Here is a 72,089-nt window from a genome sequence, read left to right on the forward strand (position 1 = left end):
AAAGTGAACAGAAAGTTCACGGCAAATGAACTAGTTCTTTTGAACGAATCGATCATGAACGACACATCACTAGTTTTGAGGATGGAATACGCTTTGTTTTTAGAGCAGGGGTCTTCAACATTTTTCAGTTCAAGGACCCTTAGCTGAGAGAAAGATGAAGCAGGGACCATTGGGACCAGTGTTGGATTCATGTTAATGTGTATTTTCAGTATTTTCTGTACTTGGTCCGCTCTTTTTTTCCCCCCCTCTACACCAGACCTATTTGCCGAAAAATAGCCAGCATGATCTACAAGCTCACAACGCATCGGCAAATGGTCCCTCCAGAATAGGGATGCTAGGGTTCAAGTGGTTATTATCACACACAGACTTGGTGGCCCCCCTGTAGTAACTCTGAGGACCCCCTAGTGGCCACGGACCCCCTGTTGAAGACCCATGCTTTAGAGGAAGGAACTGCATTCTTTTTTTGTATAGCAAAGCTCCTAATAAGTGACCAAGAATGAAGATTGAGTACTATATATGTATAGATGCAATGCTGTTTTCCCCCCTATAAGGATAATCACATTAACATGCATACATAAAGGATTTAAAGTATTTAGTGTACAGTAGGCCTCTCTGTCACAGTAAAGCTGGCGTTCAGTATGTAATGTATGCACGTGTGCATGGATGTGAAGCCACTCGGCTTAGATTGTTTAAACGTGATGTTATGAAATAAAATAGTAACCTCTTACAATCTCTACTTTGGGCAGAGTAACAACTTTTTACCAGCATACAGTATATTCCTACCCAGGTTCCCCCACAAGTATTTGTTTTTAAATGCATATACTTTAACTATCCTCACTATCTAAAACAATATTTACGTCCCTACAGCTCACCATGCAACCTAAGGCATACAGAGTTTATCCTTACTTCATTATCCCCACCAGAATCAGTAAAGAATTAAAGCATCTATCTTTGCTCGTCTTCAAATAACCTGCTCTTGTTTCTAAAGGCTTCTGATTGATCTCTTATCTGTCCTGTGAATTATGAGGAATATTCTGCAATTTAATTTCCAAGGTGCATGTGCATGTTTGTATTCTGTGTATTCGCATTGGCATGTCATTGCATGTTACCGCATGTGCATGTATGTAACGGTCTGTAGTTGCTACTCCTGTTTTTGCTTAGTTAACTTTACATGGGTACATTAATGCATGAAGTCTGTTATTTTGTGGGTGTTCAGGTGGGGTGGGAGCGGACAGTTTCAGGAGAGCTTTTGTTTCGTTTTGTCAAGTTTGTTTTGTCCTGTTTATGTATACAGTATGCATGGATGTACTTATTGTATTGTTTTGTCTATTGTACTGTCTGTATTTTTGTCATAAGGACCCTCTCGAAAACGAGGTGACACATCTCAAGGGGTTATCCTTCTAATAAAAGGTACTATATAAGTACCAACATGTCGACTGCTGAGTGCTGAGCTACTGCAAGAAGTCCATTTGGTTGGAGGAGATATTGCGTTTTGAGTTTCATGCAACACCGATGCCAACCAGTAGTGGTCCTACGGTATACCTGACCATTCCACCACTGCCGGCCCGTTGTGCTAGTTACAGCCAGTGTTGCCAGATTCTGTGAGAGAAACAAGCAACCAGGTCTAGGAAAACCAGCCCAAAAGAAGCGACTATGGGCCACATGAGCACTTTAACATATACATCAGCTATTTGGAAATAGTAGATCTACAAGCTCTTGCGGGGAAATTATAATAAGCAGATCTGGCAACCCTAGTTACAGCATACTGTATTAACCCATTGATACCTGGGACGCGTCTGTGTCACTTTTAGATTTCTTTAGGCTATTCAAAAATAGCAGATATACAAGCTCATAGCGCGGCACCGAGTGCCGCGCTACGAGCTTGTAGATCTGCTATTTTTGAAAAAATCGTGAAAAAGAAATGTTTTCGATTTTTTTCAAAAAACTGTTAGGATTTAGATTTTTTTTAAAAATCGCCTCAGGTCTTAATGGGTTAACTTAATTCTACCATATAGATTGGTCAAGAGATAACATTTTATTCGCTAGAACAGTGGTTCTCAAACCTTTTCATGTCAAGGACCCCTAAATCGCATGTATTTGGCCCCACAGATTTGGCTGCAGATGTACAAGCTCACTGTGAGCTTGTACATCTGCAATGTATTTTAATAGCCAAAGTATAAAATATGGATAAAGTGGTTAAAATGATTGTGATGATGTACCAACAAATGTAGCTACTGTAGGGATAGCAGCTTTAACCCTTTAAGACCGGGAACGCATCTGTGTCATTTTCGATTTATTTGGCTATTTTAGAAAAATCATGAAAATGTGTGCAAATCTTTGAATAGATATATACATTTTTAACTAAAATCTTTGCTTCTGGGGGGTCCCTGGAACAAAATATTTTGAGATGAGGGTCCAGGGCCAAATACATATAATTTTGGGGGTTGACCTTGACATGAAAAAGTTTGAGGAGCAGTGATATATAGCAACATATGTTTTCTTTTTTAACTGTTAGGATTTAGAAGACATTTGTAGAATCACTAGAATGCCGCACTATGAGCTTGTCTATCTGCTATTTTTAAATAGCCAAAGAAATCTAACGTGACACAGATGCGTTCCAGGTCTTAATGGGTCTGAGAGTGTGAACGTGTCAACTTTTGCACTCTTGAGTTACGAATGAATAAATGATTGTTTCTGTGAATAAAGCAAAGCGATATGTAGCTTTTTTTTAACCTCCCACACCCACCCAGGGCAGCGGTACACGTGCTATAGTATGTATATATGTAGCTTTCAGGGATTAAAGCAACAAAAAAAAAAAGAATCCCACGACTGAAAGATTTTGTATGGCCAAGTCCTAATGTGTGATTTGTGAAACGGAGTGAAAGAAGCCCCGCCCCCACCACTAGCGCCGTTTCCTTAACACAATATGTAAAATGATGATGTTTTCGTAGTATTGTTCCTGCTGTTCTACATACTGCCTACCAGGTGAAGAAATCACAGATTGAGGCTTTAACATTTGATTCTATATGACATTTTCTAGACCAGGGGTGATGCAACTTTGATGATGGAGAGGGCCACTATATTTCCACACTCACTCCAGAGGGCCACATTGCATATACTGTCTCGCCGCATTTTAACTTTTTTCGCCATTCTATGTCACACAAAAGTAGCAAAAATAGCCGATCTACAAGCTCAAAACACGTCGCCTCACGCCGCGTTTTGAGCTTGTAGATTTTTGAATTGGAATCCTGAAAAGTAACATTTTTATTTGATTTCAAATGCATTTAGTTATATTTATGTTAACTTTATGAACTACAAATACATTGGACATAAAAAAGACAATAGAATTGGAATACTAGTCATTAAGCTACTAATATAGACTGAAGTAATTAAAGCGGGTCGTGTTTGCATGTTTGGAACTGTAACAGCTGAAATCAATAATATATCAGTATTCTGATATTAATGTTCTAGACCATTAAGATTTTATGGAAGATGTTTCTGAACATATTGCTAGTGTGACCACTTCAAATGCTCGCATCTTCTTTTTTTTTAAAGATTTATTTTGGGCTTTGTATGCCTTTATAGATGGGACAGTAGACCGACAGGAAATGGGGGAGAGAGATGGGGAGTGACCCGCAGCAAGGCCGTCGGGACCGGGACTCGAACCCGTGACACGGCTGACAGGCTACATTGTAGCCTAGGTGCCCGGGCCGGACCACTATGCCAGCAGTCTGGGCCACAAATGCTCTTATCTCAAAATAGCCCGAGAATCTTAAAAGAATAACCTAAAATAGCCGATCTACGCATTGAGAGCTTGTAGATCGGCTATTTTCTCTGCGCAACATGCTTCCATAGAAGACGTGCTGGCTTCTATATGGAATCCACATGACTGAGATAAGTCGTGGCGACTGAGAACTTTTAATCCATGAGCTTTTTGAACCTCCCACACCAACCCAGACCCAGGACAGCGGTACACGTGCTATAGGGTTAGCATGCACACACACACATAATGTTATGTTTGTACACTCTCAGGTCTGCCTCTGGCTCCATGGGACGGAGGGGGGACGGGGGCACGGGAAGAGACCAGATGCTCGTAACAGGAAGCGACTAACGTGCTCCAGATGTGGAGGATAACGGGGGACCCCCCCGTCCCCGTCATCACAGCTGGAAAAAGTGGGCGACTTCAGACACTGATTACACACCATCCTCTTACATGTTAGATTACAGAGAATACAGCTTGACTTGTAAGATTGTATGAGCTCAATTTAAAGCTTCATGCAGAAGTATATGCGTAATTACAAGTAGCGACAGTTTTCTGGGGAGGAGCGGAGAGAGGGGGGGGGGGGATTTGGGATCCATCGGTCCTGCCTTCGTTACTTTCAGGAACGCAAGAGTGAAACGATAATTGGGTCAAAATGGATCGTATAAATCAGGGGCCTTCAATGTTTTTCAGGCCAAGGACCCCTTAGCTATCACTCAAAGATTTTGCTGTAGTAACTCTGAGGGGGTCCCAGACCACCTGTTGAATAACTGTAGCTCCTTCAAAAAGTAGCATGGTAGAAATGCATAATTCAACAGCAGCCATTCATTCAAAGCTGACCAACACAAGTCACAGATGTGATTGGTCAGTGTGCCCTCTGGTGATTAAGATCTGGTACTGTGCCTGGTACGGATTATTACTAAACATAATTATTACTATTATTAGTAGTATATCAAGATAGGTTGATTAATGGTGAAACATCACTTACTATGCAGTCTTATACTATATCTCTGCTGACGGGCAGAAACCAGCTTAATGTTCATTTTTTAAGAAATGAAAAGACAAAAAGTGGAGTTAGGAGGTTTTGTTCATCATTGATAAGAACAGCTGAATGGACCTCCAAGCTCACAATGAGGTTAGAGGTCAAAAGGGGGTGGAGCCTGGAGTCAGCAAAACCAGCTAACTCCACCCCCCTTTGGTGGACTAAGCTGGTTTTAGCACAGTTTTGTCAGAGTTAGCTGGTTTTGTCAGAAGTGCTTTTTAAATACTTTTCATTAGTTCAATATTTTTTTAACCAACACACAAATGTAAAGAGTGTTCAATAGCACTGATTTATGAAGAAAAAAAAAAGCTGAACATTTGAGTTAGCTGGTTTCTGCCAGACAGCGACGAATGTTTGATTTACTTGGTTGTATGTATTGCTTCTTTTTTGTTTGTTCTTGACATTTGTCCGATACATTTTTTTTAAATTATTTTTTTGTAATAATTGTACACTGCAGACTTAGAAAACCAGCGGTTTCACAACACTGTCTTTTTTATTATTAATTATCAATATACAAAAGTTTAACTCTTAAAACAAATACTTTTTTTATACGCAAACCCAATTTCTGCAGAGTGTACATAAAAAAGGGTAGAGAATGTTAAGCCTTAACTTTAGCCTATTATTATTACCTGTGTGTAAAATCACCTTCTCTTGTCTTAACTCTTTCCACTGCATGTGTAACTTAACACCCACACTGAACTGGTGCTGAACATGTAAAGAGAACAATTACATCTAAACTGTAAGTAAAAAACCCCAAAAATAAACATTTCTAATCAACCGTTTCCAGTGATTAAACAAAATCGTCTGTCGGGTTGGAAACCTATCATGTCTAAAAATGTAACTTTTCAGGATTCAAATTCACAAATAGCAAAAGTAGCAGATCTACGAGCTCGAAACGCGGCACGAAGCGCCTCGTTTTGAGCTTGTAGTGTGATCAAGTAGGGCGTTAATTTACGAAAAAACACAAAAAAGTAAAATATGGAGATAAGAGGTTTCTGCCCGACAGCGACGAAATAGAACTTCCGTAAAAACAGGATCTTTAGAACCATTTTCTCTTATTTTCTCTAACAGAGGCAACGTGGAAATCACAGTTTCCCACATCATAGTCTTCTCTCTCTCTGGCGGTGGGACTCCCTCTTTCTTTGGCGTTTCGCCCAGGTGGGCGTGGTTATATGCCTTAACCCCAGTTGGTTCTTTTTTGGTCACGACCCGAAAGTGAAATTTGATGTCTTCCCGGGACCCAAATCTACCGGGACCTAGATCTACAAGCTCACAAGCTTGTTGTGAGCTTGTAGATCTGCTATTTTCACTACTTCTAAAGTTTTTTTTAACATATTTTTTTATGGAATTTAGATTTCTTTTATGAATAATTGTGAGAAAAAATAAATTTTTATTTTTGAAAATCTCTTGAAATATATATACTTTTAAAATAAGAAGTAAAAAAAAAGGGACATTTACTTGCGAGTCGCGACCTATACCACTGTTTGGGAACCACTGCCTTCACCGAACCTTAAAACCACGCCCACCTGGGCGAAATACCAAAGAAAGATGGAGTCCTGTTTCCAACATCATAGTCTTCCCTTCTCTTTGGCGGTACATCTACAGCCCCTCCCTCTTCGAGGTCAAACGTGTGGAGAAGAATCCTCACATCTTTATTCATGTGTTGGCCTAGTTCGTACTAATCGTCATCATCGTCATCGATGAGCGCCATCTTCCGCCGACGCTTGGGCGGAGCGGAGAGCGTCTCGGCGTCAGAGTCTCCGTCAGAATCGCCGCCGTCTTTGCTCAAGTCCATCACCAGGGCGGGCGAGTCGTCCTCTGTAAGGACATTTTAATTTGTCAGTCAAGCAGTGCTGATTTCGTCGACTGAAACTATTGCCGAAAAAACGAATAAAAACTCAGTTATGATGACAAAAACTAAGACTAAATATATTGACAATTTCTTGACAAACAAAAACTAGACTAAAATGTTAGGGAGGGACGAGTGGAGTAGAACTAGGACAAGTCATTTTATGCTTGGCTGCGCGTGGGTGTCACACTCCAAAAATAGCTGATCTACAAGCTCACAGCGCATCACAGACGAGTGTGAAGATCGGCTATGTTCGGTAGCCGGTCTACAAATCAGGCATTGCGACGCCGTCAAAGCCTGCCAAAATACATTTTAGTCGACTAAATCAACTGTAGATTTAATCGACTTAAATCTTTTTTCACAACTTTTTTTTCCTTCCTTTTTTTGTTCAGTAATGTATACAATATTATTATGCAGCCGTGTCTAATTTCTACCTGACAGCATTACGTACCATGGTCATCATCTTCATCGTCCAGCACTCTGCTTCTTTTATTTGAGACCTTCTTCTCTGGAGATCTGCAATAAAAACAACATAATATTTTACCGTTAAAAAGTAAAGTAGTGGTAAAGTAGGAATATAAAAGATGAGCTTTAGTAATTAAAGTCATTGATAAAGATAGTGGTCCATGATGACTCACCCAGTTACAGTGTGCACTTCTGGTTCCTCAACAGGACTGACATCTGTGGCGTCTGGTGGTGTCAAAAGAAAATGTTACAAAGACATCTAGGGCTGTCGTGATTATGACATTTTACTTGACTATTAATTGTCAAGTAAACAGTCACATACCACGTACAGTATGCATGTACTGTACACAGTAAAAATCCTTTCTGTTGTGTAACTTTTAAAGTGTACAAATGGAACCAAAGTAACTTCTAAACTAGAGAGAGAGAGCAACTCACCCATAGGAACAAATGCATAACAGAGCGTCTTTCTCTCTCTCTCTCTCTTTCTCTCTCCATCTTTCTCGGAAGGAGGTCCTGGTAGGACCAATCCTGAGTAAAGAGTGTCCTAGCCCAGATATTTACTGCTGTGTTATGAACTTACTATTGCTATTTTTGAAAATGTTTTGCCTAAAATTACATGCTATCCTATTTTTATATTACAGAAGAGAGCCAAAGGAATAATAGATAGATCTGAATATTATGAATCGATCGACTAATAAACTCTTTATTAAATATAATACTATAAAATGGTATGATATAGTAGCTCAACAGCCTACAACAGAAATTGCTTCCATCCTGCATTCAGAAATTGTTCAGAATAAAAGAAAACCGGTATGAGCTGAGGGGAACACTTATGTTCAAAACAAGAGCTAGAATAAACATTAAAAGGCAATACAAATATGGAATAGTTGTGATAACGACTTAAAAAAAAGTGCAGTTCAATGTATAAATTCAAGGCATTTTTTTAATATAATATAGTAGATACATATAAAACTTAATAAAATATTATTCCTAGTGTGTGAAACAAAAAAAATGTCTGTTTTTGACTTGAATCTATGTTTTGCCATTGTTTCTGTTTTATGTATATTATAAAGTAAAAAAGGTAGGCATTATAAGCTACGGCTTCAGCCTACACCTTTTCGGTCCAGGTGTTGTTTTTGTGCCATTTGTTGTGACTAACTCTGTACATGGCTTAAGACATAAATAAAATCATTCATTCATGCCTAAAATAGGAATGCCAGGGGACAAAACAGGGCTCAATCGGTTAGCCCAGTGGTTTTCAACCCTTTTCATATCAAGGTCCATTATTTATTCGGCATTTGAGCCACTGACCACCATTTGATGAGATTTAGACTCTCAGACCCAAAACTTGTTATCGTTGGATAAGATTTTGTCCACAATTCCATGATGTATTGCTGTTGGTACCATAGGAGAGATAACAGGAAAACGTTGATCACAATAACAATTATTTAATTATAAGTAATACAGATGTTTAACAATAATTTAACTCTTGAGAGCGTAAAATGAAACCAAATGGACCCGTAAGGGTCCATTTGGTTTCATTTTACACTCTCATGAGTTCAAGATCTAATAAGGGTCCATTTGGTTACCAACTCTCCATCATTTAGCTGGGGACCACCTGGAACCCCCTCAAGGACCACTGGTGGTCCCCGGACCACTGGTTGAGAACCACTGGGTTAGCCAGTCACACAACAACAAGGACATGAACATACAGACGTGGGTGCTCACTGTCTGCTCACCTGAGTGGTGCTTCCTCTTGCGGGCCAGCAGCAGAGCCCTGAGGGCCTGGGTCCTCTGCTCATGCTTGTCCACCTCCTCTCCATGGAGCTCTGCTGGGACGGGGGTCCCAGTCCCACCAGGGACCCCCCCCTCCTCCTCCGGACCCTCCCCCGTCTGGGGGACCCCCACCTCCTCCTCCTCCACTGGGGGGCTGAGGGCTGCCGCCGCCCCCCTGAGCTGGGGCGGACTCATCTTGGCGGAGATCCTCCAGAAAGATTCCTTTATGAAGAAAAGGATTGAACATCATTTATTGATTGAATACTTTATCATCAGTTTGCAAAAAGGTACAGAGGTACAGTTATACAATGATGCTGAAGGGATAACACAAAAAGCCCTGAGGCTTTCTATTGTGGTCCTGTGTATTCAATTCATCAAGACATAATACATACTAGAGATCATACTAGGAGCAGTAAAAGTATATTTACAGAAAAAAACATTGGGCTTGTACATCTGCTATTTTTTTTTTCTTTTAACACATTGAGTGCCAAATTTCCTAAAAAACGTATATATACGTTTTTTTTTATCTTTTAGTTTTTTTCGTTTCTTTCCACGCGGGAGGGGCTAGAGCAGCTCTGGGATCACCCTAGGCGATTCTGAGAAGGAAGGGCCAGATGGATCACCGTGTCAAAAACATGGCTCCCCATCCGCTTCCGTTCTATTTCCTTCTCTAAAACCCCTATAACTCCGAAACTTCTTACGCTGGGGAAAACAACTCATTTTGTATCCGCGATCGCTCTGCCATTGTGACCCGCGTGAGAGATGTTATCGTTCCAGCGTTAGCCAGGATCGCTCGTCATGGAGTCTACAGCTTTAAACAGCACAATGGAGCTTAAAGGAGAATACCGGACAAATTAAGTGTTGTCTTTGATGTCTCGTTACTCACCTACCGACGTGAAAAGTGGCGTTCTTTTTTTCCATAGATTCCCCTGTCGTCATTTTTTAAACCCCCTCCGTTGTCATAATGGGAGCGCGTGGGTTAGGGAGATTCGTCTATTATAACCGATGCAAAGTTGTTTTTTTCTCTACTGCTAGTCATTGTGGAGTCTCAAATACATATCAATTTGGGGGGTTCACTTGAAAAGAGAACCACTGCCTTAAAATTACCTGTTCGTTTGCTGGAGGTCGAATCCCCAGTTTCTTCAGAAGCTTCTGGAAGGCTTTGTTCTCCATGGCGTCTTCGTTGTCCTCCGTGAAGGGGACCAGAGGAACGGGCTGAGAGATACCTGGGACGACAAAACTCAATGAACTTCTGCCATCACAATGTATTATGTATGTATTTAAGCTATATTTAAAAACACTAAAACATTATAATTTTGCAGAATGTCTTTTCCAAAAGTGTAAAACCACTTGCGCCTTACATCATGAATGTAGCTTAAGCTTAATTTTAACATTTTTGTTGTGCAACAGCATTTTGCACTCACCATCTTCTTCACGGTCCTCTGCTGTACGGTTCAGGCAGTTCTGGAGCCACAGCAACGGTCCTCTCATGTCTGTTGTGGAGAAAACACGGTATTACACACCGACCATCACCACAAACAGTTGAGTTGTACTATATTGTCACAATGTTATATATCACCCCAAGAAATAAAATAGTCATATTCATATTGTGATATATATCTGTGATAGGCCACTATCGGCCAATATAATCAGTCAAGCTCTATGAGCATAAAGCTCATGTGACCTTTGACCTCCTCACCTTGGGCTTGGAGATCTCGCACCATGGCCACTACATCCGTGCTGCTCTTCACCACTGAGGAGGAGGAGGAGGAGGAGTTCAGGCCCCTGCTACGTCTCCTCCCTGCGTCTCCTCCTGACGTAGTATCTCTGTCCTGGCGGACGTCCTCTCCTCCGTCACTCTCCTCAGACTCTGCGTCCTCCTCATCCTCCTCCTCCTCCTCTTCGTCGTCCTGGTCCATAGGATCTTGGGTCAGTCCAGAGAGGAACTCCTCTTCAGTCTGAGATACAACACCACAACAGCAATGAGCTTTAAAAATCCAAATTAATTTCAGTCATATTTTAGTCATCTGAAATCTTTTAGTTTTAGTCCAGTTTTAGTTGACTAAATATCAAGATTTTAGTCGACTAAAGTGGATTTAGTCGACTAAAATCTATTTTGGCAGGCTTTGATCTAAGCGACTTTGAGTACCTAGAAAAGCACTATATAAATTGTATGTATTATTAGCATTATCACTGATAGCGTCACAATGCCCGTTTTGTAGACCGACTACCAAAAATAGCCGATCTACGTTGTGAACTAATTGATCATAACAAATTACTGACTGATAATCGAATCAATTTAAATTGATCTTGTGGAAAACAGCAGATCTACAAGCTCACCACACATTACGATGCAAAGTGATGAGCGTGTTGAGTATTTACGCTTTACGCTAAGTATAAAAATGTAGTTTTTGTGGTTAATCACATTCCAGAGACACGTAGCCCACCAATGAAACACACAATGAGTAGGCAGAAATTGTACCATCTTATAATGAATTATATGAAGATAAGGTTGAAAATGAAAAGAAAAAAAAATTAAATGCAAAGATGAGACTTTACCATTGCCTTTCCAGAACTCTTCCCAGAACTCTTGCCCTGTCTCTTCTTGTACAGCTCCTTCCTGTCAGACACCAGGCCCAGGCTGAGCAGCTTGTCCACCACACGGGCACGGGAACGCTTGGCCGTCGACTTCTTCATGATGTTACCCAATACATCTACAAACACAACACAGTACACACACCCTTAAAAAAGATGTTCCCCAGTACATCTACACAAACACACACACACACACCCTTCAAAATCACAGCTGGGGGGTAAAGACATTGAATCGTTTGAGTTCAAAAGGTTTGTCATGACCTCCAGAACCAGTGGTGGAAAAAGTACTCATATGTTAGGAAAAATATATATTTGTGTCAGTGGCAGTATTGGTAATCGGAAAAAAATATTTTTTTTACGTCAGTGGCAGTGAATGAGTTAAGTACAGTACTTGAGTAAATGTACTTTACACCACTGTCCAGAACGTACCGTTTGAGTCTCTGAACTCCTCGTAGAGATTCTGTAGCTCTTCTTCCTGATCTTCAGTCCAAAGAACGATCCGAGTTCCTTTCCTTTAGTGAAAAAAAAAAAAAAAAAAAAAAGGCAGAAGTGTGTTTCAGAAAATGACTGTAACCACTAAAACCCTATATACTAATTGACCGCGGTGTCCCCCCCCTATTTATTTCCCTCTACAAAATAGCAGATCTTCAAGCTTAGAACGTGTCACAACAGAATGTTTGCCCCAGAATAGGGACGCTAGAATTCAAGTGGTTAAATTATATGTATTAATTATGTGTGCGTTTTGTAACATGTTTATCCATTTAGTTTTTATGTGTGCGTTTTGTAACATGTTTTTTCATTTTGTTTTTATGTGTGCGTTTTGTAACATGTTTATCCATTTTGTTTTTGTTGTGGATATTGTTGTGGAGTTTTCTGCCTTTATTGATACAGTCCACAGTGAAGACTGACAGGAAACAGAGGGAGAGAGAGAGTGCAAGGTTCCCACACTTTTTTAACAATTTTCTAAACTTTTCCAAAGTAAAGTATTTCACCCCATTTCCAAGCCTATTCCAAGACCCACTCGAGCAAAGGTGTCACGTGACAAAAAGAACAGATCTACAAGCTAACAACGTATCACGTTGCAACGTCTTGTTAGCTTGTAGATCTATTATTTTTGTCACGTGGCCACACGTATTTCACATACTGTTTTTTTATGAACAAAATCAATAGCCAAAAGCTATGTAAATTATATCCAAACATTTTCCAAAACATTAGATTAATTACAAACCTTTACTAGGCCTGGAAAACTTTTTTTTTTTTTTTTTCAAAATATTTCCAGGAATTTCATGCATCAAAGGGCCACCGGGCTTGGGAATCAAACCCGGGCAGAACTCACTATCAGAGCCTATGTGGTATGTGCCTTAACCATTTGACTGTGGTTCGGCATCCCGTCTTTCTCTCATTCCATCTTAACCCATTAAGACCAGGAACGCATACTGTGTCATTTAAGATTTTTTTTAGCTATAACCATTATAGTTCATAGTGCTGCGCTACGAGCTTGTAGATCTGCTATTTTTGAAAAATCTTGAACATTTCTGTTGAATACATATTTTTTGGAAACCACATTTTTAACTCAAATCTTTCCTTCTGGGGGGGGGGGGGGGTCCCTGGAACAACATATTTTGATGGGGATCAGTGGCCAAAAACATAATTTTGGGGGTCCTTGACAAGAAAAGGTTTGAGTACCACTGATATAGCAACAATAGTTTTTCATTTGACAGTTACAAATGTTCGCACAATTTTTTTTTCTAAAATAGCAGTTATACAGATATATAGTGCCAGTCACCAAAGAAAATTGAGCAACCTTGCATTCATCGCTGCCAAAAAATGTATTGCTGTAAATTGGAAAGCCCCTTCCCCCCCAACACTGGCCCAATGGAAGACAGAAATATCAAGTTATATACCTCTAGATTACTTACACTACAAAATTAAAGGAAACTATGATAAAATATGGACTCCTTTCATATTCTCAGATGGGCTGATGTAAGAACTAGACCCTGGAGGGTGTTTGGAAAGACAGCTGCATCTGTAAACCTAGCAATGAGTTGTGTTTGTGATGTTTTTTTTTGGTTATTGTAATGTTTTGTTTTTAATTTTTCGTGGTGTTGTTTTTTGTATTGTCTGTAAATACTGTAATGTCTTCCAAAAAATAAATAAAAAAAAGATTTAAAAAAAAGCAGATATAGAAGCTCATAGTGTGGCACTCGGTGCCGCACTACGAGCTTGTAGATCTGCTATTTTTTAATAGCCTAAAGAAATCTTAAAATTACACAGATGCCTTCCCGGATTGAATGGGTTAAGATAAATGTTGTGATTTGGTCCTCCATCATCATCATCACTTACTTCTGCTTCTTCAGCTCCTTGGCGCTGCTCACCAGGCCCATGTGCACCATCTGGATCACTACCTGACGACGTGTGCGCTGGCTGTTGCTTAGCAACGGAATCAGAGTCTCCACAATGTCTGGAACTGAGGAGGGAAAGGCAGTCGAGTGGAAGAAGTAGTACTCACATTTGTTACTCAAGTCAGAAGTAGAAAATGCCACCACGTAGAAATACTCTCTTATAATAATAATAATAATAATAATAATAATAATAATATCTCAAATTGATATAGCACTTTTCTAAGTACCCAAAGACGCTTTACATGGGGAGGGGGGAGAAAACAACTAAAGAAAATCTACTTTATTTTGAGAAAAGGTCTAAGACTAAGGAATAAAATCAATAAAAACAGCAGAATGGTAAAAGTAAAGTAAAGTAAAAGGGTCAATATTCAGAATATTTTGTTGAGTTATTTAAGTACAAAAGTATTGGTATCAAAATGTACTCAACTAACCTAAAGTTAAAGTACTGTACAGTTTTCAGAATGTATCAACATCTTTTGAAAATAGCTGATCTACAAACTCCGTTGCAATGCAACACGTTGTGGAGTTTGTAGATTGGCTATTTTTTTTAACAGATTAAATGTATAAAAAAAAAAGGGCTTAATTTGTTAATGCATGTTTTGTGATAATAAATCTACAAAGTATTAGTATAAAATGTTCAAGAAGTGGAAATATTCAAGTAAAGTAAAAGTACCTAAAAATTTTACTTGAGTAAATTGTCTCTGTCGGGTGGAATATGGTGATAAAAGTTTTTTTCCCCGACAGCAACAATATGAACTTTAGTAACTTTCCACCCCTGGAGAGACTGAACGTTCAGAGACACAGATTGGAGCCATTTATAGTTTGTAACACATGTTAAAACCTCCAATCTGGAAGATTTACGTCCTTACCCGGGACTTGAACCCTGCTCTCTCTCCAGTGAGAGGAGGGCCAACATGTATACTGTTGAGCTAAGACGTACCGTAACGCCTCTGCTTGGGCAGGGGAGGTATTACACTTTGGGCTTCAGGCGGTACTACTTGCCAACCCAGTCCTATTGCAGTCTTAATAAGTGTTAAAAGACCAGAGAATGAAAGGAGACAACACACACCATCAGAGTCACGGTGCTCTTCATACAGCCGCTGCAACTCCTCTTCCTCCTCTGTGGTCCATGACGCCTTTTTCTTTGAGCCCTCTCTGTCACAATATGGCAATATGGACAATATAAGAGTACAGTATGGACAATATAAGAGTACAGTATGGACAATATAAGAGTACAGTATGAACAATATAAGACTAATAAAGTAATTTATAATGTAGGCATTAGGGCTGGTGAATTAATATTCGAATATCGAATATTCCTCGAATATGGGGAAAATATGTATATTCGAATATGAAAATTAGTATTTGGATATAAATAAATAAAAAACAGCAAACAAAATGTTTATTTGACAGGGACAATACAAAAAACAATGTATCAAGTTATAAAAACAAACAAAAGATATGTTTTATTGGATCCGAGCACTCAATACATTGTTTTTTGTATTGTTTGTCAAAAAAAGAAAATGTTTTTTTTTTAAGAAAAATAAATAAATATATATATATATATATATATATAATAATAATATTCGTATATATTCGAATATCTGCCAATTTTTAAGACCAATATTCGAATATCATTTCTGAGGAAAGTTGACAGCCCTAGTAGGCATTTAGCAGACTTACAGTAAGCAAGGTAAACACGAGGTAATATAATGCATCAAATGCATAGAAATAGAATAGTAAATACTATTGATACTTATGTGTGACGATGTAGTATGATCAAGTATGGCGTTAATTTACAAAAAAAACACAAAAAGTTAAAATAAGGAGATAGGAGGTTTCTGCCTGACAACAACGATACGCATATATAAACCCAAAGAGAACAGAACACCCACCCGTCCTGGGTGTATCCTTCAGTCATCTCGCGCACGGCGGTGACGTTCTTCCAGAACAGCAGCTCCATGAAGGCCTTGTTATTGGTCGCCGCGAGTGCAAAGAAACGCTTCAGCACGAATTTGGCAAAGGTGACCAGCTCCTAGTGGAGAGAGAGAGAGAGACTTTTTTCAAACCTTTTCCTGCCGAGGACCCCCAAATTGATATGTATGTGGCCGCAGACCCCCATCTGAAAATGTGTTGTGCCAGGGACCCCCCAGAAGCAAAGATTTGTGTTAAAAATTTTGCCTTAAAAAAAAAAGATTTAAACATTTGCACACATTTTCACGATATTTTTTAAAATGAGCAGATCTACAAGCTCGTTAGCACGGCACTCGCGCTATGAGCTTGTATATGTGCTATTTTTTAATAGCCAAAATATGAAATATGGATTAAATGATTGTGACACTTTATTAACTAATTTTGCTGGGGACCCCCCTGGTACCCCCCAAGGACCACCTGGGGGTCCCCACTTTGAGAACCACTGCTCTATTAGATGTACCTTATATGCGTCTGCAGCAGGGTCGTTGAGGATCTTGTTGAAGAGGTGGAAGACAGACAGCTGGTAGAGCAGGGCGTCCATCTTCAGGTCCATGGCGAGGCGGTGGAGCATGCGGGCGATGCAGTGGTTGGTGTGAGGGGAGTTCTGGGAGTAGGACTTCAGCAGGAGCAGGTAGGGCTGCACGACGTTGGGCTGGGCGAACCTAGAGGAACACAACAGCAACGAATGAGGCTTACGGAGTCAGCGGTGTTGATTTCGTCGACTAAAACTTTGACAAAAAAATGTTCGTCGTCTACCTTTTTTCACTGACGAAAACTAAATAAAAACGAAATAAAAACTAAGCTTCAGGACTAAAACTAAGAATATATTGACAATTTCGTCAACAAATAAAACTAGACTAAATGTTAGTGAGGGACTAGTGGAGAAGAGATCCAGTAGAACTAAAAGAAAAGTCCTTTTATATTTGGTTGTGCTCAGGTGTTGCGCTCTGAAAATAGCAGATCTACAAACTCACAACGCGTCGCGCTGCGACGAGTTATTGGAACCTTGGTGCTTTCACAGAACCGTCCACGACCTGGCATGCGTTTCCACCAGTTTTAAGCAGAACCAATAAAATAAACCTCCCTCACCGTTTGATGAAGTCCAGGAAGTTGAAGTCGGTCTCTGCCACCTGGACGGTCTCCATCTCTTCCTCCACTAGTTCTGCTGCATCTTCATCTTCGTCGACCTCTGGCTCAGGGGGAGGAGGCGACCCTGAAATCAAAACAAATGTGCTTTTTTTAATATATATATTTTGGAGGTCTCTGTTGGGTGGAAACCTCATATGTCCAATGCTGTTACTTTTCAGGATTCAAATTCGAAAATAGCAAAAGTAGCAGATCTACAAGCTCAAAACGTGTTGCGATTTTGAGCTTGTAGATCTGCTACTTTTGATGCTTTTGTGTGACGCTGTAGTATGATCAAGTACAGCGGTGGGCAACTTTGATGATGGAGAGGGCCACTATATTTCCACACTCACTCCAGAGGGCCACATTGCATATACCGTAATTTCCGTAGTATAAGGCGCACCTGAATATAGGCCGCACCAGCCAAATTTAGGGAAAAAAACAAATGTGTGCATATACAAGCCGCACTGGACTATAAGCCGCAGGTGTGAAATCCATAGATTTAGAAGGTCCCCTAGTGGCCGTTAGCTGTAAAAATCCATAGATTAGCCGCACCGTTGTATAGGCCGCAGGGTTCAAAGCATGGGAAAAAAGTAGTGGCTTATAGTCCAGAAATTACGGTACTGTTGGGCAATTCTATGTCACACAAAAGTAGCAAAAATAGCAGATCTACAAGATCAAAACGCGTCGCAGCGCGACGCGTTTTGAACTTGTAGATCTGCTATTTTTGCTTTTTTTGAATTGGAATTCAGATTTTTTTTTGTGCTATTTTTTTATTGGAATCCTCAAAAGTAACAAATTTATATAATTTCAAATGCAAAAAAAATACACAAAAAGTTTGAATATGGAGATAACAGGTTTCTGCCAGACAGAGACGATTTACTTCTGTACCCCTCGTGAAATATCAAATATGAGAATAGAGGAGAGGTTCTGGTTACTTGGCAGGTCGGCAAACAGGATCTGCTTGAGGAGTTCCAGTTCTTCTTCAGGTTCCACGTCAGCCGAGCCAAACACGTCTCCCTCGGGCCACACCTCCCTGAAGAGAGGAGAAGAAGAAGAAACCTTGATGTCAACATCCTGGACTCTGAATGTTGGCTTTTTATTTAGCAAATCAAGACAAATCAAGAACAGATTCTTATTTACAATTGCGTCCTGGCAATTATAGACAGGGGGGCCTTTTTAGGGTTAGGGAAATAGGGGTTTAAAGAAAATCAATCAGGTTAGGTTAAAACTACAGCTGAAAGCTTGTACATCTGCATTTTTTGCAGTTTAAAAAAAAAACACAAATCTTCTCTTCTAGGGGTCCCTGGCACAAAACATTTTCAAATGGGGGCCTACAGCCGAATGCATATCATTTTGGGGGTCCTTGGCATGAAGAAGTTTGAGAACTACTGTAGGCAGCAGAGACAGAGGAGGTATCTATGCCAGGGGTCTTCAACAGGGGGTCCGGGACCCCTAGGCGGTCCTCAGAGTTACTACAGGGGGTCCGCCAAATCTTTGTGTGATAGGATTTTTTTTTTACCTTAACCACTTGAACCCTAACATCCCTTTTCTGAGGAGAACTTTAGCCAAAAATAGCAGATGCGCTGCGAGGCGTTGAGCTAGATCGGCTATTTTTGGCAAAGAGGTATAGGTGTGTAGAGGGAAAAAAGAGCAGACCAAGTAAAAAAAAAAAGTTTAATCTGAAACACGATTTTATATAATATAGAGGGGGGTCCCTGCTTCGTCTCTCTCTCAGCTAGGGGGGTCTTGGCCTGAAAACGTTGAAGACCCCTGATCTATGCAACAGCTGACAGACACACTGACCTAGCGGCGCGGAGCAGCCCCAGGGCCTCGGGTCCCAGTCTGGCCAGCAGAGCGTCCTGGAGCCTCACCATGGCCTCCGTCCTCTGCTCCTCTAGAGGGGTCTCAGACGTGGGGTCAAAGGGCACGATGCTCTCCACCAAACCGTCCGACAACTGGAGAGAGAAATGCATTGTGGGTAAAAGAAATAAATTGTTTCACCACTGGATCTATACTTTGTTGCAATCTGTAAATAGACGATCTACAAGCTCACAAAGCTTGTAGATCGGTGGTTACGGTAACTTTTTGGGGGGAGATAGCAGTCGTTTTACAATGTTGCAAACTACATGATTGGCTGCCTAGGGAAATAACTATAATATAGCTATTATATAGCCTATATAACTAGACCCTCCATAAAAACGCGGGCAAAAGTCCTTGATTATGCGGGCTAAAACTCTTGATTATGCAGGCTAAAATCCTTGATTTTGCGATGAAATATGTGTTTTTTTTTGCAATTTTATGCAGTGGAATTGCGGGAAGTTGCGAAATATGCGGCAATATGCGAAATATGCGATATGCGAAAAGTTGCGAAAAATGCGAAATATGTTAAAAGTTGCAAAATATGCATTGCGCCACCGAGTGCCGCGCTATGAGCTTGTAGATCTGCTATTTTTGAAAAATCGTGAAATTTTGTAAATATACGTATATATTTTTAAATTCTTTGTTACTCAAATCTTTGCTTCTGGGGGGTTCCTGGAACAAATTTCCTGGAACAAATTTGGATATTTGAGATGGGGGTCCGGAGCCAAATACATTTAATTTTGGGGGTCCTTGGCATGAAAAGGTTTGAGTGCCACTGCCCTATACAACAGGGTTGTTGTAAAAGTGTGACATCTAGTGGCCGAACGTTGTCTACTGCACCTGTTTAACACCACAAACTACTATAATCCATGTTTATGAAACCTGGGTAACAGATGTTGTTCTCTCGTCTCTTGCCTTGTTTTGAACTTTCTTAATAAAACTTTTACAGCAAAGAAAAGGAGAGAGAAAAAAAAGACTCGTCTTCCATAATAAAGTAAAACTGTCAACTTGTTGGCTCTGTGTCTGTGATGTGGAACATATTTACTGTTGGCAGAACTTGGCCCCCAAAACGTTTTCAGATGCTTTACAGCTGAAACAGTCTGTGGCTTATTTTGCTGTTGTGCAACTTTACCGTCTGTTTGAAGCCTGGAGGCTCTTTTTTTTTGGAGACACACTCAGTTTATTTCAAAACGTGATTGGAGGATAAAACCCCTTGAGATTCACCATCTTGTTTTCCAGGGGGTCCTCAGGCACACACAACACACAAACAATGACAAGAAACCATGGTGTAAAGTAACTAAGTACATTTACTCAAGAACTGTACTCTGTCCCTAACCCCAACTACAACTTTGAGGTACTTTTACTTTACTGGAGTATTTCAAATTTTCAATACTTTTACTTCTACTCCACTACATCTCGGATCAGAGTTACTAGTTACTTTGCAGATATAAAGTATTACATTATAAAACATACATTAACCACTTTAGCCCTATTTTATACCTAGGCTATTTTCAAACATTTTGGTACTTTTACTTTTGGTACTTTAAGTACATTTTGATATCAATACTTTTGTACTTTTACTCAAGTGAATTTTATATTCCGGACTTTTACTTGTAACGGAGTACTTCTTCATTGCAGTATTGATACTTTTACTTAAGTAAAACATTTGAGTACTTTTCCCACCACTGCAAGAAACAACAATCAACAGACACATCGACAAAACAGACACATGAGGGCTCTCACACCATCCAGACCATTCTACATCTGCTACGCATTTCATCTATTCTAGAACATCAAAAAAGTCAAAGGAAAATACTAAAATATATCAAAAGCTGTCAAAATCAAAATACAATCAATTATATAAAACAAGAAGAAGTACATTTGAGCGAATCAAGCAAAGACGTTTTGAAGAAATTAAGTAATTGTTCAAGTCTGAAGGTGCTTTAACCCATTAAGACCTGAAACGCATCTGTGTCATTTTTAGAATTTGAGCTAAAAAAGCGTTATTTTACACTTTGGCTATTCAAAAATAGCAGATATACAAGCTCATAGCGCGGCACCGAGTGCCGCGCTACGAGCTTGTAGATCTGCTATTTTTGAAAAATCGTGAAAATGTGTGCAAATCGTGGAATATATATTGTTTAAAGCGAACATTTTAAACTCAAATCTTTGCTTCTGGGGGGTCCCTGGAACAACATATTTTGAGATAGGGGTCGGCGGCCAAATACATATAGTTTTGGGGGTCCTTAGATCTGCTATTTTTTGCTAATTTTGTGCTACACTGTTGTACGACAAAGTATACACATTTAGGGTTAGGATTACGGATTAGTCTGATAACCACTATCAGACTAATCCGTTTAGGCAATTATATTTAAAAAAAAACGAATTCCTTATAATGTGTTGATATATAAAAAATAAATGATAAAAAAAATTTGCTTCTCAATTATTCGATTAATCAAAAAAGTCAACAGTAGAATAATGGAAAAATAATCAATGGTTGCACCCCTAGTTGTTTCTGTGAATTACCTGAAACTAGAGCTCTTCACGGGCCCCCCCGATTCCGAAAATACCCGAGAGGACCGAGACCCGTACGGGTCTGATCCGTGTTTTATCATAATCACTCGGGTGCGTGTCGGAATCGGTCAGTATTACCTCGGAACTCGGGTCTGTCTAACATTATGTGTAATACCCGAGTGGATCCGAGAAGACCCGTAGTATGCCTGCTGCGTGTGCGCGCGGTTGCACTAATCAGGGGAGAAACGCAATGAAGTGCTGTTTAACGTGTGTGTGATGTTTTAGACTGACCTGGGATCAGGTTTAGTGCAGCAGCGACATGAATGGCTGTGCATCTTGCATGATGTTTTAGGCTGGTAGCTCAAAAAAGTTGAGCTACGCAATGCATGCGCACCAGCGGTGTTTACTTAAGTAAAAGTATCAATACTGCAATGTAGAAATACTCTATTACAAGTAAAAGTCCGGAACGACGCGACGCAGTGTGAGCTTGTTGTAGATCGGCTATTAGTACAGTACTTGAGTAAATGTACTTAGTTACTGCGCACCGCACCGTACTGCAAGGCAAGCCAGCTGCCAGCCAGGCTGATTTGAAAACACCGGTGTGCATTCATGGATTCCTCTGACACCGTTGTCCTCAATGAACAAGGTGAAAGCAAAGCTTTATAAAATGGTCAGTGGTCAATAGGTCTGCTATTATTTCATAAAGTCCACATTTATTTACAAAGAAAACCTTTTGTCACACATATTACATTAATACCTCTGCGCATATTTATTTATTTTTATGCACTTTTTTGAAGGGGTGTCTGCAGGGTCGGGGTCTGTAAAATCTCAGAAATAAATCGGGTTTCGGAACAAATTTCACCAGTCCAATTAGGGTCCGGGTCCGTAAAAAAAAAAAAAAGGTCGGAATGGGTCAGAATCGGACGAAACTGTCACGGGTCCACTCGGGTTTGGTTTGTTATTGGATTTTTTTTCTCGGAACGGGTCGGAATTGGATCAGATTTCACATTTCCATTTCGGTTCTGGACCGTTTTTTTGGGACCCGTGAAGAGCTCTACCTGAAACCCTGTGGCCCTCAGTTCATCTGAATGACCTGAAACCCTGTGGCCCTCAGTTCATCTGAATGACCTGAAACCCTGTGGCCCTCAGTTCATCTGAATGACCTGAAACCCTGTGGCCCTCAGTTCATCTGAATTACCTGAAACCCTGTGGCCCTCAGTTCGTCGGCCACAGTCTTCCAGGTCTCCTCCAGGGCCTCTGGGGTGGGCGGCTCTGAGCTGGACTTCTTCTTGTTCGACCTTCTTCGCTTAACCCTCTTCTTCTGCAAGAGAGAGAGTTCAATTCAAAAGGCGTGTTGATGAACAGTTATCCACATAGAGTTAGTCCTAAAAAAAATAATATATTATATATTATTATATATAAGATATTAACACATTCCATGCCAGAGTTTAATCTCATAATGTACTCACCAGTGCCAGCGTTTTATTGTTGTTTTTTTGTTTTTATCATGTCGCCACAGACCTCGCTAAATAAGTTAAAAGTGCGCGTTCATTTGGTTCTAAACACACAGCGGATCCGTGAGAAACGTCCAGCGAAAACAGTTTCCAAATGCGAGCCGCCATCTTGAAGCTACAGCCGATACACGCTAAACAGTGATCAGCGAGGAGAAAAACAACAAACCGAGAAAATCGAGTTTTAAACAGGATCCCAGACAGGAAGCGGATACGATCGAAAAAACCGGAACCCGAATAATTCCGTTTCCGGCCGAAAACCGGAAACGGAAATGGATCAAAAAAATTCGGAAAGTGCACCTTGGGCGATTAACATGGGAATCGGCGGTTCGCGTAGATCTACGCGACTGGCACGCTGCGGCTTTAAATAGGTTCGCGTAGATCTACGCGATTGGCATTCAATGTGTTAAAATAAGCTAAAATAGCATAGCTACAAGCTCACAACGCAAAAGGTTTTCTGAGATTTTGTAGATTTCTTTTTAGATTTTTGAAAATGTTTAAAGATTTGAAATTGAAAAGAAATGAAAGATTTTTGAAAATGATGGAAACATATTGGGTAATTTTCTTGCTATTTCATTATAAGTTAAAATCTTTGACGATTATTGAATATAAAAATAGATTTTTGAAAACTTCTACAACCTACAATGACATCACAAAATAGGAATGCCAGGTTGAAAGTGGTTAACAGAGACAGATGCTATAATCTTTACCCCATGCCGTTAGAAAATGTATTCTTGCTCTACACGTATTATTTATGCCACCGTCGCATTTACCTGCACCACGAGGTTGTTGCGACCTTTGCAGAAGCGCTCCAGCATGCGCAGGAATAGATGTGTGGACTCCACCAGGTCTTTGAGGAAGGACCGTGGCTGATACCTCTCGTCAAACTTCCTCAGCAGAGTCAGGAAGATCTCCCTGTACTCCATCAGGTAGAAGATGTTACCTAGAAGGAAAGAACAACATGTTAAAGTCAAGAAGATCTCCCTGTACTCCGATAGTGTAGACGGAAAAAAGAGTGGACCAAGTACAGAGCCGACCCCTGTCAACAAAGTATTGGTTTACTAAGCAACTTGTAGATCTGCCATTTTGCCAGTGCATCGTACTTTTGATAACGTTGGAACTCTGGCGGATGGTTGAGTCGTGGGAGCGGTCCATCTCGTTCACCGTTAACAGCAGCTCCTGGTACGCCTTCAGTGCCAAGTGCATCCTGGGTAATGAAAAAACAAAGAGATATAAGATCAATGATATATCATTAACTATACCTTTGGATCAATAAAACATTTTTTAACACAAATGTTCTCTTCTGGGGGGTCCCTGGACTCCCTGCACAAAACATTTTCAGAGGGGGGTCCTCGACCAAATCATATCAATTTGGGGGTCCTTGACACGAAAAAGTTTGAGAACCACTGCTCTAAGTAGAATGGAAATAAACTGGTTCACATTTCACCCATGTCCTTCCCAGTGTTGCCACGTCTGCTTATTATAAGCGACTTTAGGCTTGTTTTTCTGTAAAGTCGCTTGTAGTTGTGGGTTGCGTTTTTTGGGGTTTGTTTCTAAAGTGTAGTTGCTTATTTAGACTTGTTTCCTATTGTTGTTTAAACCAGTGGCTCTCAAACATTTTCATGTCAAGGACCCCCAGATTAATATGCATTTGTCCACAGACCCCCATCTGAAAACATTTTGTGCCAGTTTTTGTTAAAATGTTTAAAAAAATATTTTCACTTTTTTCTCAAGATTAACACATTAACCGCCAAGAACGTAGTCCTACGGTCCGTTAAATCCAACTGTTAAGCGCCGAGACCGTAGCCCTACGGTCCACGGTCTTTTCGCGCTATTCACTTCCGGGTTCACTTTCGGAATTTTTTTGATCCACTTCCGTTTCCGGTTTGATGACAGGAAATAGAATTATTTGGGATCCGGTTTTGACGATCACGTCCACTCTCGTTCTACAGACGAAACTGAAACTCAATTCTCTTCCTGTAGTTTTTTCTCCTCGCATTTCACTGTTTAACGTAATCCGCTCTAACTACAACATGGATACCCCGTTTGACACGTGGTCTTCACTGGGAGATACAGTGGGATGTCGCAGTTGTAAACAGACCCTGTACGGCTCAATCTTAAGGATTTTAACAAGATCTATGGCGACATGAAAAAAACTAAAAAACAACAAAAACACCTTGGCACTGGTGAGTACATTATGAGATTAACCTCTGGCGGTCGATGTGTTAAAACAAGAACGAAATGACAAAAGTCATATTCTACCAGGTGCTCTCTCTGTGTGTGTGTGTGTGTGTGTGTGTGTGTGTGTGTGTGTGTGTGTGTGTGTGTGTGTGTGTGATTGTTTTCATAGACCTGATTACTTGTTTTTCGGATTGCTTGTTTCTCGCCAAACCTGGCAACATTGAACGCGACGGTAAACGCTAATAATGTTTTTTATATAAGTGGTGACAACATTTTTAGACACCACAAGGGTCTTCCCAACAATAGCGAAGATTGAAGTCAGTGTGAACATGGCCAAATAATAACTTAATAGGCAAACTAGGACTAATGAAGCACGCTAGCATTTAGGCTAACTTTGTTCCCTGAGGCAGCAGTAGTGCAACTTGCACTGTCTGCAACTGTTGCAGTGTGAATGAGGGGAGCGGAGGGCGGTTACTGCGGAGGACGGGCCGTCTCCCCATTGGCTTAAAGGACGGGCCGACGGGGAAGTGTCCCCATTGGCTTAAAGGAGTGAAGGACAGCCATGACAGCCAATGATGAATAGGTGGCGACTAGGTGGCGACTTGGTGTCGACTTGGTGTCGAATGATGATGATTAGTCTGACTGTAGACTCAGGCGCTCTTCGAGCACCTGGTAAAAAAAATGCAGATCTACAAGCTCACAACGCGTTGCATCGCAACGCGTTGTGCAGGGGCGGCCTTTCCTATGTTTCACCCGTTTCAATTGAAACGGGCCCCGAACCTCAGGGGGCCCCCGAATTTTCTTGAAAAAAAAAAAAAAAAAAAAAAAGTTTAGATTTTTTTTTTTTTTTCAAAATAAAATTCTAGATTTTTTTTCAAATGTTATTATTATTATATATATTTGTTCAAATATTATTATTATTATTTTTTTTTAATCGCATGATCGCATCGCATCCCAGACTTTAATCGCATGATCGCAACGCATCCCAGACTGGGATGCGATCATGCGATTAAAAAATAATAATAATAATATTTGAAAAAATATATATAATGATAGTAACATTTGAAAAAAATCAAAAGATTTATTTTGAAAAAAAAAAAAAAATCGAAACTTTTTTTTTTTTTTTCTGGGGGTGGGGGGGGGGGGGGGGGTGCATAGGGGGCCACATATTAGCTCTTGAAACGGGCCCCCAGATCACTAAGGCCGCCCCTGGCGTTGTGAGCTTGTAGATCTGGCTAGATTTTCAAATAGCCGATGTGTATACCGTAGGTATAAGGTGCTCCTGTGTTAGTTGCTTCTTTTGGGCTCGTTTTCATAGACCGAGGTTGCTCGTTTCTCTCGCAAAATCTGGCAACACTGGTCCTTCCCCGTCCCTCCCCTCACCTTTTGGACCAGGAGGTGGCCTCCTTCTTGTCGGTGAGGATCATCTCGTAGTAGTTGGTGATGTTCTTCTCCATGTAGTGGAAGGAGCGGATGGACACGGTCTCAGACACCAGGTCGGCTCTGAAGCCGTTCCCTCGGTTGAAGGCCATGAAGAAGCTCAGAGCCCACAGGTAGTAGGTCTCATCATGCTGCTGGGCCGTCTCACGGATCAGATTCTCCTGGAGTAGTGGAGCGACAATTAGGGGTTAATTAAAAAGGTAGTGTAATTGATATTTCTGGACGATTAATCAAAAAGGTGCTGTAAGTCAGGGGTTCTCAAAGGACTGCGAAATGTTTATGTATTTGGCCACGGACCCTCATCTGAAAATATGTTGTGCCAGGGAAAAAATCTTGAAAAAATCTGAATATTCATTCATTCGTTCAATTTATTATTTATTTTAGTATTTATTCTCGAAATTACACTGAGTAATTAAACTCATTTGCAGTGTCGTCGAGTAATACAATACGGTGCAAATTCAACAACATCACAGTTTAAAAATACATTACATCTGGGAATTGGAAAATAAAAGGCATACATGTGAGATATAAAAGTTACAAAAAGAATTTTTCAAAATTCTAAAAACCATTACACGTTGTGGTGACCTGTTTGGTCACCACAATGTGTAATTGCTCTAAAACGACTCAAGGGTACTAGAGTGGTTAATTTCAATGTAGTCTGCAGGTCATTCCATGTGGTAGGACCACAGAAGCTAAAAGCAGATCTACCAAATTCAGAGTTGACCTTGGGCTGTGTGAGAAAACTACTTGAACAAATATATTTTGAAACATTTTAACAACACAAATCTTGTATGGATGTCCCTGGCAAGAAACATTTTCAGATGGGGGGGGGTCCGCGGCGAAATGCATATTCATTTGGGGGTCGGTGACATGACATTTTTGTCATTAACCTGGAACACATCTGTGTCACTTTTTGATTTGAGCTAAAAAGCATTATTTTACAACTTTGGCTATTCAAAAATAGCAGATATACAAGCTCATAGCGCGGCACCGAGTGCCGCGCTATGAGCTTGTAGATCTGCTATTTTTGAAAAATCGTGAAAATGTTTGCAAATCTTTGAATATACTGTATATATTTTTAAAGCAAACATTTGTAACTCAAATCTTTGCTTCTGGGGGGTCCCTGGAACAAAATATTTTCTTATAAAATACATATAATTTTGGGGGTCCTTGACAATAATTGTCAAGGCAAGGACACAATTATTGTGAAAAAGTTTGAGAGCCACTGATATAGAAACATACACTTTTTAGAAAACTGTTGGGATTTAGAAGACATTTGTACAATCGGCTTCAGGTCTTAACACATTGACTGCCAGAGTTTTTTCAGAACAGTCTGTAGCCTGCCAGGGTTTTGAACGATTTTGGTACCTTTTCGCATAGCCACAGAATATTTTTCTCCAGTATGATTGATCCCAGATAATTTCTAATCACAGATTCAGGTGTGGTTTCACAAATGTCAACGAGGTCATTATGACCTTGTTGTCATGTGTTGTTTGATGTTTGAAAATAGCTCAAAACCAGTAGTTTCAAACCAAAAAACAATGTGAATTGTTTGTCCGTTTGAATTTTAACATTGAAGTGGATGGAGCAGCAAATCTTTGGAAATTGTTATCTCCTTATTCGTTTGGAATATCGAAAGAGTGTCAATACTAAATAATTAGAGAATCTTTTTAGATTTTTTTTTTTTTCAGGACGTTTTTTAACGTCTTTGGCAGGCAATAGCTTAATTCCCTTTGGCAGTTATTGTGTTAATGGGTTAAAAGTATAGGCCATTGGTTCTCAAAGTGAACCAATGGCAAAGTCCTTTTTTTTCATTGCTGCATTTTGAAAAATCAATAAAAACAATATTTGAAACAAAGCGTTCACCTTGACCAGGTACATGAGGCGGTTGTAGCAGTTCTCCAGGAAATCCACGCAGAACTCTCTCAGGAACAGACGCACGTTGAGCGCCGAGCGCCGCTTGCTCTCGCCGTCCGCCGCCTGCCGGTTCCTCTTAGGAACACGCCTCACCGACTTCCCCGAGTCATGAGAGTAATTCTTGAACTGGGACAAAAAAACAGAAACAAACAAATATTTCCCTTAATTCCGTCTACTATATATTCTGTCTACTATATATTCTGTCTACTAGCTACGATATAGTTTTCTTTTTTCTGAAACACTTCGGAAGAAAGTTAATCAGTAAAGCAGGGGTCAGTAAAGCAGTTAATCAGTTAATCAGTAAAGCAGGGGTCAGTAAAGCAGTTAATCAGTTAATCAGTAAAGCAGTAAAGCAGGGAGTAAAGCAGTAAAGCAGTCAAGGACCCCCTAGCTGAGAGAGAGATGAAGCAGGGACCCCCTCTATATTGTATAAAATTGTGTTTCAGATTAAACCTTTTTTGTTTACTTGGTCTGCTCTTTTTTCCCTCTACACCTCTTTGCCAAAAATAGCCGATCTTCAAGCTCACAACGCCTCGCGCTGCGAGGCGTTGTGAGCTTGTAGATCTGCTATTTTTGGCTAAAGTTCTCCTCAGAAAAGGGATGTTAGGGTTCAAGTGGTTAAGGTAAAAAAAAAAAATCCTTACACAAAGATTTGGAGGACCCCATGTAGTAACTCTGAGGACCCCCTAGGGGTCCCGGACCCCCTGTTGAAGACCCCTGCAGTAAAGGCTCTGTAGGGTGGAAACCTCATATGTACCAAAACTGTTACTTTTCAGGATAAAAAAAAAAGCAGCAAAAGTAGCAGATCTACAAGCTCAAAACACGCCGCTTCGCGTTAATTTACAGGATATGGAGATAAGTGGTTTCTGCCCGACAGCAAAATATCATTATGTGCATAGGGGGGGATTTCTACTAGTACTTACATCGTGAAGACCCCTGTGATCATTTCTACTACTACTTCTAACTTACATTGTGAAGTTACATAGTGCAGCTTTAAGTCGGTAAAGCTTTTCATATCTGTCCGGTGGAAACTGTTACTTTTCAGGATTCAAATAAACATTATCAAAAGTAGCAGATCTACAAGCTCAAAACGCTTGTGGATCTGCTACTTTTGATGCTTTTTGTGTGACGCTGTAGTATGATGATTACCTAACCCAGGGGTCTTCAACAGGGGGGTGTGATAGGATTTTTTTTTTTACCTCAACCACTTGAAACCTAACATCCCTTTTCAGAGGAGAACTTTAGCCAAAAATAGCAGATCTACAAGCTCACAACTGCGAGGCGCAAAGAGGTATAGGTGTAGAGGCCAGACCCAGAATAGATTCCTAGTACATATACAGTAGGTGAAAAGCATACGTCACGCTAAGCTTGGCCAATCAAAAAGAGGGACATGTAAGCATCATACAGTATATGGACGAAAACGTTGAACCGTTTTTGTCCATATATGGACGAAAGAGGGACCGACAAAGCCTCATGTAGGCCTGACCCCCTGGGTCTGGCAAAAAGAGCAGACCAAGTAAACAAAAATGTTTTAATCTGAAACACAATTTTATACAATATAGAGGGGGTCCCTGCTTCATCTCTCTCTCTCAGCTAGGGGGTCCTTGGCCTGAAAACGTTGAAGACCCCTGACCTAACCCTAAACTCAACTCTAACCCTAAACCCAACCCTAAGGTAAGTGGGGAACATAGAACCCGGGGGAACATAGGGACGACACTAAAGAAACAATAAAACTGGCACATCCGCTGGACGGCAGGTGCAGGACCAACAGTGGAAATGTATAAGAAATAATAAAGTCTGCACACTGTAAATTTAAAAGAAGCTCCCAGTCAAGGCTTTATTAACGTTTTCGACACAAGGTCTTCTTCAGAATGTGCAGACTTTACAGTGTGCAGACTTTATTATTCACCCCATTTCTAGTACTTACATTGTGCAGACCCCTGTGGTAGATGACATCATTGTCTCCGATGGACTTGAGACCCTGAACGACATATGATCCTCCAAACCGGGAGTGTCTGGCAGGGCGAAAAAAAAAGAATTAATTATGAAATAAATCAAATCTATACCACCCACATGTTGATTACACCTACTGTACCTGTTGTGGTCATTTTTGTAATGAAAACCACACATTGATAATAGTTGCATATTGTAGCCCATTTTAGTCACGTCTCTTTTTCTTGTATTACGGTGCAATAGCTATTTCTAGAGACTTTTAGAAATCGGCCCGTGGCCCAATGGTCAAGAGACCTTGCTTTGTATTGATAGAGTGAGCGCATCTGTGTTCAAAACGTTCTTCCAATTTTGAGAGGTGTTTGGAGAGACTTGCTTTGACTATTGAAGTGTGTGCTCTCATGACAATAGATTCGCTATTTTTGTACACCACCACTACACAAAAAAAGTGGAGACTTGAATTCATGGATATTTTTCAGTTTTTGTCGCATTCCTAAGCCAATAATTTGATGACCAGCAGCGGTTCCGGTAGGAGACACAAAGAGTCTCCTTTGTGTTTGGACTGTACAGCACAGCACATAACCCAAAGTCTGTTAACCCATTGATACCTGGAACGCATCTGTGTCACTTTTAGATTTCTTTAGGCTATTCAAAAATAGCAGATATACAAGCTCATAGCGCGGCACCGAGTGCCGCGCTACGAGCTTGTAGATCTGCTATTTTTGAAAAATCGTGAAAATTATTTTTTTTACATTTTTTCCGAAAAACTGTTAGGATTTAGAAAATGTTTAGAAGCGGCCTCAGGTCTTAATGGGTTAATACTTTGCTGGACTAGTTGGTTCCAAATATTGATATATTTTCGGTTAGTTGCCCACAGCCCTATTTGACAGCATAGCCCATAATAAGCGGCTGTATGTGTACAAAGGCGTCAATCTGTTGACCGTTGAGTCGGGCGAATCCGGCCGCCTCCAGATCCCTCCATGTGTCCCTGGTGAGATCGCACCCGTCGGCCAGGTAGTACCACAAGGGCTGGAGGACCTGCTGGAAGAAGTGCGTCCAGGTCGAGGGCTCCGCCGCCACGTGCTCCATGAAATAGAAGGCGCCGCCGGGCCTCAGGACGCGCCGCACCTCCTGCAGGATCCGCGGCACGTCTTTGACGGAGCAGAGCACCAGCGTGCAGACCACGGCGTCCACGGACCCGTCCTCCGCGATCCCCAGGTCCTCCCCCGACGCCGCCGCGAACCTCTCCAACGTCAGGTGGCCGTTGGCGGCCGCGTTCACGGACAGGTACTTGCGGAGGTGGGGGTTGGGGTCGGTGCAGGTCACCTTGCACCCCGACGGGTAGAAGCTGAAATTCGCCCCCGTGCCGCAGCCGATCTCCAAGATGCTGAGGGCTTCGTCGGACTTCTTCTTGAACTCCGACAGACTGCTAAAGAGGTCCGTCTTTGTGTCACAAATTCTCCTGTCGAATCGTGACGTCAGTTTGAACAAAAGAAATGCGTACAGTCGCTTGTATACGTCACTGCACAAGCCAGCCGCTTCGAGCAGTTGCAAGGGTATGGTTACCACCTTGAAACATAATATCAAACAGTGCATTAGAAGACGCGCCATTGTTGCGTTACGATACTGAGCATCTATAGTCGACGGCTGCAACCACGCACTGTAGCAGTGTGGCGCTATGCATTTAGACTATGCGTATAGAAAGATCTGTGGTTCTATCGCATGCACCACCCACTCTCTCAGTGGAAGAAACATCTCGCTGGAATGGACCGCTGTAGTGCGTGCTGCCACTTATATTGGGTCAGCTGTACAAATGTCACGCAAAGCAGTGGTTCTCAAACCTTTTTTCATGTCAGTGACCCCCCCCCAAAATTGGTTCAAAGTGGTTCAAATGATTGTGGCGCTCAGTATACTGAGTGACATACAGCACACTCTGCCACCAGTGTTGCCAGATTCTGGGAGAGAAACAAGCAACCAGGTCTAGGAAAACCAGGCCAAAAGAAGCGACTATGGGCCACATGAGCACTTTAACGTATGCATCAGCCATTTGAAAATAGCCGATCTACAAGCTAAGCTCACAGTTGTGAGCTTGGAACATCGGCCTTGGAACAGTCCCAAAGGTTTCTGGGACTGTTCCAAGGCCGATGTTCAGCCACTCAGCATCTCCTTCTCCAGCTTAATTATCTCCTGCTCCGTTTTCTTCCTCTCCTTCTCGTCCTCCTTCAACCTCTTTCGTTCCATGTCCTTCTCCAGCTTAATTATTTCCTGCTCCACCTTCTTCCTCTGTTTCTCTTTGGCCAAGGACATCATCTTCTCCCTCTTCAACTTCTCCCATTCCATCTGCTTCTCCACCTTATTTATCTCCTGCTCTGCTTTCTTTCTCTCCTTCACGTCAACCTCTTTCGTTCCATCTCATTCACCATCTTCCTTCTCTCCTGCTCCGCCTTCATCCTTTCTTTCTTGTTGGCCGAGGACATCATCTTCTCCATCAACTCATCTTGTTTCGTCTCCCTTTTAAGCTTCACTCTCTCTTTTTCCACACTCTGTCTAATAAGCAGATCTGGCAACCCTGACCGTCGGTACTACTGACCTCATCCCTTAACTCAGTTTTTGCCAAGAATTCCACGTAATGATGTCATCATCACACGACATCATAATGTCGTTATAACAACCATGTCCTTTATTTTATTCATTGTCAAATAAGCTAAATGTGAAATGACATTTTGTGTATTTGACAATAATATCATCAAGGACATCATTGTATGTTTGTTGTTGCCAGACCCAGAGGGTCGGCCTACATGAGGCTTTGTCCCTATTTCGTCCATATATGGGGATAAATGTCTGTCCATCTTTTGTCCCTCTTTCGTCCATATATGGGGATGTCGGAATTGTTCCTCTGCACACACGTCAAGCGAAGTCCGGCCATTCAGTCCCCCCTTTCGTCCATACATGGGCATAGAAGGGACCTCTGAAAAGGGACACAGGCTGACACGTCATGTGAAGTCCGACTTAGCCGTGACGTAGTGCTCTGATCTTATAAAGTACTTATTCTGGGTCTGGCAGAACCAGGTCTCCTGGTCTTGTTTAGTAACAAATTGACCTGCCTCTTAACAACTTCCCCTGCAAATAATTAGGCCATTACCCATACTACTGTACATGTTGAGGCCGCAACACAGCCTTCATCACACCTTGAGTGGTCTCTCCATATATGGGAAATGTTACAAAACACGTGACGTCACAAACGTGTCATAGGCCCGTTTGCCGCCCGTTAACCATTGCGTTTCGTGGCGTCCAACCATCCATCCAAGCCTTACGCACGCTGGGCAAGACCTAGCCGGTTGAGTGTCTAAACGGATGTACCGGAACTTTACCGAAGTACCTCCCAAGGAAATTATGTTGACGCTTCATTCTCCGTGAATGAAACGAGTGTTGTGATTGGTGGAAAAAGATAGTCTCCAGGGGAAATAGGTTTGGGACTTCTATAGACACTCTCTGCATTAGGTCGTGACCAGGCTTTTCTCCTCGGAGAGGAGTAAAGGCTGGGAACAAGGCTAACTTTACGTGACGTTTGTGCAGCTGACCCAATATAAGCGGCAGCACGCACTACAGCGCTCCATTCTTTTGCAGAGCGACACGTTCTTTCATCCACGGCCGTACCACTGTGTGAGAAGAGATGTTGCGCTGGGTGTTGCATCTGATAGGAGAACCACAGATCTATCACGTGGCGGCGGCAGTGCGCTACAAGGTCTACTCTTTCGGAGGCTTCAGCATGGGCCAGAGGGATCAGATCGACGTCTGCGTCTTCGACACGGTGTCCTTGCGCTGGATGGCGTCGCCGTTGTCGCCCCCGGTGACGACGACAAGCGGAGGAGGAGGAGGAGGAGGAGAACGTCCCCTTGACGACGACGTTCCCTTCATGCTCTACGGCCACACGGTGGTGCCAATAGAAGACACCATCTACATGTGGGGCGGGAGGTTCTGCACGGGGGTGTTCTGCAACGTGCTCTACGCCTTCGACGTAGACGCCCACAGATGGTTCAAGCCCGAGATCACCGGCACTGTTCCGGAGGGGAGGGACGACCACTCGGCATGTGACTTGGGGAAGGTCATGTACGTCTACGGAGGATGGACGCAGCTGAGCGGATACACCAACGACATGTACACGTTCGACACGGCCACCATGGCCTGGTCCTTCATCAACGCCAGAGGCACCGCCGCAGCACCCGCTTCGTTGTGTCACTCCGCCACCATCATCGGGACGAAGATGTTCGTGTTCGGGGGCCAGGGGGGCCACGACAACAAGATCAGAGTGTTCGACACGGAGACCGACTGCTGGCTGAGCACGACTCCTTCTTCCGCGCAGCTTCTTCCGGAAGGACGCGGCCGCCATTCGTCCTTCGCCTACGGCGGAGAGCTGTACGTGTTTGGTAGCAAAACGCGCCCCGACGACAGGGGGAGGAGCTTCAATAGCCTGTGGAAGTTCAACCCACAGACCTTCTCCTGGACGAAGGTGGAGCCTAAGGGGACGGGCGGCCTGCGTCCCGTGCCCAGCATGAGCTGCTGCCGGGTGGGAGATCGAGTCATCTTCTCCGGCGGGTTGTACACCAGAGACCTGTATATCTTGGACTTAAGTCCTAGTCTGAAGACCTTGTGTAAGCTAGTGGTCATCCAGTTCGATCTGGAGCAGTGGGAACTCCCGCACGACCTCAGGTGGGAGCTGGAAGCCATGACGCCATGAGTCAGCAGCATCAGAGAAAACTAGAACTGTGTGAAAGTGTGGTTTGTTGCCTCCCACACAATTTGTGGGTTGCAGGCGTCAGTCGGTACCCAAAGAATGGTCAGACTAGAAAGCGCTTTATTGGCAGTATGCTCTTTAGAGGCCCCACAACATGGGATTGAAATGTGTGGTTGATTGGACGCTCGCGTTCATGATACATATATATATAATATGAACCAAGCGGTATATGAGATACCAACTCTCCACCGCACCGATATCGGCCGACTCAGCCGTGGAAGGCGTTGGAAAGCAAAGTGGATTTTGGGAAGCAGTCCAGCCCTCCTGGTCATTTATACCTGATTCCTCTCTGCAACATGCGACTCCGTTTCTCCGCCAGCTCCTTCTGCCTCAGTAGCTCCAGCTCCTGACCGTCTCTGTGCTTCTCCTCGGTGGAGCGAGCGTGACCGGCACTCACCAGGTTCTCTGGCTTCTGCAAGTCATCAGAAAAGAAAGAAAAGTGTCTTAGCAGAGCAGGGATGTTGCTAGGTAGAATTTCAATGTAATGAGTCCCGGCTAGGACCCCACAGGTGGTCTTATATATTGTTAATGTCGGGAAGAGACCCTTTTTTTTTAACTTTTTGTGTTTTTTCGTAAATTAACGCCCTACTTGATCATACTACAGCGTCACACAAAAACAGCAAAAGTAACAGATCTACAAGCTTGAAACGCGGCGCAAAGCGACACGTTTTGAGCTTGTAGATCTGTTACTTTTGCTGTTTTTGAATTTTAATCCTGAAAAGTAACAGCTTTGGACATTAGAGGTTTTCACCCAACAGAGACGATATTCTGTCTCCCCAATAAAATTAAGTCTTTTTTTGACACATTGCAGTGTTTAACCACATGAACCCCTAGCATCCCCTATTCAAGGACCCCAACGGAAACAAGTCCGCAAGGACTTTTTTGGTCGGACCTTTTAGACAAAAGTATTATAAATGTAACTGTGTTGTTTTACATTCTTTTGCCTAATAAAAATGTCAATCAATGTGTGACCTCACCCATCACTGTAGCTCAGGACTCAGTCACAAACAAAGTAAGTGTTATCAATATCTAGGACTTGGGGTCCAACCTGGTCTCTGAACATGAGGGAGAGGATCTACCTGGTCTCTGAACATGAGGGAGATGATCTACCTCCTACATGGGCAACTGGCGGCCCGGGGGTCACATGCGGCCCCCACATTCACTTAATGCGGCCCGCAGGTTAATATCGGAATAGTGATATTATTGATTTCAGCTGTTACAATTGCAAACATGCAAACATGACCCGCTTTAATTACTTCAGTATATATTGGTAGCTTAATGACTAGTATTACAATTCTATTGTCTTTATGTCCAATGTATTCATATTTAAGTTCATAAAGTTAACATAAGTATAACTAAATGCATTTGAAATTAAATAAAAATGTTACTTTCAGGATTCCAATTGAAAAATAGGGGAAAAAATAGCAGAAATAGCAGATCTACAAGCTCAAAACACGTCGCAGTGCGACGCGTTTTGAGCTTGTAGATCGGCTATTTTTGCTACTTTTGTGTGACATAGAATGGCGAAGTACGGCATTAATTTACGAAAAAAGTTAAAATACGGAGATAAGAAGTGTCTGCCCGACAGCAATGTGGCCCTCTGGAGTGAGTGTGGAAATATAGTGGCCTTCTCCATCATCAAAGTTGCATCACCCCTGATCTACCTGGTCTCTGAACATGAGGGAGATGATCTCCAGGACGTGCATGCTCCACTGCTGTTCGCTCTGCGCCGACGCCACGAACTTGATGAGGTCGTCGAAGCCGCTCATGTGGAAGGCCCACAGCAGCTTGTCATGGATGCTGGCGTCATCGTCCACGTTCTGGAGAACATACCCGACGCCAGAGGAGACACCAGAGGAAGGAAGGAGGAGAAAAGAATCAGAAGACATGGTTCCAACTAGTCTCCTCCTAGTCTCTCAAGAAAGACTGCTGACTCACACAATTTCACCCAAATGCTTCTGTGCAACGGGAGCGCTGAAAATGCAAAGACACTACAGCGGATGTCCGCCTCCCCCCACTTCTGTTTCATATTTGCATTCGCATTTTGTCCTACTGTAAATCAAATGAGTCTACGCATATATAGCTTGCTGCTTAGCAGAAATGGAAAGTCTAAAATATATTGTAAAGAACAGAATTTTACTTTGCAACTTTGGGATAGTTCACCCTCAAAATGACCAGCGGATATTTTGGGTGAACTATCCCTTTAAAACTCCTACCTTCTCCTCATAAGGGTTAGCAGGAACGTGGAGAACATTCCTGACCAGCAGAAGAATCCTCTCTATCAGCAGGTTGTCTTCTTCTTCTCTCTGCTCCCAGTCCTTGGAGGAGAGAGAGAGAGAGAGAGAGAGAGAGAGAGAGAGAGAGAGAGAGGGAGACACTCATAGATTAACACAGTATATAAATTAATTAATTACAGTATATAAATTAATCAGTGAAAACAGAAAACAAATAACTTAAGAAAGTTTTTTTAAAGAGTCTGTCCACACTTACCAGTTGTAGAAGGTTGTACAATGTTTCACTGAAAACCGCAAACACCTTCTCACTGGCAAAGGCCTACAAAGAATAAGAAAAGATTAAGCCAACTGCAATTATGTAAATTGTAAAATACACCAATTAACATAAGATTACACACTACTCCATCCATCATAGCAATAATAGCTCATAGCGTGGCACCGAGTGCCCCGCTATGAGCTTGTAGATCTGCTATTTTTTCAAAAATCTTGGAAAATGTGTGCAAATCTTTGAATATGTATGTTTTAAAGCGAACATTTTTTACTCCGATCTGTGCTTCTGGGGGTCCCTGGAACAACATATTTTGAGATGAGGGTCCGCAGCCAAATACATATAATTTTGCGGGTCCTCGATATGGAAAGGTTGGACCACCACACTGATATAGCAACATACTGTTAGGATTTAGAAAACATATTTTTAGATATGCATTTGGCCACGGACCCCCACCTAGTGCGGCACTCGGTGCAATATGAGCTTGTAGATCTGCTATTCTTGAATAGCCAAAGAAATCTTAAAATGACACAGATGCGTTCCCGGTCTTAATGGGTGTAAATAACAAGTATCACAGTGTTGTTCCTGTACATGTATGAAGTTCGTTGCAAAAGGTGGTGTCAGAATCCATACCTCTTTGTAGGCCTGTAGGAAACACTCCACTTGTAAGAAGTGATGTCTGAAAACCGGGTCGTCTGGGATTTTACCAAAGCAAAGGAGGGCCGGCTGGGTCAGGTTGACCATGAGTCTGTAACACCAGAGAAGAAGAAGAGTGATTAGGGATGCACCGATGTGACATTTCAACATTGACATTCAAGTCCACGACGTCACCAACCAGGGGAGCGTCTACCTGATGCAGGCATCAAACAGAGGTTTGTTCTCTGAGTGCTGCGTGATGATGGGCAGAAGGTCGTTCTGGAGGATCTGCCCCGCTCCCAGCTGCTGACGGATGTCACGCGTGTCGTCCTCATGGCGTAGATATCGAATCAAGTCTTTCACACTCTCTGGATTAGAACATTTGAGGTCGCAGGAAAAAGGATCAGAGAAAATCAGGACACGCACGTAGGCCTGTCACAATTACTACATAATAGCCTAATTTTTTTTTTTTTAGATAATCACAATTATTTTTGCATAATCGTTTCCATTTTGAAATATCTAAAAAAGCAGATATAGCAGATCTACAACGCGTCACAAAGTGACGCAGGGGTTGACACTAAGGTCTCAAGAGGCACTTGCCCATTTAGTCAGGGAATATTATCAGAATAATGTCATATCTAGGAATAAATTCCTTACCAAGAAATGTCTTCACCAATGTGTTTGTAAAGGTGTCTAGTAACACATCTCATAAAGACTGAAATGCAGTTTCCCTAGGGGAATTTTTGACAGCTGCTGAAAGTTGGGGTACCCACCATAACCTTATGCGAGAATTTCTTTTAAAATTTAATTCTGTTTTAAGTAGCATGTGAGGGGTCAAACTAGGGTGTTTTTATGATTCTGAATCCATTGCAAGCATTTTTTGGTTGGCTATGGCTGTTTTTAGTCCAAGGAGTGGTTTTGGTGCAAAACAAATGCTTGCAATGGATTCAGAATCATTAAAAAAAACCTAGTTTGACCCCTCACATGCTACTTAAAACAGAATTAGTATTTTTTTTCCCGCATAAGGTTATGGTACCCCAACTTTCAGCAGCTGTCAAAAATTCCCCTAGGGAAACTGCATTTCAGTCTTTGTGAGATGATTTTTTAAATATCCCCTGACCAATTGGGCAAGTACAACAGGTCATGTTGTACTTGCCCAAAGGACATGCCCGAAAAGTAAATCGTCAATTATAAAATGATAGGTAAAATGTACGCTTGTGGAACAAATTAATGTTAAATCCAATCGATAACTGCCGAGTCACTTTGAAAAACAAAAGAATGAGTGAAACTGCTAGTTGACGCGTTGCAAGCTTGTAGATCAGCTATTTCTGCTATTTTTTACATGTATAAAATGATTAAATGTCATTATTTCTTTGTATATTTAAGTTATTTGTCATATCTGCCCTGCACGTGAAATGTCCTCGTCTACTCTGAAAGAAAGCTGCAATCCGCAATCCGTCTGTCTTGAGACTACTACACTAACTCCTTGTTGTCTATGGTGGTTTCTTTTCGATCATGTGATGATGGTACTCACCTATGCAGTCAGGTTCAGCGTGATAGGTCTCCCCCTCCAGGTACCCCAGGGCACTACACGTTGCTAAGAGCTCACAGTTCATCATGTACTGGTCCATATATCACCAGACTACCTACCTACAGGAAGGTAAGGGTTAACACAGACAGTTCATCATGTACTGGTCCATACAATTGTGTTGCAGTCAGATCAAACTGCATAGATTCCATTAGGCCAGGGGTGGGCAACTTTAATGATGGAGGGCCACTATATTTCCACACTCACTCCAGAGGGCCACATTGCATAATGTATTTTAACTTTTTTCGTAAATGAATGCCATATTTCCATTAGTTTCTGCCCATTCTATACTATATCCAGTCTATGTCACACAAAAGTAGCAAAAATAGCAGATCTACAAGTTCAAAACGTGTCACGCTGCGACACGTTTTGAGCTTGTAGATCTGCTATTTTTGCTATTTTTGAATTAGAATTTTTTTTTTTTTCATTTCAAATGCGTTTAGTTATACTTATGTTAACTTTATGAACTTAAATACAAATATACTGGACATAAAAAAGACAATAGTATTTTAAAACTAGTCATTAAGCTACTAATATAGACTGAAGTAATTAAAGCGGGTCATGTTTGCATGTTTGGAATTGTAACAGCTGAAATCAATAATATATCAGTATTCCAATATTAACCTGTGGGCCGCATTAAGTGAAGGTGGGGGCCGCATGTGGCCCCCGGGCCGCCAGTTGCCCACACCCCTGCATTAGGCCCATTTGGAACTCCTCCCTCCGCTATATAAGCTCTGAGATGAGGTCCCACTGTAGCGGGTACCGGCAGAGTACAGAGTGAGGATCACCTTTTTCGCCACATCGTATCCAAAAAGTAAAGGTAGTCCCGGACAGACACCTACAGTACAGATGTTTGAGGGTTTTCCGGAAATTTTACTTTTGAGGACGGGGTTGGACCGTTTCAATCGCTTATTTAGTCTGTGAGCCTGTGCCATGTTTTCCCCATTGTAGCCGAATCGGGAGCAGTACTGGCACCTGCCGTCAGGGGTTCTTCCGGGTTGAATGGGAAAACACGGCTGCCTGACAGACTAAATAATCGATTCAAACAGGTTTTTCAACCCTGTCCTAAAAAGTTTACTTTCCGGAAAAAGCCTCCATCATCTGTAGGTGTCTGGGACTACCTTTCAGTGGCGTAGCCAGAACGCTAGCCGAGGCTGGGCCTAGGGAGTCACGTGTGGGTGCCCGGACCGCGCGCGCTTTGCGGTTATTAGCGCTTTTTAATGCTTTTTTGCAGGTTTGTGACGGATTTCGGGTACCTATATATACACTGTTATCAAAATGGCTGAATATGACCATTTTTTTGGGTGGGCAGAAAAACCACATGGGTGGGCATAGGTAGGCCTGGGCCCACCCATGTGGTTTTTCTGCCCACGCCCCTGCTACCTTTACTTTTTGGATACGATGTGGCGAAAAGATGATCCACACTACAGTACGTTTGGACGGACTCTACCTCTGCCGGTACCCGCTACAGCGAGACCTCATCTCGGAGCTACGTATATAGCGGAGGGAGAGCTTCCAAACGGGGCTATGATTCCATGATATAGTTTCAATGTTTGACAGCACGATCATCAGTGTTTGTTGGATTCATGTTAATGTGTATTTTCAGACATTGAGGTCAACTCGACCTTTCACTCTAGTCTGCATTTTTCCTGTCTACACCAAACCTCTATGCCGATGAGCTTGTAGATCTGCTATTTTTGGCTAAAGTTCCCCTCAGAATAGGGATGCTGGGGTTCAAGTGGTTAATGTAAAAAAAAATATCCTACTGTATCACACAACTTTGAGGGCCCCTAGGGGGTCCTCAGAGTTACTACAGGGGGGTCGCCAAATCTTTGTGTGATATGTTTTTTACATTAACCACTATACTAGCATCCCTTTTCTGAAGAGAACTTTAGCCAAAAATAGCAGATCTACAAGCTCTCAACGCCTCGCGTTGCGAGGCGTTGAGAGCTTGTAGATCGGCTATTTTTGGCAAAGAGGTATAGGTGTAGTAAAATTGTGTTGCAGATTAAACAGTTTTGTTCCCTCTACACTGTAGAGGGAACAAAACTGTTTAATCTGCAACACAATTTTATACAATATAGAAGGGGTCCCTGCTTCATCTCTCTCTCTCGGCTAGGGTGGGCCTTGGCCTTAAAATGTTGAAGACCCGTGCCCTAGGGGTCCCGGGACCCCCTGTTGAAGACCCCTGCGTATTCAGAGGTCATTATGTAGGAGGTAGTGATTATTATTGTAATATTATTGTAAATAGCAGATCTACAAGCTCAAAACGCATTGCAGAGATCTGCTATTTGCAAATGATTATTATACATTTTGAAACCTGAAATGTACAATTTGATACCAATTACTTTTGTACTTTTACTGAAGTAAATTTGTAATTATTGACTTAATTACTTAATTACTTGTAACAGAGTATTTCTACATTGCAGAATTGATACTTTTACTTAAGTAAAAACAAATGTGAGTACTTTTCCCATCACTGTTACGTAATCAGAGCACAGCAACTCTGTAGCGCAACATAACTAGGTCATCCTTTGTGCTACATTATAGCCAGATCAGATGATATTAGACAATGAAGATCTGTTTTCACATACGAAACATGATCATTCATTCATAGCGACTTCAAGTTAAAGTTAATACCTTTATAATCCATTTCTGTTTTTATCTATGCCTGTTGGTCGCTGTTGAGTTAGCTCTGGTCTACTAGGTCTAGCCCTGAAACGTGACTGTCATATCATGACAGTCATGGCGCTACTTGTTCCTGGTTTTTGACATTTCTCCATTTACAACCCGTACATCTACATAAACGTTCAGATTTCAAATATAAAGTGCTGACCCTACGGCCACGAATGTAACAAGTTGAACGGCCCGGGTCTCAGTACCCATATCTTCCGTATTGTTCAATAAAAAGCATTCTACTCCTATCGGCGGTAAATCTTTCAGAGTTATAATGTATCAGAGTGCAGTACACCTCCCAACCAATGGGGTCGCGTAGTTGAAAGCATATGGAGAACATTTTGAAAAAATGGCCATCGATCGGATAAAAATGCTTTTTATTGAACAACACGGAAGATACGGGTACTTAGACCCAGGCGTTTTAACTTCTAACATCCATGGCCGTGGGGTCAGCACTTTATATTTGAAATCTGAACGTTTATGTAGATGTACGGGTTGTAAATGTAAACATTTCAAAAACCAGGAACAAGTAGCGCCATGACGCTTGTTTTGTGACAGATGAGCGTCATGTGAACCATGGCTAGCTCTGGTCCAGAGCGCTGGCGAGTTCATAGACAGAAACCTCCACTACCGTGCGAGGTCTCCAACTGGAGTACAAAAATAAAGAAAACCATTTAACTACTAACCGAAACAAATGCTGTTTTAAAATGTTGAAAGACTATTCTCCGTGGTGGGCAACGTCTCAGGACCACACTGTTGGTGTAAAATCCACTTTTTGGGCAGAAAATGTAATAATGTCCGCCAGGCGGAAAATGTTGTATTTACTCAACATGCGCCCCCTACAGATCTGGTCAACGGTATTTTATATTGACCAGATCTGTAGAGGGCGCAGTTGAGTAATATCCGTCTGGTGGACATATTTTATATTCTGCCAAAAAACTCTATTATACAGAGACGGTGGGGTCCTGAGACAATACCCACCGTGGAGAATCGTCCTTCAACAACACAAAACATTCTTTGTTTCGGTGAGTAGCGAAATCGTATTCTTTATCTTTGTACTACAACTGGAGACCTCGCACGGTAGTGGAGGTTTCTGTCTATGGGAATAGCACCAGCTCCTAGCAGAGCGACAGAGAGAAGTCACTACACATCGACTCTTGTCTTTGGTGAAATAAGTAACGCAGTATTAACCATATACGGTATTTATTAACTCACCACATCAAGCATCTGTAGCCACAACGTAACGATGGCTGATCATCGCGAGACAGTAGTTATAATAACGATCTGATCGCTGTCATTTTCACTAGTTTTACTTTAACATTCAATCCAAAGTCCCGCCACAACCACTCTATTGCAAGTACATGACAACATCCAAATAATGCCATCGCCCGGAGGGACGGGTAACGCTGTGATTGGCTGGTTGGGTTGTCAAGCAACCTGCCAACGCGGGGAAACAAGTCTTTTTTTCTATGTGAAATCTACGCAAACACACAGTGGTGGTTATACATAAATAAACTGGTTAATATCTGAGCTTTCTCACTCCAATCATCATGGCTTCAAAGTATGAACATGAACAATAATAATATTTAAAAAAAAGAAAACAGAACACGCCTACTTCATTCGTGTCATCGGTTGCCTGGCAGCGAGAATTAACCATTTACAGTACGATCATCCTTCCGGGCGATGGGATTGACTCTCTGCCATGAAAGTTGGTTTCCTCCTCCTTCCGGATGTAGATGATGGTTGGAGGCTCAATCGTTATATTATACCTCTATGGGCTCAATACGTCACAGGCTTTACATTGCTTTAAAGGTAGGGTCAGTGATATTTTTTGGGTTAAAACAAAAGTTTTTTTGTTAAAAGGTTCAAATCACTATATTCTGACAGTAGTCATTGCCGAGACGAGTGTTAGTTCAGTCATAGGAGTCTCTCCATGTCTCTCCAGCTCTTTAAACAGCAAATACATTGTCAGGTGTAGGTGACAACATTTCAGCCAATCAGGAGAGAGTACTAATTTATCAGCTTCATTCTTATCATTTTAGTGATCAGTTCCATTTTGTTTTGTTCATTTCTTTGTGTCATCACTTCCAATTTCACTTGTTAATCTGTATACTGTCTGAGTTCTCTATCCTGATTGGATCAAAGAGACTCCTGGAGACTCCTGTTACTGAACAAACACACACATGTAGCAATGCGTACTATCAGGATATAGAGCTATTTAACACTTATTTTAGCCAAGAAAATCACTTACCCTACATTTAAAAGATGGCCAAAAAAGAAAGAAATGATGCAGACAAAATGGCACGTTTCCGCTCCAATTAACTTTTATTTGTGTTGACACATTCTTTTCTCTAGTATGGATGCTAGATCTACAACATCATTGCAAAGCACATTTCTTTCTGTGATTATTGTGTTTCACTGAAAACGCTGAGCAGGCCGACGTCACCATTCACAGTGTGGCAAATAACCAATCAATTATTCAATCAATCATTCGGTCTCAACCATTACCAATCAGTCTTAAATAACCATTACCAATCAACCATCAATCAATCTCAAATAACCATTATCGATCACCATCAGTCAGTTTCAAATAACAATCAGTCTTTTTTTGGTGGTTCCGTAATAAATAATGAAGAGTAAAGCTACTGACTACAGAGGTAACTGTCTTCACACCAACACCAATGACTCCCAAACCCTGTTGTTACAAAGTATTTGAGCTGTCTAATCTATCTTCAGATTGTTTATGCTATAAAACAGTATAAGGAATTGCACTGTAAATCAAGGCCTCAAGTGGTATGTATATATTAGTAAAGATGTTTTGCTTATTAGCCCTAAAGGCGGTGACACAACTCTGTTCATAAGCTGTTTCAGCAGTAATTAGTACTTTTTAAATAGCACCAAAGTGACGCTATCTATTTTTTTGTTTTGTTTGTTTGTTAGTTTTTTTTATATATTGCACCTGCATTTGACAATGATACAGATATCTAGCAAAATGAGGGATACGTAGCTTTGAACTTTGTTTTCTTCAAATCATTTGTTTCTCATTTAATATTTTGTGTATTCTTTATTGTATTTTTAATTATTGTATGTTGTTGTTTTTCCATCTAGTCATCATCCCTGTCATGGTCGTGGTCCTTCTTCTCCTGACGTGAGTCCCTCTCCTTCTCCCGGCTGGACTCCTTGACCACCTGGTGAGGAACGAACAGTCAGTGGTGGAAAGTAACTAGTAACTACTAAAAAGTAAGTACATTTACTCAAGTACTGTACTGTACTTTTACTTGAGTATTCCCACTTTTCAATACTTTAACTTCTACTCCACTACATCTCTGAGGAAAATATTGTACTTTTACTCCACTTCATTTATTGGAAAACTTTAGTTACTAGTTAATGTTTAGATTTATTAACCACTAAAGGTCTATATATATTTCGTCTATTTGAAAATAGACGATCTACAAGCTCCCACCGTGTTGCATCGCAATGTGTTGTTGTGAGCTTGTAGATTGGCTATTTTGAAATAGCTGAAGGTTTATGCATGTTTGTTTTTCCACAGTTGCATGCATTCCAAACGATAATGGACTAATGACTTCATTAATTAGTTAAGATCCCTGGCTAATAAGCCTTATATGCCTTAATACATTGTAATTGCCCTCTATAACTAAAATGAAAAACAGGGACAACGCCCGTCGCAAGTTGATGATGTCATTTGTCCATGAGTAATCCTTTGGAATGTATGGAATGTATGTTCTAATAAAACATTTAAAATATTGTTTTGATGCTCATGACTCTACCTCTCCGTCACGCATCTCCACAGTCTTGATCACCACGTTCTTCTTGCTAGGGGTGTCGGGGGTCTTCTTAGGATTGTCGGATTGTTCATAGTCTGTGAAGGGTGAAAAAAAAGAAGTCACATTTAAGGCCTGCTGGAAATGGTCAGTTAAATGTGTCTTTAATGCATAATTTATGTATGTCTGAATCACCTTTATGACTGGCTTTTGGTTTTGAAATAGAAAGGCAAAGCTTAGATTGTAATGTTTTTTTTCTAACAATGTGTGATGATGATGCAGAAAAAGAGTCATTGTTTACCCCGGTGGTCCATGTGGTTGCTCATGCCATAATTTTGCATAGGGACAGTAATCCTGAGGAAAAATATGAGAGTTTGGTGTTATTAACCCTAGAACACTAACAATGAAAATAGTCACACCATCACACCATTACACGGGTACAACATGGGTATGTTGTACCCGTGTAATAAATTCTATAAAAAATAAATCTCATCAAAATATATTAAAGTACAACAATACAATACATAAATAAATTGAGGTACTCTTCTTTAATATTTCAACATGAAATTTCACCAAAAAAAAGAAAAACAGATCAGAATCATGGGGGGGATATAAAAAGCAGCAAAATCGGTGAAGAATGTGGGTATTGTTAAAGAAGTATTTTTAAAAAAAGATTATGGAGCTGAGAACCCATTCCTGGGACATGTGAGCCTTGTCCAGTGAAGGAACAGTTTAACTGCATCAGCTGACCATTGTGGATCATCAGCTGACCAAATATGGGATTTCTTTTTACCCTCTATCACTAACGTTGGGTGAAATTCACCCAAAGGCCTGCCTGTAGAAAAAAAACAGGGATGGAGGCAGGGAAACAAACCTACCTTCTATGACGTCAGTTAGCATCCTGAAGGTACCCAAGGACCCGCCCACCTCAGACATCAGCAACATTATGAAAATCACATAATTACAATTGTTCGGATGAAATTCACCCATGGTTAGTGTTCTAAATAATCATATTTGAACTGGGGACTCTCTCTCTCTCTCACCTGCTCTCCTCTCCCTCCAGCAGCTTGCGGTAGGTGGCGATCTCGATGTCCAGGGCCATCTTGACGTTGAGGAGGTCCTGGTACTCGCGGAGGTGACGGGACATCTCGTCCTTCAGGTGGCGTATCTCCTCCTCCAGGCGGGACACGTTGTCCTGGTAGTTGCCCGCCTCGTGGTTGAACTGGTCCTCCATGTCACGCATCTGCCTCATCAGAGCCTCGTTCTGGAGGAATGCACACAGAGAAGTTTTTTTTCCTATGTCCAAAACTGTTACTTTTCAGGATTCAAATTCAAAAGTAGAAAAAGTAGCAAATCCGTGGTGGCACGTGCACACATCAAAGGGGGCTTGAGCCCCTGTAAAAAGTGCCCTCTCTAGACCATAAATGTAGCATTCATTTACTTTGCTGAATTACATGTAAATGCCTCCTCTCCATGCTGTACCCGAAGGCAGCATTCAAGAGAATTGTCTTTAACAAACTCTCCTGAACTTGAATGCAGCATTTTATGTTGAAAGAATGCCCTCTGTGTAATCTATGATGTATACGGCCACATCTCCAGCTCGATTATACTTGTGTCACGCATCGAAAATAGCTGATCTACAAGCTCACAACACATCACAGTGCGACACATTGTGAGCTTTGTAGATCGGTTATTTTCGGGCTAGAAATGTCATAAAATTCCAGCAAAAAGCGCCTTTTTTAAAATTTCAGCCCCTGCCCCACCTCTAACATTCTCTGCACATCCCAGGTTATTATAATGAAGTGACAGGGTGATCTTCTCACCGTGTTCTTCAGTGCTTCAACCTCACAGCTGAGGGACTGGATCTGCCTCCTCTGGTCGTTGGAATCCTGCTTGGCCTGCCTCATGGCGTCGTTGTTACGCTTAGCAGAGTCCGTCAAGTCAGCCATCTGCAGGAAGGATAGAACAAGGTACGATATAACGTTTATTCATAAAATGCCCTTTCAACACAAGGTGCAAAGAAGGTACAAAGAATAATCACAACAATAATAAAAAAGTAAGTTAACTGCATGAACCCTATAGCTTCCTGATGTCATGGCGAGCATTCAGCAAAAGACTACCTGATCTACAAGCTCACAACGCGTTGCATTTGCGACACATTGTGACCTTGTAGATCGGCTATATTTGGCAATGAGAGAGTGTGTGTGTGTGTGTGTGTGTGTGTGTGTGTGTGTGTGTGTGTGTGTGTGTGTGTGTGTGTGTGTGTGTGTGTGTGTGTGTGTGTGTGTGTGTGTGTGTGTGTGTGTGTGTGTGTGTGTGCGTGCATGTGTTTACCTTAGACTTGTACCAGTCTTCAGACTCCGTCATATTCTTGGAGGCGATGTTCTCGTACTGAGACCTGATGTCCCTCAGGGCAGCAGTGAGGTCAGGCATGGCGCTCTGCTGATGGTCCATCTCCACCTTCAGCTGCTGAGTCTGGACGCTCACCTGCACGTCCTGGATCTCCTGATGACCAACACCACAGGTGGAGACACACAGTTACACCCCACGACTCCCTACCATCCTTCAAAACCACCATCAAAGAGCACCCGTCTGCAATTTGCAACTGGTCCTGATGGATCATGAATCGTGATGGCCAGAAACATCAAATATTCAACTCAAAGTCTTGGCGAGAACGGTACTTGTTGAATTTTGGTTTATTACACTTATGCTTCAATGCAGCAATATACTGTAGTGTGTTCATGTATTGTTTGCTAGCTGCTTAGCTTGCCTCATTCACCATAGAAGTATTTGACTAAAGGTATCAGAAAAGGATCAGTGTTTGTGACTAATATATTTAATGTCAAAACAACTTCTCATGAATGAGACCGTTACACAAACTGAACATGACAATATAAGTCCTGCTGGAAGCTTTCAACAGATGATCACAAAGTTAAAGGGGCATGGTTAAGCTTTAGCCACTAGATGTCACACTTTTACAATGCCTCTGTTGCAGTGGTTATCAACCAGTGGTCCGGGGACCACCAGTGGTCCTTGAGGGGGTTCCAGGTGGTCCCCAGCTAAATGATGGAGAGTTGGTAACCAAATAGACCCTTATAGATCTTTAACTTCTGCATTACTTAATTAAAGAATTGTTATTTTGATCAACATTTGCCTGTTATCTCTCCTATTGATACCAACATCAATACAGCATGGAATTGTGGACAAAATATTATCCAACAATAACAGAATATTCTAAGTTTTGGGTCTGAGAGTCTAAATCTCATCAAATGGTGGTTCCGTGGCTCAAATGCCGAATAAATAGTGGACCTTGGTATGAAAAAGGTTGAAAACCGACATAATTATCAAAATGTGTATTCTATTCCACAATCATAATTATTTGGGGGAAAGCAATACTTGTATTCCACACTGTTTTAAAAGTCTATGGATGTATTATTTACTTTTTATTATTCATTTTCATAAAAATGTTGTATCTCTATACCCTTTAAGGTGCAGCACTTACCTCATCATGGAGCTTCTTCAGGAATTCAATCTCATCCATCAGAGACTCTATCTTCCTCTCCAGCTCCAAACGGGACAAGGTGGCATCATCCACGTCCTACAGGTTAGGTGAGACAAGGTGTTGTTTTTCAATTACTAACAGAGATTTACTGTTTATTCAGTAGGATTTATTCAGGTACTTTATGTGATGCTCTCATGTTTCCTCTGGGAGAGTAACTATATGCATCAATACTTGTGAAACCGGACACCCAATTGAAGTCAGATATTGTATGTCATATTATGGATTAACACAAGGTGTCACTGTTATGTAAGAATATAACAGAATATGCACATTATTTTTTATTTTAATCTGCCTACTGAGTGTATAGGCCAGGTTTTAGTGTGTTTGTTTACCTTCCTGAAGGCAGTCATGTTATTCTCAGCCTCAGATCTCTTCTGACCCTCCTCATCCAGCCTGTGAGCAGAGAGACACAAACAGGGTTAGAAATGACATAATATGCATTTTAATTTTTCAAGCCTTTATTAAGCCGTATTTTATACTTTGATGTATGACTGTGTTGTGTGTAAATAGCGATATAGTTTTGAAGATGTTTTTGAAGGATATATATTTGGCCGTGGAACCCCCATCTGAAAATGTTTTGTGCCAGGGACCCCCAGAAGAGAAGATTTGTGTAAAAGTCCAAATTCTCCAAACATGTTTGATATTTTTCAAACATTTTTTAAAATGCAGATGTACAAGCTCATAGCAGGGCACAAAGTGACGCACTGTGAGCTTGTAGATGTGCTATTTTTGAATTGCTAACATAAATGGATAAAAGTGGTTAAAATAATTGTGACGCTATATTAACTACTTTGTTGGGGACCCCCTGGAACCCCTCCACCAAGGACCCCTGGGGGTCCCCAGACCCCACTTTAAGAACCACTACATTAAAGGGATAGTTCACCCCCAAAATGTTTTTTTTTTTCTCTATGGATTAGTCACCCCATGGAGACTTGAATTAATGAATATTTTTTTGTTTTTGTCTCATTCCTAAGCCAATAATGTGATGACCAGCGGACTGGTAGGCAGCGGTTCCGGTAGGAGACACAAAGGAGACTCTTTGTGTCTCCTACCGGAACCGCTGCCTCAAATTATTAGCTTAGGAATGCAACAAAAAATATCCATGAATTCAAGTCTCCATGGGGTGACTAATAGATAGAAAAAAGTCATTTTGGGGGTGAACTATCCCTTTAAAGTACTGGAGGCTGGTGGTGTGAGGGTTCCGGGGTCGTTTCCCTGACAAAGCATCATCTGGCAACAGAGCTAACAGATCAATTAGGTAATTCTGTGTTTCTCCTAAAAGGATTTGGCAGAGTGCCCGATAGGAACAGCAGCAGCTGCTCCTTCTTCCCTTTTTCAGTGAATCTGGCTCTCACAAGTTCAACAAGGTCATTTATTTACCCACACACCCTTATGGGGTCTTCAACAGGGGGTCCGGGACCCCTAGGGGGTCCTCAGAGTTACTACAGGGGGTCCGCCAAATCTTTGTGTGATACGATTTTTTTTTTAACCTAACATCCCTTTTCTGAGGAGAACTTTGGCCAAAAATAGCAGATCTACAAGCTCACAACGCCTTGCGCTGCGAGACGTTGTGAGCTTGTAGATCGGCTATTTTTGGCAAAGAGGTATTAGGTGTAGAGGGAAAAAAGAGCAGACCAAGTAAAAAAAAAAAAGTTTAATCTGAAACACAATTTTATATAATATAGAGGGGGGTCCCTGCTTCATCTCTCTCTCAGCTAGGGGGTCCTTGGCCTGAACACGTTGAAGACCCCTGGTATAGTATATTACATCTGTGATCTTGTCATCTTGTCCCACCTGTCTGTGTCCTATGCAGCAAAAAGTATACTTATATAAGTTGGTGGCCCTCGCACCTAAAATAGCCACGTGAGATCTGATTAGGTGTGCTGATATACCAGCGTGCAACTAATTCTAAAAAGTCCTCTAAAATGCCACCCGGTAAAAGGTTAAATTAACACTGTTGTTACCCTCAGAGATTAGTCATGTCCAGGGCTGGACGTTGGGACTGTCTCATCTTTTATTCATGCTGTGTGACAGGGGTCCTTCTCTTAACTAATGGGGTCTCTGGCGCAGTCCCATCAGCACAGGGCAGACATCCAACACCCACCTAATGGAGTCATCGGGTCACATTGATTTCTTTCCCCCCCTGCGCTGCTGCTGCTGCTACAAGAACAACCCACCCACCCCGCCCCTCCCCTCCCGATTGGTCGTCTCTCGTCCTCTTGTCCCACCCCCCCTCCACCCTTTCTCAAATCCCCTAGTGGTCAAAAGTAATTAAGTACATTTACTCAACTATACTGTACTTAAGTAGGATTTTGAGATACTTGCACTTCAGGGGCAAATATAGCTTTTTTTTATTCCAGTACGATTATTTCACAGCTTATGGATACGAATGCGAAACATGCATTAACTGGTAATTATCATACTGTAGGTTAAGATATCCAGCAGCAACATGAAGTAATTAAAAACACCCAGACCTTTATCAGCTATAATAACATTAACATTTATTCTGATTCTGATCAAAGTGATTATGAACACATTAATCACTAATAATGTGAACGTGAATACTTGTAACTTTTGGTACTGTGATGCCAATACTTTTGTAGTTTTACTAAAATATTTTTTCCCCCCCTTGCAACATCAGTATTTCTATATGTAGTATTGATACTTTTACTTCCACCACTGCAAACGCCCCCCCCCCCCCCCCCCTCTCCTCGGTCTCATCTATCTTCCTCATGTCACCTCTGTACAAATCACATCATTCTAACGTGTGTGTGTGTGTGTGTGTGTGTGTGTGTGTGTGTGTGTGTGTGCGTGCGTGCGTGCGTGAATGCGATCGTGTGTGCGTGTGTGCGTGTATGTGTATGTGACAGAGAGAGATAGAGAGGTACGGTATGTGCGAGACAGAGATAAGATCATGTGACTTTCAACACGTTTAATACAAGGGGACTTGAACGCCGTCATGCCTCTTCGCTCGCTGTGTGTGTCCACCACCCTGCACAATGTGCCACACCCTGCCCCGCCCTTCCTTCACTACTGGACAGCAGTGGCGCTGCACACGCCCAGCGGTATACCCCCCCCCCCTACTAAACCCACATCACGTACATCAGTCCACCAGCGCACAGCGGTGTAAATCAAAGGGGAATAAAAGTCACTTTGTAACCAAACTCGTTACATTGTTTCATTCATCACTGTCTATGAACATTACACTTTTTCTATTCTTATCTTATCTATGGATACTACTAGTAATAGATAGGTTCTGAAAGTGGGATCTGTCGTGGACCCCCCAGAGGGGGTCCTTGATGGGGGGTCTCCCAGTAAAATGAGGAACAAGTTGAAAAACTTATGCCCTATCATTTGATTGTTTTGGCTATTCGAAAAGTAGCTACAAGCTCACATTAATGGGGGTCAATTACGTATGAATTTGGGGGTTGCTTTTAGCATGGAAACGTTCGAGAACCGCTGCTATAGACAGACAGATGCAGAATAAACCTTGCAGAATAAAAAACGTAAAAACTCCCTTCATAATGGAATGGAAACCCGAAAATGTCCAAAACAGTTACTTTTCAGGATTCAAATTCAAAAATAGCAAAAGTAGCTGATCTACAAGCGCCGCGTTTCGAGCTTGTAGATCTGCTACTTTTGATGCTTTGTGTGTGACGCAGTTGTAACGATCAAGTAGGGCGTTAATTTACGAAAAAACACAAACAGTTAAATCACAGAGATAGGAGGTTTCTGTCCCGACACCAACGACATGATTTTTTTCCATACACACCCATACACACTGGTACCAGCCTCTGCCTGTGCATTTATTTTCTTTCTTTCTTTCTTTCTTTCTTTCTTTTTTTTTATTTCTTTTTTATATATATATTCATTTTTTTTCTTAATTTTTATTTTGAATTCTTATTATTGTTATTACTTTCTTTCTTTATTCTATTTCTGACTAGGCATTTATTTTTTATAGCATCCACACCCACCCATACACACACTGCAGTACCAACCTCTGCCTGAGGGTGTTGACGTCCTCGGCCAGGTTGTCCCTCTCCACCTGGTACTGGTCCCTCTCCTTGCCCACTTGCTCCACCTGCTGCCTCAGCTCCCTCAGCTCCTCCTGGAACAGCTCGGTGGCGCGGTTGTGCTGGCCGTCCTGCTGCTGGCCCTTGAACTGGTTGAGCTCGGTCTGCAGGCCGCTGTTCTGGTTCTCCAGGTAGCGCACCTTCTCGATGAAGGAGGCGAAGCGGTCGTTGAGGTCCTGCAGCTCGGCCTTCTCGTTGCTGCGCGTCGCCCGGAACTCCTGGTTGACCGCCTCGGCCAGCGTGAAGTCCACCTTCTCGTAGGAGAGGCGGGGGGGCTGGTGCATCATCATGGCGCCGCCGGGCTGCATCATGGCGCCGGAGCGCAGAGGCCGCTGGTGCTGGTTGTAGGCGGCGGAGCGCGACGAGGACAGCGCGGGCGACATGGAGCGGCCGTAGCGCGCCCCGGGCATGCGGGAGTGCACGCCGCCGGGGGAGTAGGAGGAGGACATGCTGTTGGGGCTCCCGAAGGTGCGGCGGTAGGAGGTGGAGGAGGTGCTGCGTTGGCCTGAAGGATGGCTCATGGTTGGATATTTACCCGTTTGGTTTTAGTTTCTCTTGCTCTTGGTCTTGATGATCTCTGATCTCTATCCTCTTCCCTTCCTTTCAGGAGGAGCTTGTGGAGAGCTGCTGGAAGCTGTTGATGTTGTGGAAGGTGTGGAAGCAACAGGACGTCCGACTGAGGATCGGCCGGGGTATTTATACACAACCAGCTGGACATCTCCTCCCTCATCCCTCCTCCCCAAGCCCCCACCTCTCCTCCAACACCCACCCACCCCCTCCCTCCCTCCCTCCATCCCTCACATCCGCCCATCTTTTTTCTCCACACCCTCAACCCTCTCCATCAGTCTCCCTCCTCAGCACCCATGAACATTAGGCCACACCCTGCTCCTCCTAGGACAAGCCCCTCCCTCTCTGCTGTGCTCCCCCCCCCCCCCCCCCCCCTCCCTCCCTCCTAGGTCTCGGGCCATGTTCCAGCCATGCTTTTATCCATGATAGCACGTGGCAACGGGCCAACCTGACTTCCAACAATTACTGCGTCAATAACTAAAGATTGCCACAGCTGCACATAGACCCCCCCACGGGCCCCCCCCCGCAGGCCCCCCCGCACCACTCCACTCCCCACCATCCGCCACTGATTTATGATCAAATTGATGCGGCAACAATCTCTCCTCCTCCTCCTCGCTCATTCTCCGCTTTTCTACCCGCTAGGCTAGACGTACGGTCACCTCTTTCTCTACAGTATTACGATGCCCTTCAGAGTGTCTCTGCTTTGCTTGTTCTCTTAAATGTCCTTGATGTCACCAGACATCTTGCAGTGCTTTTTCTCTCTAAACTATATTTTTCTTAAAGCCTGATTTGCATCACATCACGCGTACACCAATAAATCTCCCCCCTCCCTCCCTCCCTCCTTCCCTCCCCCCTCCACCTCTCTCTCCTTCTCTCTCTCTCTGTCTCCTTTCTGTGTAATGTAATACTGTATTGATGTTCTGAAGAGGCAGGGGAGAACTGCCATGACTCTGCAGTTATTCGATCCACACCCCGCATGCATGCAGCCCCTGTGTGCGGCTATGATCCACTACACACCCACAAACCTGTGTTTTCTGGTTTGTCTGACATTAACCCAGCCCTCCTATTCATGCATCTGATCACTATAAAAGGACACGTTCACAAGGACATGTTCACAACATGTTTTAAAGATAAAAGTTGAGTCACCATTGAACACGACTAAAGAGTAAAGGGTTCTGTTTTGTTTGTGATGTACATGGTCGTGTTTAAGTTTTTAGAGAAATAACCCATTAAGACCTGAGGCGATTCTTATTTTTCTTTTCTAAATCATTTATTTTTTATTTTTTTTATAGCAGATCTACAAGCTCATAGTGCGGCACTCGGTGCCGCGCTACGAGCTTGTAGATCTGCTATTTTTGAACAGCCAAATACATCTAAAGTGACACAGATGCGTTCCAGGTCTTAATGGGATAAAGGAAACACGATGAATGTATAATGAAGGTATAACATACATTGATTTAATGCAAATAAGGGAAAATACGAAAAGTTATTTTTTTGTTTTTATTCTGATGTTTTGTCATGGAGCTCACTAGAGATAACAGGTTCTGGTTCCGTAAATGCCCGAAGCAGGAGAAAGGCTGGATACAGACAGAGATGGAAGAAGTACTCACATGTTTTACTTAAGTACAAGTATCAACACCCTATGGTAAAAGTCTGGTATTCAAAATGTACTTGAGTAAAAGTACAAAAGCACCAAAATAGGCACCAAAATATACTTAAACATATACATACCAAAAGTAAAAGTATTCATTATGCAGAAGGTCCCATTTCACAAGTTTTCAAATATAACATGTATAAAAATCTAGCGAAAATAGCAGATCTACAAGCTCACAAGCGACGCGTTGTGAGCTTGTAGATCTGCTATTTTCAAATTGCAAAATCGCAAATTGGAAATACTCAAGTAACGTAAAACTACCTCAAAATTGTAGGCAACTTAAGTACTGTACTTGAGTACATGTACTTAGTTGCTTTACGCCACTGAATACAGAATATAGTCTTTCTAGACCTCAAGTACATTTGAGTGAAACCACAGTATAGACCCAGAGAAAACAAAAACGGGGACAAAAGGTTTCATGTTTCTGTCTTGAAACCAGGAGTTTCATTTCAAAATGATAGAATAAACCTCTAGTGTAAAAAGCCTATTTTATGCTCTGTCACACCAGTCACAATGGTGGTGTTGCACGTCAAAAACAGCAGACCTACAAGCTCACAACGTGTCGCATTATGTGTGACGTGTTGTGAGCTTGTAGATCTCCTATTTTACAACGCGCGACACCGCCGTGTGGCGAAGCACGAATAAGGGCTTAAAGGAAGAATGTCTGCTATCTGTGTGTTCTGATTATTGCACAAGCACACTTCCCTCTTAGAGGAAGTCAATACCCCATTAACATCAGCAGAGCCTTTATCTTCTTCCCAGCCCTTTTTTTTTAGCATTCATTTTATTAAGTATTTAATTAAAGGATTCAAAATTGTGCTGTGTATGTTTTTGGTTCTGAATCACTGCACTTTAATATCAGAATATCTCTTGAACGTTTATTAGCAGTTAGATCAGATATGACTCTGCAGCAAATCTAATATCGGGATAATGAACAGCTCGCTCAATTGGCTGCAGGCTAAATCAAGAAGTCAGTTACATTTGGGTTCACTTCATTTTTAAATGCATTTACTTTAGTTGCCCTTCTTATTTGAAACAGTATTTGGTTCCATCTACCTCATCATATATACACCTGCAATATCCTTACTTTGTTGTCCCACAAATCTTTAAAGAAGTTGGACGAAGGTCATTCTGCTACAAAGCTCCATCTAATTGGAACGGTCTTCCTCTTATCTCTTAGATGCATTACATCCTACGTCACTTCAGGACTTCCCTATATTCACATCTTGATACAACTTGTTTATGCTTCTAATTTGACTGTACTCATGAGGTCCATTCCATAATTTCACTTCATGAACTGAAATGCACATACTTTTCAATGTTGAACTAACACAATGCATTTTGAGATTAAAGGGATATTTCACATAAAAAAAAACTTTGGGTCATTTTATCGTCTACTCAGGCTTTTGTGAACCCCCCAGACCGTTTTTAAGTTGCTTGATTCAGTATTTAGATATTTGATATTCATTTTATTGGACACGCCCCCTTCCTATACAAACCCATTATAACTTCAAACTCCATTTTTAACATGTTAGATTTATCGAAAACACCCGTCCTTGGTTCTGGTGACTCACCCTCCCCTCCTAATACGCGAGGGGGCCGTGTTTTTTCGATTACTTTTTTCATTTTTTTTAAAAATTACATTACATTTTTTTCATTTTCCAAAAAAGATATTAAAAATAAATGAAAAAAGTTATCGAAAAAACGATAGGAGGGCAGGGTGAGTCACCAGAACGAAGGACGGGTGTTTTTGATTAATCTAACATGTTAAAAATTGAGTTTGAAGTTATAATGTGTTTGTAAAGGAAGGGGGCGTGTCTGATTAAATGAATATCAAATATCTAAATACAGAATCAAGCAACTTAAAAACGGTCTGGGGGGTTCACAAAAGCCTGTGTAGACGATAAAATGACCCAAAGTTTTTTTGAAAGTGAAATATCCCTTTAAGCTCTCGTCTTAAATTGTAACCCTCTCTCTTTATCACCAAACATTTTTTTGTATGTCACCTGGCAATAGTTTGTTTCTCGCTCTAAACATGATTAGTGCAGTCTTGTATTCAACAAGGTCCATGAACTTCATGGCACGTGATTTTGAAAACAATATATTAGTGTGATATCGATAGCCTATACCTTGTTAACTATTCTAATGGCTCTTTTTTTGCAGAATGCATAATGGTTTTAGATGTCCTTTATAAGTGTTACCCCAAATCTCTACACAATAATTGAGATATGGTAGTATAAGTGAGCAATATATACTGATGTATTTGTACTATGCCCCTCTTTCTCTTCTGTTGATTAACAGTCGATGGTGTTGTGGTGGGTGGGCGAGGGTATATTTGTATTGTATGTATCTGTGTTTTTCTTTTATGGGACCCCCTCGAAAATGAAATGCTGCATCTCAAAAAGGCTTAATATCCTATAGCTCAGAAAAACAACATGTTATTATGATAACAAATAACAGTTGCGTTCAAAATATGAATCGCTGGGTTAATGATAGAAGCCTGAAGCTTCGACTTCAACATAACCCATCAATATATATTGAATTACACATATGAAGGGCAGGCTATTATACTGCATGTGGCCTTCTGTGACCACACAAAAGGTTAATTTAATAAATCTGTGAATATGCGTAGTAATGTTGGCAGGGAGTGGGAAATCGCTCTGCACTACTCGCTCACGTGTGCGTGACTGATTCTTTATCAATACACGGCAGTGGTACAAAGTAACTAAGTACATTTACTCAAGTACTGTACTTAAGTACAATTCTGAGGTACTTTTACTTTGTTTTGTTTTTACTCCACTACAATTATTTGACAGCTTTAATTACTTACTACTAAAGCCCTATTTTATACTTTGCCTATTCGGAAGTTGCCGATCTACAAGCTTGTGTCGCCAAATTACGCCATGCGTTGTGAGTTTGTAGATCGGCTATTTTTGGAAAAACTATTAGTACTTTTACTTTGGTACTGTAAGTATATTTAGCCAAATACGTTTATACTTTTACTCAACTAAAATTTTGAATACAGGAGTATTTACTAGAGTATCTTTATATTCGTCTCTGTCGGGTGGAACCGAGGAAACCTCATATATGTCCAAAACTGTTACTTTTCAGGAATCAAATTCAAAAGTATTAGAGAGTATTAAAGTAGTAAAGAGTATTACTAGTATTTCCAATTGTCTATACTCATACTTCTACTCCACTACATCTCAGAGGCAGATATTGTACTTTTACTCCACTACAATTATTTGAAAACTTTAGTTACTAGTTACTTTGCAGATATATATTATTACATTATAAAACATACATTAACCACTTTAGCCCTATGTTATACCATAGGCTATTTGAAAATAGCCGATCTACAAGCTCACAACGCGTCGCATCGCGACGCGTTGTGAGCTTGTAGATCTGCTATTTTCAAACATTTTAGTACTTTTACTTTTGGTACTTTAAGTACAATTTGATGCCAATACTTTTGTACTTTTACTCAAGTAAATTTAGAATTCTGGACTTTTACTTGTAACAGAGTATTTCCATTTTGCAGTATTGGTACTTTACTTAAGTAAAGAATTTGAGTACTTTTTCCACCACTGTTAGTATGGCTCCTGCCTCCTGCATGCATGGTCACTGTAACAGTGGAGTGGTGCTGACCACACATGAATGGAATGGATGTCCGTATCATTTCTGTCGAGGTCGGCAAACACCCATCCTGATCCATCCAGCAGCACATTGACGCAACTCCTCTGAGCATGCTCACTGTCCACTGGGTGTGGTCCCACCGTCCTTTGATTCCATTGTGTTGTGTTGCTTTTTAATCATTTTATAACCTTCCATCCAGCGTTTATGATCACTGTAATCCACAGTGACATACAACCCACATATTACAGTATCGTTCTATCGCGTTAATAATTTAGCCTGACTGTTAGTGACTTTTCTGTGTGGTACTATTCTACAGTATGTGTGGCTTTTCCAACACGCGCGCGCGCGCACACACACACACACACACACACACACACACACACACACACACACACACACACACACACACACACACACACACACACACACACACAACCAAATATATCTGTAAGGGTCCATTTGGTTACATGTGTACACAGTTACAAATGGATACATTAACACTGCAGATTTTACTGTGTATTTGTGAGGACATTCTATTAATCTGGTCCGCTGTACAGACTTTATTACAGCTGACCTTAGTTATTATAATCTACCTCAATCGATACCATACGATGCGATAATACTTTGTCAGTTCACACTGAAATTTGTATTGCGACCCAGCAGCCATGTATGCAACACATAAACAGTATGACACAAAAAACAAAAACAAAAACAAAAATACATACATAAAGACATATAAAGATGAGAGCAATGTCCACCACTCAGCCTACCCCTGGCCTAAAACCTGATTAAGCCTCAATATCTTCTGATGGACAAAGGACTATAGTTCAAATTCTAAATAGCCTATCTATCAATAGAAGCAAACTGCATTTGTCTAATTAGGGAAATGGTCCATGAAAGTTACCATTCATTCCTCTTCTATTTCTGTGCTTCTACATCTAGAGCCAAGTAGGGATGTAGTAAAATGTACTATTTGGAGCCTCGACACACACTTTAGTCTGCTGGTTGTGAGTCTGCGTTGTGGTTACAGGCTATTAGTCTGGATGTCTGGATTTTTCCATATCGTCTCTGTCGGGTGGAAACCTCATATGTCCAAAGCTGTTCGTTTTCAGGATTCAAATTCTAGAACATCAAAAGTAGCAGTTCTACAAGCTCGAAACGCGTCGCTTCGCGCCGCGTTTCGAGCTTGTAGATCTGCTACTGTTGATGCTTTTGTTTGACGCTGTAGTAATGATCATGTAGGGCGTTAATGTTCGAAAAAAAACACAAGTTTAAATATGGAGATAAGAGGTTTCTGCCCACAGCAACGCTAATAGATTTCCTGCGTTGCCCTGGCTCTGTAATCTAATAAACCTGCCTTGTGCTCGCTCCCTCTCTCTTATTCCCTCTCTCTCTCCCTCTCTCTCTTTTTCCCTCCCTCTCTTATTCCCTCCCTCCCTCATTCTCTGTCTCTCTCCCTCTCTCTCTCTTTCTCTCTTATTCCCTCCCTCCCTCATTCTCTCCCTCTCTCCCTCTCTCTCTCATTCTCTCTTATTCCCTCTCCCTCCCTCTCTCTCTCTCTTATTCCCTCCCTCTCTCCCTATCTGCCTCTTATTCCCTCCCTCTCTCTCTTATTCCCTCCCTCTCTCCCTCTGTCTCTCTCCCTCTCTGTCTTTCTCCCTCTCTCTTATTCCCTCCCTCTCTGCCTCTCTTATTCCCTCCCTCTCTCTCTTATTCCCTCCCTCTCTCCCTCTGTCTCTCTCCCTCTCTGTCTTTCTCCCTCTCTCCAATTCCCTCCCTCTCTGCCTCTCTTATTCCCTCCCTCCCTCTCTCTCTCCCTCTCTCGGTCTCCCAGCACAGTGTAAGGCTGACTCTGTACAATTTACAATGTAGTCATTTAGTAGACGCTCTTAATCCATAGTGATTTACAGTAAGCAAGGACAACACAAGGTAATACATCAAATGCATAGAGACAGCGTGTAGTGCCTCAGTAATCTAGGATCATAGGTAAACCAAGAACCTACAATCAGTCTAAACATTATGATATCAAAAAATAAACTCGAAAAAGTGCTCCTTGGAGCACAGGTCTCCGCCAGGTCAGGTAGGTTATTGTGGCCTCCTGGGTGGCGCTATAATAGGCCAATGTGAAAAGGGTGTCATTTCTTCCTCGGCCTAGTGGGAATGTGCGTGCAGTTTTTTGGGGGGAAATTGCACGCTGCGTTCATGATTTGAGACATTTTGTTCAAAACGGACCAATCCTGCAAACTTTGGAAGCCAACCTTAGCCAATCAGGATGGAATATGAAATATCGGACAGTTCCGTTTTGATCACATGACTATAGAGATACTGTGTACCGATTTGCGTGATGTTTGGATAAAATCTGTAGGAGTAATATCCAAAAATGGGTTTTGCACAAATCGGCCTCCTGGTGGCGCTATAACAGGCCCATGTGAAAATTTGGGCCAGAGGTTCTGAATTGGCATCCAGGGAGTGTGTGTGCACAGTTTCGCAGCGACCGGGCCAACGGTGCCGGAGATTAGCTGCTCGCAGACAGACGGACGGACGGACGGACGGACGGACGGACGGACAGGGGGTAAAACATACTCTCTCGTCATGCCTTTTGGCCTGGCGGAGACAATAATATGTGCGTTGAAAGTAAAACTATACAAACTGTAGGATGGAAGGTCAACACATGAACCTGCCATCTATTTAAATAACATGCTATCTTTCATTCCTGTTTCCTGGTATGGATATAGATAACCAATATGCCCATATGTTCACTGATACAAGGTTTCATGTGTCTCCTCTATGTGCCGCCTAGGAGGCGAACTACACTCCATCAAGACATTCTGACACGTGCGCAACACCCACACATACTGTACACATACTGCACATACTGTACACACACACACACACACACACACACACACACACACACACACACACACACACACACACACACACACACACACACACTCACACACACACACACACACACACACACACACACACACACACACACACACACACACACACACACACACACACACACACACACACACACACACACACACACCTTATAACTAACCTAGGAGGCTAACTACTCCATCAAGACATTCAGACACGTGCGCACCACCCACACACGTTTATGATTGTTCCACATCCATACTGAATTATGAAGAACAAATTTGCACCTAGTCATTGTTCCTTTTGGCTCATTATAGATTGCCTTAAGGGCCAATAATATGTCATTCAAAGTCAGTGATGCTTATCTTATCCATCACAAGTTCACAGCCATTGACTAAGATCTTCTTTCCTGATCAAGACTTCTGCAGAGTAATACAGAGTACATTACGTTTGCATGTGTTGAAGTAGAATTTCGAAACAATGCTTGATTAGCTCTTAATTGCAAAAACTGGTAATTATTTATATTTAATGCTTTTAACACCCAAACCACTAGAGCCACAAAAGTCAATCTCCACACATTATACATTTTATATCCTTACAGGTCAGTATGAGAATACTATTGAATAATATAGATATAGCCAACCAAAAGCAAATATACAAACTTGAACGTGTTCAAAAGAAGCACCATCACTTCTAACTCATAATACAGTTACATGCATGAGTCATAAAAATACCCATGCGTTTTACAGTAGCATATTGCAGCATCATGCCTTCTCTCTGTGTCCTTGCTAATCTCATCACATTTCCTTGCTGCTAGTTAAATAAGGCCTCAGCTTTTTTCTCGTTAAACATTTTTGCTGCAGTCAGTGATGTCAGCCTGTTCTCTGCACTGCAGCAGGTCATGTGACCATGCATGTCGCCATCCGTAGCACATGCAGAGGTGGAAGAAGTACTCACATCATGTTGTACTTGAGTAAAAGTAGCGATACCACAATGTAGAGATACTCTGTTACAAGCAGAAGTACCAGTATTCAAAATGTACCCCAAAAAATTTACCCCCAAAAAAGTACAAAAGTATTGGCGTCAAAATATACTTATCGACTAAAAGTAAAAGTACTCATTATGCACAACCTCCCAGTTTCCAAAGGTATAAAATCCTTTGAAAATAGTAGATCTACAAGCTCACAACGCGTCGCTTTGCGACGCGTTGTGAGCTTGTAGATCGTCTATTTTCAAATAGCCAAAGTATATCTTATAAGTCTGAAGTGGTTAATGTATGTTTTACAAAGTAACTAGTAACTCAAGTTTTCAAATAAGTAGTAAAAAGTACAATAAGGAGTAAAAAGTACAACATTTTCCTCCAAGATGTACTGTAGTGGAGTAGAAGTAAAAGTATTTAAAACTGGAAATACTCCAGTAAAGTAAACTAAATAAGTCAAAGTTTTACTTAAGTAGAATACAGTACTTGAGTAAATGTACTTAGTTATACACTTTGCACCACTGAGCCCATGCAGTGCGTGGAAGGAAAGCGTGCTCTGCACACACGTGCAAAATAAATCTTTTTAATTGAACCGAGATGGAGGCTGTGAGGCTGATATTTCTACCAGCAATCACCATGCATTAATTATTATATAAGCAGTTTGTTCTCTGTCACGTCCGGTCTCTGACATATGTCTTACTCACAAACACGTCATGACATTTTCATGACGATTGATGTCCTATACTTGATCGTACTACAATCGTCACACAAAAGCATCAAAAGTAGCAGATCTGCAAGCTCGAAACGTGGTGCGAATCGACGCTTTTGAGCTTGTAGATCTGCTGATTTTGCTGGGGGTTTTTTAATCCTGAAAAGTAACAGTTTTGGACAGTTTCACTTTCAAGACCTTTGCATCATGCACCATTTAACTTCCACATTCGTTTGGATCGGGGCGGTGCAGCGGATCTGGTGCAGCGGATCTGGCACAGCGCTCAGGTCATGGACCTGGTGAGACGAAGGAGGAGCCCGGCCAGGAGGCCACCCACAGAGCCTAGTCCCTCCACGTGCCAGAGCCTCCCCGTGTTCAGGCAGAGTAGTTCCGGAGAAGCGGACTGAGTGGCCCTGTCTTTCCCTATAGGACTGACCGTGGGTAGCTACCTGGGATGTAAGTCGGGGCTTGATCAACCCCGGCTGGGACATCTGGGCGAGGGTGTATGTTGCGAGACCCGAAACACCCTATGACCCCAGGCTACAACACTGATGATACATCCCAGGTGCATCCATGTGATGTATTCTTTATAGTGTTGTGTGCCGCATTCTGTTTGTGTGACATGCATGATGCAAAGGTTTTGAAAGTGAAACTGGTCAAAGTCACTGGCCACCTACTGTATGAGGTTTCCACCCGACAGAGACGATATATTCTATTTGGCCTCTGCTATATTTTCTAATGAACTGTGTATATAAGCCGAGTGTTACATTAAAGTTAAAACAAGGCTACTCTCATTGTTTGTGTATAGCAAAACTCTAATTTCTTGAAAATGTTTAAATAACATAAATTGAATTGAAGGTTACTGTATCTTTTACTATCAAATGATTTGGAAAATTTGGAAAAAGTATAGCCCATGCTTTCAGTTACTATTAGAATAAGCAAACAACGGTGAATAGGGACATTGAGGCTGAGGAGACATTTGTTAGATAGGCCTACAGTATTTAGTGTATATGAAGGATAGATAATTATTAGCATAACATTGGATTTGGAATGATAACACTGGAACGGTGTAAGCTTAAAGGAGTAATTCACCCCAAAACATGACTTATTTTCTATCAATTACACACACCCCATGAAGCCTTGAATTCGTGGAGATGTTTTTGACGCATTCCTAAGCCAATAAGTTCATGACTTCTGACCGATGACCCCATCATCAGCTTATTGGCTCAGGAATGCGACAAAAAAATAAAAATCAAGGCTTCGTGCAGGGTGTGTAATTGATAGAAAATACGTAATGTTTTCAGTTTTTGACTACTCCTTTAACAGAAGCAGAGCAAGATCTAGCTAATCTATTACTTAGTGTTGCCATATAAGCCAGTTTGGGTTCCATGATTTGTGGCAATCTTTGGAAGCCAGTCAGCCAATCAGATGGAATATGATAAATGTGACTGATATATTTGATCACATGACTCCATAGATCAGTGGTTCACAAACTTTTAGTATAATTTAAAATAATGGTATTTGAACTGGGGACCCCCCACCCTGACAAGCACTTGGAATCATAGGAGTTGAGGCGTTACATTTAGTTTGACTTGGTTCCACAGATAAATATTTTCACCCTTTTTGCCTCTTTCTTATATTATTTGACAATTTTGCCAATGTTTGACCAGTTTTTATAGTATAGTTTGTTGATTACTTTTGATGCAGGAAAGGTCTTTTCTTTCTTTGAAGTATTAAAAAGGTCTGAAAAGTCCTTAAATTGTCACTTAACTGTCATCTGAGGACCCCCCCCCAAAAATAAATCATGTGGGGACCCCACTGGAGGTCCTGACCCACAGGTTGAGAACCACTGCCATAGATAATGTGTAACATTTGTGTGAGGTTTGGACAGAATAGGAAGGAGTAGGAGTAGCAAAAGGTGTGTTTTTGAAGAAAATGTAAAAGAAGAAAATCTAGTCTGGCAGAAATGGGCGTGGTTATGATCCAAAGAATCCAAGGGGAAAAAATGTTGATGTCTATGGTTCAAGAGTTATAGTTATTAAAAAGTGGCCTTTTTAATAACTTATAGTGCCACCATGAGGCCGATTTGAAAAATGTGGGGTGGAGTGTCTTCCTTTGGGCCTGCTGACAGTGCATGCTTGGTTTCACAGCCTCTGATTGGTCCAGCAGTGTCTGAGATTAGCTGTCTACAGATGGTCGGACTCATGGACAGGGCTGAACATTAAATTTTAAACTGATCATTATGCAGACTGTCCCATTTCACACGTTTTCACAATGTGTCATGCAATGTGATGCATAGTTTGGGGTCCACCTGTCTCATTAGATTGGAGTGGTCTCTTCCAGGATGACAACCAGCGTTGCCAGGTCTGCTTATTATAAGCGACTTTGGGCTTGTTTTTCTGTTAAGTTGCTTGTAAATATTGGTAGTTGTGTTTTTTGTTTGTTTTGGCTTGTTTGTTTAAAGGTTTAAAGTGCTTTTGGTCTAGGTCGCTTCTTTTGGCCTTGTTTTCATAAACTAGGTTGCTTATTTCTCTCGCATCTGGCAACACTGACAATAGAGGGCACAAGGGCCATGATGAATGGTTTGATGAGTAATATTGAGATGAAATGGATGTTAATCATATTCTAACAACTATTTGGCATCAACTCCATTGAGATTTTAGGCTGATATATAGAGCTCTCCACCAGCATCATTCATTATAACACCAAATGATGGAATATCTTTTGGAAGAATTGTGTTCCATCTCTTCCAGTAGAGCTCTAGACTTGTACAATCTTGTTAAGGTGAGTGAAGAAATTAGACCTAAATGCAGAATGACCAAAGGCATTAAAGGTTCAACTTAGATTATTTATTTGAATAACAAAGGTTGTTCCAAAAACTGGCAAAACGTAGGCAGGTGCTAAAAAATCAAACTCTCTTGATATGACAAACTAGTAACAGCTAGGCTAAACAGAAGGCATGATGACGCCTAACACATGCCCACACTAACATCAGCAACAAACTACATAGAATTGAAAACGCAGGGGAGTCTATAGACAAGGACTAACTAGACCAGTGGTTCTCAAACTTTGTCATGTCAAGGACCCCCAAAACGATATTGTTTGGCCGCGGAACCCATCTCAAAATGTTTTGTTCCGGAACCCCCAGAAGCAAAGATTTGAGTTGCAAATGTTTGCTTTAAAATATATATATATTCAAAGGTTTGCACACATTTTCAAGATTTTTCAAAAATAGCAGATCTACAAGCTCATAGCGTGGCACTCGGTGCCGCCCGCGCTATGAGCTTGTATATCTGCTTTTTGAATAGCCAAAGTATAAAAGGTTAAAATTATTGTGATGCTATACTAACACATTTTGCTGGGGACCCCCTGGGGACCCCCTGAACCCCACTTTGAGAACCAATGAACTAGACAAAGGTGAACTCAACTAGACAATCAACACAGGGATAGGTTGGAGGACTAACAGGCACAAGAACAAACAGGAAACACTGGAACAATACTAAAGCACCTGGAGAATCAACAAAGTCCATGCGCTGAGGAGTGGACTGGGACAAATCTAGATGCCACGGTGGTTCTCAAAGTCAAGGACCTCCAAATTGATATGTATTTGGCCGCGGACCCCCATCTGAAAGGTTTTTGTGCCCAGAATAGAAGATTCATGTGAAATTTTAAAAATAAAAACGCACTGTGAGCTTGTAGATCTGCTATTTTTGAATAGCCAACATATAAATGATTGTGATGCTATATTAACTACTTCTACTGGGGACCCCCTGGAAACATGTTGAGTCTGTGCATCATGAACATACACGAACAGGAGATTTGCACCTGCTCCCTGAAGTGATTCCAAACTCCTCAGAGGATTCAGATAATATTGAGCCCACTCCAGATCTGAAAGAGCAAGCTGCCACACAAACAGCCTATGTGACATGTACAATGTTATAGGGCTAATTTACACATGTCATTTATTGTTGAGTATGATTAAGCTATACTGTACCACCAGCTGTAGAGACTGGACTGCTTCCAGACTGACTGCAATGATTCTGTCAGACTCATGTCCATCCATTTGTGCATGGATTCTGAGAGAGAGAGAGAGAGAGAGAGAGAGAGAGAGAGAGAGAGAGAGAGAGAGAGAGAGAGAGAGAGAGAGAGAGAGAGAGAGAGCCTCTGGTGTTTGCAGTATGACTAAGAATAAAATATGATTCGCATGTAATGGACTTATTTTTTAGCTATAACTATAAACAGGTAGATCACAAGCAGATATGAAGCCATAATCAGGGAACCACATCCATGAAATAATAATAACATTTATAGTAATAAATAAAATGAATAAATAATATATTTTTTAAAGATTAAAAGGACAATAAGTAGGCCTACTCTAATTAATAACCGACTAGTAAACTGTCAAATAGAAATACAAAAGACAAGTACATAAAATTACTTCATAACGTTGTGTTTTCTGGTCTATATAAGTCTTACTATATTTGGGGTCTGATTCTGCTTGAAAGTGTCCACGGGACCTGGCAACCCTGTGAGTGTATAAATGACGGTGCGGCGCTGCGTTGAGACGCAGTTACTACGTCGACTCTTTACTGTCGGGAAGGGTAACTTCACCATCCATTCTTAACACATTCACCACTGTTTGATAAATTTAAAAAAATGGTGAGTAGCTTATTATTTATTTTTTAACCTACAGAGGACACAGTCCTATATATTCAACGTTTTTATTTAATTTATTGTTTAATATTAAACAAATTGTCTGCAACATCTTGATTGATCAGCATCACTGTCTGCAGTGCAGAGACATGCAGAAACACATCGTTTGGTTTTCATTTAGCAAAATCTGATTAAAACTCAGATCTATAAGTCTATTAATTTGCCACGTTTTTGATTGAATGTTATTTTTCTTGTGTAAAACCAGCGACCCGATGTATTTGCATAGCCTACAGGACCCGCCTATTATTGTCAGATCATATTATGGCCTTGATACAGAACAGCAAATAAATTAAATTAAATTAAATGATAAATTCATTTAAAATAAATAAATACAATCTCATCACAAAATTGTGAATAAAAATATTAAAATATTGCAAGCATCAGTCATGTAAGCTAATGATGTCTGTGTGCGTAGCTCTATCTATTGTGTAGCAGCTATACTCGGTCTGTGCATGATGGATGCTATTATTATTATTTATTTATTTTATTTTATTTTATTTTATTTTATTTTATTTTATTTATTTTATTTATTTTATTTATTTTATTTATTTTATTTATTTTATTTATTTTATTTATTTTATTTATTTTATTTATTTTATTTTATTTTATTTTATTTATTTTATTTATTTTATTTATTTTATTTATTTTATTTATTTTATTTATTTTATTTATTTTATTTATTTTATTTATTTTATTTATTTTATTTATTTTATTTATTTTATTTATTTTATTTATTTTATTTATTTTATTTATTTTATTTATTTTATTTATTTTATTTATGGATGCTACTGGATCTGTGCTGAATGATGGATGATTCAACCTGCTTGTAGGCCAGGGGAAGAAAAGGGTGCTGCCTGCTGCTATAGGCCAAATATAGCAGATCTACAAGCTCACAACGCATCACAGAGCGACGCATCGTGAGCTTGTAGATCTGTTCGACGCGTGCGGCACCATTAATCAGAGGCTGGCTTTTGGTGGAAGATTCTAGCGATTCCGCCCCGCCCCCTCCCTCTCCTCCTGGCATGTTCTGCCTAGCAACCAGCTACTTAACAGCATTAAAAATAATAATACCTCCTCCTGGATCTACTTAACAACAACATATGTCACATGTTGTTGTAGCCTACTAATACCTGATTATGGACATGTTCTGTGTCAAATAATCTTTGTAGGAAATAATTAAAACAGTATTTTGAAAAAGAATTATTCTAATCCAAATGTTAGAGAGAACAAAGGGTCCATATTGCATAGGCTACATGGGTGGTTAAATGTGAGGCCAGCAGTGTGCTTGACTATGGATGGATGCAAACAATAGGCCTATAGGCAAATAAAGAAATATAACCACCACAAAATTGTGAATACAAATATTAAAATATTACAAATCAGTCATGTAGGCTTTAAATTCTCTATTGTGTAGCAGCTATACTCCATCCGTGCATGAATGATGCTATTATGCAACCTGCTTGTAGGGCAGGGCCAGGGAAGAAAATACCTGCTTGAAAAAGGGTGCTGCTAGGCCGAATATAGCAGATCTGCAAGCTGAATATAGCCAAATATAGCAGATCTACACGCGGAATATAGCCAAATATAGCAGATCTACACGCGGAATATAGCCAAATATAGCAGATCTACAAGCTGAATATAGCAGATCTACAAGCTGAATATAGCAGATCTACAAGCCGAATATAGCAGATCTGCAAGCTGAATATAGCCAAATATAGCAGATCTACACGCGGAATATAGCCAAATATAGCAGATCTACAAGCTGAATATAGCAGATCTACAAGCCGAATATAGCCAAATATAGCAGATCTGCAAGCTGAATATAGCCGAATATAGCAGATCTACAAGCTGAATATAGCCAAATATAGCAGATCTACATGCTGAATATAGCCGAATATAGCAGATCTACAAGCTGAATATAGCAGATCTGCAAGCTGAATATAGCAGATCTACAAGCTGAATATAGCAGAATATAGCAGATCTACAAGCTGAATATAGCAGAATATAGCAGCTCAAATGCTTATTACATAGACTATTTCTGTGCCGTTAAAATGTCTTCCTTCATTGTCGAGCGTCTATAACGAACACGATTGGCCCGTGTTGGGGGAGGGGAGGGGAGGGGAGGGGAGGGGGAGGGGAGGGGAGGGGGAGGGGAGGAGGAGGATATCACTGCATGTAATCCTATGGGCTGAGGGGGGGGGGGGCACCTGTCAGTGGGCAGTAGTGGAAAAAGTACTCAAAAGTTTTACTTAAGTAAAAGTATCAATACTGCAAAATAGAAATACTCTGTTACAAGTAAAAGTCTGGAATTAAAAATGTACTTGAGTAAAAGGACAAAAGTATTGGCATCAAAATGTACTTAAAGTGTTACCAAAAGTAAAAGCACTAAAATGTTTGAAAATAGCCTAGGTATAAAATAGGGCTAAAGTGGTTACGGTATGTTTTATAATGTAATAATTCATATCTGAAAAATAACTAACTAAAGTTTTCAAATAATTGTAGCGTAGTAAAAGTACAATATTTGCCTCTGAGATGTAGTGGAGTAGAAGTAAAAGTACTGGAAATTGGAAATACTCCAGTAAAGTAAAAGTACCTCAAAATTGTACTTGAGTAAACGTACTTAGCTACTTTACACCACTGTCAGTGGGGAGTGTTGGGTGGGAGGAGTAGGACGAAGGCTCTATACGTCCTCCTGGTGGGGGCTCCTCTTCACTTGCAGGTGATTCAGTAGGATACAACAGCAGTGACAACCAGCGTTGATTTTGACAGCAAATTTTGATTTAGTTTTAGTCATAGTCTTTTGAATAAAAATCCATTTAGTTTTAGTTTCTCTCTCCTCCTTTTCTAGCGTGAGTGCATCTCCATCCACGTGGGCCAGGCTGGCGTCCAGATTGGCAACGCCTGCTGGGAGCTCTACTGCCTGGAGCATGGCATCCAGCCCGACGGCACGATGCCCAGCGACAAGGC

The 72,089-nt window shown here is 41.4% G+C and overlaps 4 protein-coding genes across 7 annotated transcripts in view; 1 reads left to right on the plus strand and 3 right to left on the minus strand.

Annotated features, from left to right (window-relative positions):
- Positions 1 to 5,405: 5,405 nt before the first annotated feature.
- On the minus strand, positions 5,406 to 43,910 carry timeless (timeless circadian clock). 4 transcript variants are annotated; one of them, XM_080423209.1, is made up of 30 exons: positions 43,777 to 43,910; positions 39,832 to 39,943; positions 38,512 to 38,665; positions 38,295 to 38,409; positions 37,650 to 37,712; positions 37,376 to 37,477; positions 36,824 to 36,979; positions 35,438 to 35,571; positions 30,342 to 30,429; positions 28,364 to 28,540; positions 26,441 to 26,658; positions 23,980 to 24,083; positions 23,650 to 23,819; positions 22,564 to 22,686; positions 18,795 to 18,946; positions 17,927 to 18,024; positions 16,953 to 17,076; positions 16,324 to 16,525; positions 15,785 to 15,924; positions 14,959 to 15,044; positions 13,831 to 13,954; positions 11,917 to 11,999; positions 11,452 to 11,606; positions 10,592 to 10,850; positions 10,317 to 10,385; positions 10,000 to 10,118; positions 8,856 to 9,114; positions 7,290 to 7,341; positions 7,103 to 7,167; positions 5,406 to 6,620 (listed from the first exon to the last, which is right to left on the minus strand). In XM_080423209.1, the coding sequence occupies exons 2-30, from the start codon at positions 39,926 to 39,928 to the stop codon at positions 6,481 to 6,483; spliced, it is 3,828 nt and encodes a 1,275-aa protein (XP_080279335.1). In that variant the 5' UTR covers positions 39,929 to 39,943; positions 43,777 to 43,910; the 3' UTR covers positions 5,406 to 6,480. The 4 variants fall into 4 exon arrangements, with proteins under 4 accessions (XP_080279335.1, XP_080279336.1, XP_080279337.1 ...); XM_080423210.1 differs by having other exon boundaries at positions 39,832 to 39,947; positions 43,777 to 43,908; XM_080423211.1 differs by lacking the exons at positions 36,824 to 36,979; positions 37,376 to 37,477; positions 37,650 to 37,712; ... (2 more) ...; positions 39,832 to 39,943; positions 43,777 to 43,910 and adding an exon at positions 36,239 to 36,260.
- Positions 31,244 to 31,975, minus strand: LOC308082909 (thiol S-methyltransferase TMT1A-like; the record flags this gene model as incomplete). Its single annotated transcript, XM_080424992.1, has 1 exon — positions 31,244 to 31,975. One exon carries the CDS (start codon positions 31,973 to 31,975, stop codon positions 31,244 to 31,246), a length of 732 nt encoding a protein of 243 aa, XP_080281118.1.
- Positions 43,911 to 44,955: 1,045 nt separating the features above from the next.
- Positions 44,956 to 54,623, minus strand: prph (peripherin). Its single transcript, XM_080423363.1, has 9 exons — positions 53,904 to 54,623; positions 50,238 to 50,298; positions 49,846 to 49,941; positions 48,678 to 48,848; positions 48,167 to 48,292; positions 47,387 to 47,607; positions 46,645 to 46,697; positions 46,350 to 46,441; positions 44,956 to 45,749 (listed from the first exon to the last, which is right to left on the minus strand). Exons 1-9 carry the CDS (start codon positions 54,497 to 54,499, stop codon positions 45,666 to 45,668), a joined length of 1,500 nt encoding a protein of 499 aa, XP_080279489.1. The 5' UTR covers positions 54,500 to 54,623; the 3' UTR covers positions 44,956 to 45,665.
- A 17,449-nt stretch (positions 54,624 to 72,072) lies between these two features.
- LOC308082875 (tubulin alpha chain-like) overlaps positions 72,073 to 72,089 on the plus strand; it is a gene marked incomplete at both ends in the record, with an annotated part of 2,973 nt that continues 2,956 nt past the window's right edge. Inside the window, one exon of the mRNA XM_080424941.1 lies at positions 72,073 to 72,089. This exon is cut by the window's right edge and continues 104 nt beyond it. Coding sequence (XP_080281067.1) covers positions 72,073 to 72,089 — 17 coding nt within the window.

Source organism: Gymnoscopelus braueri (assembly GCF_963280865.1).
Source record: "Gymnoscopelus braueri genome assembly, chromosome: 3".
In the NCBI taxonomy this organism is placed as follows: Eukaryota; Metazoa; Chordata; class Actinopteri; order Myctophiformes; family Myctophidae; genus Gymnoscopelus; species Gymnoscopelus braueri.

What these genes read in the sequence shown, in the direction of transcription:
- timeless (XM_080423209.1), bottom strand. Translation starts at nt 39,928, where the DNA reads ATGGACCAGTACATGATGAACTGTGAGCTCTTAGCAACGTGTAGTGCC. An exon ending in CCCTCATGTTCAGAGACCAG is followed by an intron (nt 35,572 to 36,823) that starts GTAGATCAGGGG and finishes GATGACTTGCAG; the next exon opens with AAGCCAGAGAACCTGGTGAG. An exon ending in GAGTTCCAACGTTATCAAAA is followed by an intron (nt 23,820 to 23,979) that starts GTACGATGCACT and finishes CTTTCCTTCTAG; the next exon opens with GTAACATCTTCTACCTGATG.
- prph (XM_080423363.1), bottom strand. Translation starts at nt 54,499, where the DNA reads ATGAGCCATCCTTCAGGCCAACGCAGCACCTCCTCCACCTCCTACCGC. An exon ending in AAGACTGGTACAAGTCTAAG is followed by an intron (nt 48,293 to 48,677) that starts GTAAACACATGC and finishes TCCTTCCTGCAG; the next exon opens with ATGGCTGACTTGACGGACTC. An exon ending in TGGAGATGCGTGACGGAGAG is followed by an intron (nt 45,750 to 46,349) that starts GTAGAGTCATGA and finishes GTTCCTCACCAG; the next exon opens with GTGGTCAAGGAGTCCAGCCG.